Source organism: Planococcus citri, chromosome 5, assembly GCF_950023065.1.
Source record: "Planococcus citri chromosome 5, ihPlaCitr1.1, whole genome shotgun sequence".
Classification (NCBI taxonomy): Eukaryota; Metazoa; Arthropoda; class Insecta; order Hemiptera; family Pseudococcidae; genus Planococcus; species Planococcus citri.
In genome coordinates, this window is record NC_088681.1 from 44,869,300 (window position 1) to 44,941,388 (window position 72,089).

Genomic DNA, 72,089 nt, shown 5'->3' on the forward strand with positions numbered 1-72,089 from the left:
AAAATAATTTCAAGCAAAAATTTTGTAATTAAAAATTAAAATAAAATTAGGAAATCATAAAGAGGTTTAAAAGTTTAATTTTACAGGGAAAAATTGAGAAAAATTCGAAAACTTAGGCAAAAAACAAGTAGGGTTTTGAAGACCAAATTTAAAGAAATTGATCACTATTTCTTGAGGAGGAAAATAAAGGGGTAAGAAGTGAAAAAATTTTCAAGCCGAAAACTTTTTAATCAAAATGTTGTGCTTGTTTTTTTCTTTTTTTTTTTTTTTTAAATAAAAAAGACGAAAAAAATCATAATTCTGAAAAAAGTAGAGAATATTTGAATGGAGATTTTCTTTACATACCGTATGTTTACTTTTATTTTAACGTGATTTTTCATCGTACTTCAAGTATTTTTTAGGTATTTAAGTTTAACAAAGCATTCAATTTTTTTCACATCCGGAATTTTTATTACTTAGGTACCGTATTATTTTTTTGGAAACATTTTTCAAGTTTCGCCATTTTTCAATTCAGAATTTGATAAATTTTTTTTCATAAAGTCATAGGTAAATTTTTCAATTTTTTAAATGAAAAAAAAATTGTTTTTAATTTTGCTGCTATGTTTTTTTTTTTTTTTGATAAGTATGAATAAATTTCTTCAGTTTTTCGGGCATCAATTCAATACCTACATGATTCCAACACATTTTTTTTGTAAGAAACATGAAAGAGATGATCTTCTTTGGTAACTTCGATTATTCCATCTTCAATGCAATTTATTTTTAAAAGGATTTTTTTCACAGTAACGCAACACCCCACGTTTCTCCAACAAGAGAAAGGGTTGAAGTTGAAAAACATCTCAATGTAATCCAGTTTCGCTAGAATTTTCCCACAACTTTGAAGGTGATATTCAGATTTCGTAACGTCTCTTTTGAGCACAACTTACCAAAGACAACTTCTCACTATTCCCATCCTTATAACTACATTTTCATTAAAAACAGCAGAAGAGAAGAAAATTTCACCTCTAGCACACTTGTAATTCGATTCTTAATAATCGTAATTAATCATAAGATCAATTCTTCAAATTCTAATAAACTATCTACACAGTTTAGTTAAGTATATCTAGATGGACAAATACCATTTCTCAGCGCTTAATCATCTTGTAACGATGATGGTTCATTCGAAACGAAACAAACAAGACTTCTGATAACGAACGTATCCAATCGGAAATCACCTTATCATCTGATTCTTTTCCAATTAATTGATACAGGTTGCCATTCGATACCGTGTGTAACCCATTAAAATTGCAAATTTCATCTTATATATGTACTAATTTGCCTCATTTCCATACATTATAGTACTATTTTTCTTCGATCCAAATTCCAAAATCCTCAAAGGAGAAAAACATCTGACCCAATAAGTATCTACTTCGCATCACACATCTAATTTCTAGAAAACTCATATCTTTCTGTTTCCCTTCTGTTCTCCTTTTCTCTCTCTCTCTCTCACACACACACACACACATCGAATCGTGAAATCTGCACCACACCATACGACCTTTCAGTGTAAAAAAAAACAACTTCCGTACGACGATGCGATGATCACGTGAATGGCATGGCACATTCGCATTCGCGCACTACTATACTCATACTCAATGTACAAGCAATAAATAAAACACGATAAATTTTTCAACATATTATTTCTTTGACGCAAAAATAATAAAAACACATTGAAATGAAAGAGTTATATTCTATGTTATAATATAACACTACATAGCGTGTAAAAATTCTAAAAGAATAATTATAGGTACTCGTATATAAAGATGAAAAAAAAAAAAGAAAAGAGAAATGGTAGATAGACAAAAAAGCCTACATCGAAACTTAAAACCCAAAAGAGAAAAAAAAATTAAATACAAAAAAAATATACATAACAAAGCAATAACATACGAAAGGTATCGGGACTTATATAAAAATAACTCGTATTAAGACAGAATAAAAGAAAAAACAGAGAGAGAGACAGACAGAAAGATAAAGAGGAAAACACACATAATAAAAAAAAAATAAGAAGGGGGAGACAGAGAAGGGTAGAAAAAAAATCCAAGTCGAGGAAAGAAAAACTTTTACACATTCGTCGGATCGGGTTCGCGCTCGTCAAGCAGTTAATGGCACATTAAATCGATTCGCGAAAACAAAATACCACCGCAAACTGCCGCAGTTTTTCTTTCCTCGCATCAAGAAAAAAGGGACAAAAAAATCTACAATACTTTTCACACAACATCTATACAAGCATTTTTTTTTTTTTTTATACAAAACAAAAAGTAAAAGAAAAACTTTTCAATGCTGTACACATTAAAGTATAACGACTCGATGCCCTGATGATGGCGAATTCGGCTACGTCAAAGTAATACACACACTTAGTACATGTAGAATATAGTAATTTCACAGTACTAAACAATAAATTAGCGCGAGAGATCATTAAAATCGTTAAATAACACAGAAATGCTTAAATAAGTACATCCACTCTAGTAAATTACTCATTTAGATAAGTCAGAGAGACCCACAACAGTGAGAGAGACAGAGAGATACGCACATATAACAAAACACATGGCTCTCTGACTCTTTTAAGTGATACCTAAACTGTTCACTGGTAAAAGAAAACCAATCGAGCCGAATTCGCTCAACTTAACCAATTTTTTATTTTTTTTTTAGCTCTTTTTTCAATTTCAATTCCAAAAATAAAAAAAAAAAAAACGTTTTCGAAACGTATAAACCTAGAAACAGGACCATTAATAAAACTACACAATGAAAATTTTAACAACTAGATACACTAAGGGAGGGGGAGGGGAAGAAAAAAAACAGTAACGTGTGTATTTAACAGGTACATGTAATTTCATAGTGAAATTCATCTCTTAAAACATATAGTTAGGTAAATTAAATGCGACCTGGTACACTAATGTGAATTTAACTCCTAATTTTAATACAGGCCTGGTCGCTCGTACGATGCGTATTCGTCACATTATTTTAGCCTTGGCATAACGCCTAAAATTTTGCCCAACGACGTTTTCCTCCTTTCTCGTATACGCATCGTTCGAACGACAGGCCGAACTTACGATAAATTTTTTTTTTTTGCTTTTATGGTAAAATAAATACTATTCGAAGCGATTACTACCACGATCAAACTGAAATATAAAACTACTTTTTTTAAAACTATTGGTATAATGAAACAAAAAATAAAAAATAAATCCCATAAAATCAAATTTGATTTAAAAAATTTCGAACTTATATTTTGGAATGCTTGTAAAAAAAAAGAAAAAGTTAAAAGCGTCGTTTAAAGAGAAAAAAAATTCTGCGATGTAAAAATTATTATTAATACGATAAAAATAATGAAAAAAAAAAAAAAGGAAAATTAAATTAAAGTAAGAGAAAAAAAAAGTACACGAAAACAGGTAACAAAACACGTCTTCCTTCTCCTATATAAATATCTACACGAACGTATATTCGGCAATTTCGATAGAAAAAATATATACAATATAATAATTTCCATTCGTAATGCAACTAAATACATAATGATCTGACTAGCGTATAGCGTTCAGCTGGACGCGTTTTATATAAACCAGAATATTGTATAAGGTAAAGGTATCATTTTTTTCAAATTCTATTTTGATAATTTTCAAGTTTTTTATTGACCAATTTTTTTTTTTTACCTAAATGAAACCAACATCGTTGTCGTCGTATCGTCGAAGAAATTTATTTTCATATTGCGTCATATTGCCGCGATATTATTCGAATTAAGGTAGGTATTCAGGTAGATAGGTAGGTACCTATCGTATATAAACGAAGAGAACTCTAATTATATCGCAAGAACGCGCCACCGCAACCAGAGATATGTCGAGTTAGGCGAATATTCTCGACCGCGTGCCCATTAACAGCTCTGTTATCAATTTTTTTTTCTCTCTTTCGTACAATTACGATCAAGGTTCCCCACACACACACACGCATAACTCGACCAATAAATTAATTCGTCGTCGGTTTATCAAAACGTTGATTAAGTATTTCAGGAAATACGAATGTACGCCAATACGTACCTCTACCTACCTACGTGGGACGTGATTGCGTTAATTTAGACGAAAAGTATCGACCAATCCTCCCCCTCCCCCCCCTCCATCGACAATTTTTACCAGTGGAAAATTCCTCAAGATGCGTAGATTTTCTGCAGATTCAAAAAATTCCACTCACCCCCCCCCCCATACTCATTTTCTCGTGATCCTAATAATATGTAAAATCGAACTCTCCCGATTCAATCTTCAGAAGTAAGGAACAACGATCACAACCCCCCCCCCCTTCCACATCCCCTCCAAACAGAGACGTGTTTCAATTTCTCAACATTTGATCCCAAAATGACAGTTTTTTTATCCCTAAAAAAAAGTAAAAATACTCCTCGTAATAATGCATTTCACAAATACACATAAGACAGACCTATCTAAGACCACACCGCAATTATCTAATGCCTTGTACCAAAAAAAATAAAAAAATCCATACACATAAGTAAGTACATCTAGGTATGTAATGTACCTACTGTACGTATAAGTATGTACATAGAGATAATATAATCTGCTGGTCAAATCGAACACGGTCAATGCAGTCTTGGTCTTCACAGCCACCACCGCCGCATTGACCTACTTGCTTATGCAGCTATGCATCCTTATTGTTGTACTATAGTCGAAAACGAGTTATCTTTTTAGCTGACAAGACTGATTAATACAGACGACCGGTCGAGGTGAGCAGGTAAATTTTGATAAACGATCGAATCTCTCCCCTAAACCCCCTTCCCTGTGACTCTGAACCCAGAGAATATACTATGTTATGTATACTTTTACTATACGTCTTAGGTTAGGTATTAGGGACACAAAAGATCATATTATATACTGAGTTTTAGTGCTGTTGTTGTTGGATTGTGAGCTGCGGGATGGTCGAGATGATAGAAAACGCTCCCACTGAAGTAGTTCGTTTGAAAATACAAGGTATACGACAGTATGGTGCATACATGAGATGAACTCGCAGTCTCAGGTCGTTTGGTCAGCCAACATGACGAATATTTTGGATGACAAGACGACCCATGTCTTTTAAAACTTTAGATAAATAGGTAAAAATTCGCAAAAAATGGTGACATCAGACTTTTTTAAAAAGAATTTTATCGGTCGAAAGAGGCAATGGTGGAAGACAAAATCGATTTGAATGAATATTTTCAATGTTAAATTACAGCATTTCATAGTAATAGTTTCGAATTTTGACAAAATCATCCGAAATTTTGGGCTAAAATTGAAATTTACAGTGGGTAAGGGGGGAGGAGGTGAGTAAATTCGAAAATCTCGAAATTCTGGGGAAATTCTGTCGAATATTTTTTTTTTGTAAGGAAACTTTTCAAAAAAAATTTTACATTACAAATTTTTTGAGAGATATTGAAGGTAAGCGGAGGGGAGGGGAGAGGAATGGAGAGAGAAGAGTCGATAAAATTGCACATTTTCAAAATATCATAACAGAATGCCCAATGACGTCTCAAAACCAAGAAGCAGAATTTTTTCGAAATCAAAAAATTCAATGTCTCATTCCCCCTTCCCCTCCCACAACCTGTCCACAAACAATGAGAAAAAATTACTAAGAAAATGCCCAATATTTCACATTCTTACTCGTTTTTGATTTCAGAAAAGATATTCGAGAATTTGGCTTGAAATCGAAGTGGGGTGGGAAGGGGAGAAGAGGGAGGGGGGGGGGGGGTAAATAAATTCGAAATTTTGAAATTCGGATTCAAATTGTTGAGTGAAATTTGTACGAGATAATTATTTCGATGGTAAATAGGAGAGGAGGGGGAGGAGGAGAGGGTCGATAAATTGGGCATAAAAGTGAAATTTTTCGAAATCAAAAATTTTAATCTCTCATTCTCTCCCTTTCACAGACAAAGAACGAAAAATAACTCAAAAATTGTCCAATATTTCACAATACCTACTCGTTTTAGACTTTAAAAAAATGTATTCCAGAATTGAGAATTTTTGGCTTGAAATCGAAATCTTTGGAGGGGGAAGGAATAAAATAAGTTCAAAATCTTGAAATTTTGGGCGACTCGATAGATGAGCATTTTTTTTTTTTTTTTTTTTTTTGCAACTGACAACTGCCACAAATCATTTTGATGGATTTTTTTTTAGACTATGAAATCAATTCCGAATACTGGAGAGGAGGGGAAAGAGGGGGGTGGAAGCAGAAAAAGGCCAATAAAAATGACCATTTTCAAATTATTAGAACAAAAAGTTGAATAAAATTTTGAAATCAAAAAGCAAGATGTTTTCAACATCGAAAATTTAATCGACAAAGTCCTCTCTGAAAAAGAAGAGTAGGTGGAGATGGAGGTGGAGAAGGGGGTGAAAAAAACGTTGGAATTGACCATTTTTAAATTATTGTAACAGAGTGCTCTTGTCCAGAAAAATTTCAAACCGGAAACCCTGATTTTTTTCAAAATTGAAAACTCAATTTTCTCTCTTCCTCTTCCCAAGAATCTCAAATCGAAATTTTCTATAAAAAATACCAATGACACATATACGTATAAGTGATTTAAGAGAGTGAAATAACAAGTAAAAATTATGAAACAAAAACAAAGGTTCCAAAAAGAATTTTTTCAAAGACTGATAACTTTACGTAATTTTTTTTCATTATTCCATTCTGATTTGAAATCCAATTTTTTTAATTTTTAGAACAACATAAAACGTTTAGTGTGAATTTTACCCAAAAATACAATACCTATTTCAAGAGGCAACGAAAGTAAGCAGCCATCTTTTATCATTGCACTTGGGTAAAATTCACACAGAACCTTTTTTACCGAACGCGACTCGAATTATAAAATTGATTGTATCATCTGTGGATTGGAAATGGAGGGGGGAGGGACGAAAGGGGACAAAACTAACCGATATTTTTGTCTGAGATTAGAAAGGAAGTTCAAAAAATCTTCCAATAATAATCTCAGACGATTTTTTCCGTTCGATGATTTTTTTAGGTTGGAATTTTTGTGAGGGGGGATGAGAGGAGAGAAAATGTTTAAAATCGACCTATCCTCAACGTACTAAAATATTACATTTTATGATCTATTTTTTTCTGCTCAGTACATGAAAATTTAATTTACGATGCATTGTTGCCAAAAAACCAAAACTAAGAGGCCAGAGAGGGGGCGAGGGGAAAAATTCAAAATTTCGTAAGATTTTCCATACTAAATAATTACAAAATGTAAATTGTACCTTTTTTCTTTACAGAATTTTGAAAATTAATATTTCAAGATGCAATTGATAGTCGATTTTCAATTTACATATTTGTAATAAAAAATTTCGAATACTTGGAGTACAAATTTAAATTCTTCCACATCATAAACCCTCCCTTCGCTCCCCTTCCCGATGTTACCAAATCTAAACGTTCGAGTACAATTGTAATTACCTAGCACATCGCTCCTTACAGTCCTTCAAAATACACGATATTTCTATTTTCGACCCACTTCGACATCTACACACAGTACACACGTTGACATTTGAAACAAAACTCAAGATCACGGTCATCGCGTAACGAACACTGACCAGGCAAACGTCCTCACTTCACCTCTTAAAAGAAGAAAAAAAAACGCAATTTTACGCGCAATTACCGAAAAAAAATACGCGTATTGAGACCGTACCCATCCCCTAACCCTCCCCCGTTCACTAAACAAACATAATTTTAATGATTCATAAACGTAAACGGACGTGGACGTCGCATCGCCGACTACTTTTTTTTTTCATTTTCCAAGAAATTTTTTTCTTTAATTTTTTTTCCTTCGTGCTTCTTCATTTTACATTAGTAGTCCCAGAATGAATTTTTAAAACAGTGTGTGGGGGACCGAGGCCGAGGAAAAACGCAGGGGTAACCTTCACCATTACTCAGACAGTGATATTGGCATGGCGGAGATGCGTATGCGTGTATAATTATACCCTTCTTCGTGAGATAGGAATTTTCAATTTGGCAACCGCGCATGCGCATTTGCTTCACACATGGTTGATGTACTATTTTTTTTTTTTTAAATTAACGATACGACGAGTTATTTTTTGTGTTTCGTTTTACCTTCCAAAAAAAATTAAAAAATCTGACAGAGAAAAATAACCAACGCGAAAGTTTAAGTCTTATACAGAAAAATAAAACTCGACTTAAAATGTTTAACAGAGAAAAAAAAATCGTAAGAAAATAATTTTAAAAAATTCTTATAACATACAGAATCCTGATTTTTTGACTAGAGCCCGCGTACACTGAACATATATTTGACTTAGCTCGTAACGCAACGTGGGAAAGGGTAGTAAAAATAATAAAAATAACATTAAAATATATAAAAACATGTTTCGGTATTAAAGGAGAAAGATAAGAGAGAGAGAGAAAAAAGGGGGGAATAAAAATATCGTAAACATATTGGTATTAAGAATATCGTACTAATAATAACTTAGAATTAAAAACGTAATTTTTTTTTTAAAGAGAAAAAAAAATATAGAAAGTGAAAAGGTGCAAAAATTAAAAAAAAAAAGAAGAAAATTTCACGAAAGAAATAGCAAATTATATATATACAAGCTTTCGTCCGCCCATCTTGCCAATCCTTGTTGAGGATTTCCAAAGTACGAGCGAACAAAATATTATATAAGAAATAAAAAAGAAAAACAGAATCTCGAAGAAGAAGAAGAAAAAGAAATAAAAACAGATATAAAAATAAAATCAAGACAAAAAAATAAAAATAAAAACGAGACAAACAAATGAAAAAAGAAAGAAAGAAAAACACATCAAATTATCGAAAAGCCACAGTATGCGATCGTATAAAACGATATTATAATAATTAGAAATTAAGAGAAAATTTTTTTTCCTTTTAAAAATACGAATTTTGCCGACGACCTGGGTTGATGGTTCGGCTTCGGCTTCATCGGGGTGCTCTGTGGCCGGGGGATAGGTAAATATACGAGTTATCGTACAAAATTAAGACGTGTTCATAAGATTTGCGAAGGTATAATCGACCCAGTCGTTGGTGACTCCGATATCAGAGAGCATCTCGGTCATCTCTTCGTTACAATTGAATTCGAGATGCGTGGCTCCGTTAGCATTGCCGCCCAGTCCGGCCGGCAGTTCGTCGACTACTTCTAGTTCCATTTTGAAATCGTTAGGAATTTGCAAGAGATCGGTAAGAGAGTCTAAATCGGCAAGACTAGGATTTTCGCCGACCGGTCCGATGGCCGCCGATTCGGATTCGCAATCGTCCGGTTCCGACTTGAAGGTACAGTCTCGTAAGAAAGTATCGTCGTCTTTCGACAAGCAGAGATCATCGTCCGGGTCCGATTTAATGGTCATCAACGGACTCAAGCATATGGTTTCCTTTTTGACTGGTATTATAATGGCGTTGGTTATATCGCAAACGTCGTCAGCCAGCAACGTGCCAGCGCCCAAGCCGCTGCTGCTGTTCGTGTCTTCGTAGAAAGTGGCGCTTTCCGGCGAATCGGGCGTTTCGCAAGATGGACTCGATGGCACTTTCGCCTGCACCGAAACCCTTCCGTCTAGCATAGGATCGCGATCTTTACGCGTTTGCGGGCCGATCGTAAACTTATATGGGAACTTTGCTACGTCTACAGAGGATGACAAAGTCCTCTTCTGTATGATACCGTTACTCCTGATCACCATCGTCGAATCGTTATTTTTACTCAAACACGCCGAAGACGACGATGAAACCGTCGACATCGACGACGATCCGCCCATGGTTTTCAATCCGCCTCCACCACCTCCGCTGCTGACCAATAATTCTGAACCAATTCCGGTGGTACTGCCGACCTCGTCGAGATCGATGGTAATACCATCGTGATGGATGATGCCACTGTTACGGTTATTATTCGTATCTTTTATCATTTTGACGGCGGCTACGACTGCGGATTTCTTCAAAGCGAGCTGTTTACGCGGTCTGCTGATCGTTGGTTTGGTCGCTTTCAGGCTTTTCTTTCGTGGCCGGTATTTGTAATCTGGGTACTCTTGCAGGTGCATCAAACGCAGACGTTCGGCTTCTTCGATAAATGGCTGACGTTCGTCTTCCGAAAGCAGCTTCCAACGACGTCCTAAACGTTTAGAGATCTCCGCGTTGTGCATGTCCGGCTGCATTTCGCAGATTTTACGACGTTCGATTTGCGACCATACCATGAACGCGTTCATCGGCCTTTTGATGTGGTTTGGATTGTTCTTTTTTGTCTGCAACAATAAGAAAAATGAAAAAAATTATTAGATTTATTTGGAAAAACTTCAGAATCTGAGTAAAATTATTTGTCATTAAAATAACATAACGTTTCAAAATATAAAAAATATTACTCAATTTCAGAAAAATCAGAAAGAGCAGGAGTGGAAGAATTCAGTAATATCCGACTCATTCACACTCAAAACTCAATAAAATGACGAAGTCCAGAAAATTTGAACTTCGGGAAACAAAAATGGCAAGTTTTTGAATTCGTGGTATGAGGTGGTGGGAGGAGGGTGGGAGTGACATTGATCAGTAAAACGAGAATGAAGAATTTTATGATCAGCAACGACTTCTATACTATAAAGCTTGAAAAAATTCCCAGCCCGATCTATGGCACCTAGAGATGCTATTTTTTTTTAAAAATTGACAGCTTAACTTCTCTAGAATATAGAAAAAATACGCAGGGGGCAAAAATTTTGGAATTAAAGAGCCCAACTTTTGAGTTTAAATGGACTGTTCTTGCCGTTTTTTTTTGATTATTCTCAAATATATCAAAAACGAAAAAAGCTAGAAAGGTGGTTAATATCTCATTTTAAAGAGCATTAAATTCTGAACATTTCCCTCGCTTACATTACCCCTCTAGGGTTTGCAGTATTTGAGCTATTTTGAATCCGAATTTGAATTAAATCATGTCGAAAACTAAAAATGCTAGATGGTTACTGTAAGCGAGGAAAATGTTCGAAATTTCATGCTCTTTAAAATGGTGAAAACAGATTAGCAAAAAGTTTATTACATCGTGCGATTTTGATAGTTTTTGAGGCATTTTAAAACAAAAATTTGTTGAACGAGCAGGCGGGAGCTGGGGGCTAATAGTTTCCTATACAAATGAAATTGAGATTTTTTCATCGTTTTCTTTCACAAAATCCATATTTTCATTCCTGAAGTGACACGATTCAATTTTAGTTTTTTTGCAATGGATGTTTTTCAAAAATTGTAAGTAACAATAATTCACAACTTTTTTTTGAAAAAAAATTGGGTACAGAATAAGTAACTTTTTCTAAAAAAAATTCAACGCAAAATTCGACGGTTTTTTGGTCATTTTCAAATAATTGTACATATAACAAATTTTTTCAAAGACTTTTTTTGAAACAATTTCTGCAAAATTCAACCCCAATATTTTCAATAATAACTTGCGACATTTGAAAGTCTATGGCAAGTTACATTTTCGTCAAATGACTTTTCATTTTTTTTTTCATTTTTTTCTCACACGCCAGCTAATGAGCAAATTTTGAAAAAAAAACGTTCAAAAGTGACCTTTAAATGATTTTTTACTTCATTTTATTATTATTATTTTTTTAAAATTAAGTAATGCAACTTTTTTTAGTTTCATTTTCTCACAGAAAAAAAATTGTCAAACGACCTTCACACAATGGACTTTTTTTCTAAAGGTGACCTTCAAACGATTTTTATATTTCATATTATTATTATTTTTTTCATTTACATACTTAATTTAACTTTTTTCATTTTTTTTCTCACAGAAAAAAATTGTCAAATGACCTTTACATAATGGACATTTTTCTAAAAGTGACCTCCAAATGATTTTGATTTCATTTTTTTTTTCTTTTCTTTACTAATCCAAGTTTTTTCATTTTCATTTTCTCACAGAAGAAAAAATTGTTAAATGACCTTTACATAATGGACTTTTTTCTAAAAGTGACCTTCAAATGATTTTTATTTCATTTTTTTAATTTATAAATCCAACTTTTTTCATTTTTTTTTTTTACAGAAAAAAAAAGTCAAATGACCATTACATAATGGATTTTTTTTTCTAAAAGTGACCTTCAAATGATTTCTATTTCATTACTTAATCCGATTTTTTTTCTTTTTTTCACAGAAGAAAAAGTCAATTTCGCAAAAAATATAACTTTTTTCACATTCTTGTGAAAAGTCAATATTTCAAAATGAAATTCTCATTGAAAAATAACACTCCAAAAAATCACAATTCCGATTCGGTGACCTTTTTTACAATTTTTGAGAAATTTGTGACTTCTTAAGAAAAATTGTGGCGAATGAATTTTTTTTTTAAAATTAAAAATGAAATTCAAATTTGCCAAAAAATGGTCACTTTTGCAGAATTTGTGAGAAAACTCTGGTCAAATGTCCTTTTTGTACGACAACTTTTACAATTTTCAATTTTCCAGTCTGATTAAGATTTTTTAAAAATTGTATTATAGTTTTTCCAAAATTCAAACTTGTGGTCGAAAATTTTCCGTTTTTCAAAATGTAAAAGGACTTTTCAAAAACAATTTTTCTTTTTTAAAATTGATGATCATTTCATCAGAAAACTTCAATTAATACTTTCGCTCCTTCATATAGCTATCTACGAGTATTTTCCTATTATTAATTCGATTTCATGATTTTTTTCGTACCCTGTGCAATTTTTCACATGAGAAGTGTCACTTTTGGCAAATTTCAAAATTTTTCAGTCAAAATTACCTATAGTTTTGGCCACATTTATTCAAATTTGAGATTTAAGATTTTCTGATCAATAATTATTTAATTAGGCACTTAAAAGTTTTATAGTGACAGCATTGAATGACTTTTCAATTTTTTTTCTTTTTTTTTTGAAGTTGCCATATTTTTTTTGTTTGAAAATCAAATTTTCAGTTTACAAAATTTGCAAAAAAAATTTGTTAGATCATTCTTTGGTCTTTATCTTCTCAATTTTCGGAGTTTGTAGACCCCCCTTGACCCCCCTCCCAAGGAAATCAATTTGTGAATCGGTGACGAAAAATATGGCTAAATCAGCTAAAGAAATATCGCTTTCATTTTATTCAATCAAATTTTGGAACAATTTCTCTAGCTTCTTGAAGTAAAATTTGATTTCTCAACATTTCCTCGATGTTCTCGACCATTGGCACCATTGTCAAGTAAAAACGTAATTTTTTCAAAAAAAAAATCACAATAAACGTGAACATGATGTCAAAGTACGTCTATCCTCTCCTCAGCGTTAATTTTTCTTGTAAAAATACTATACCTACTTATCATCGCGAAAAAAGCTTCAAAGATGAAAATTCACACAAGAGGGGAAAGGGTACAGCAGATGCAAAAAAATCGCTATCCCTGCGGCCTGCGCTCTAAAATAGCACCTATGTACAACTCGTCCAATCGAAAAATAAAAAAATCAGCGTCGTCAGTTCATTAGTTTTGCAAATTTGCCAACTCGAGCTTCCTTTTGCCAACTCATTCCTTCAACTCCCACCAGAGGTAATTTCAAGGGAGTCTTCCTCTGACACAAGAAATATTGAAAATCATGACGAAAATTGGTGATTTGTTTGCTCTCGCCTACTCTAAATCATAATACATACGTACAAAACCATCGTACATATTTCTCTATCAAATGTTCATTCATTATACTATACGAAGCTCTCTAGGTGTCCTGTGGGGAGGTGTACTTTCACTATTATATGTCGAAGGGTAACGTCACTCAACCCAACCCTCATGTGAGACGATTTTCACCGGAGCTCGAGGCACGCAGCACAATACGTAGAGTATAATAATCGTATTCAGAGAACGTGGTTATGTGGGTGTGACACGAAGAGAAACATCAAGCAGCCAGCACAAGCTCCAAGTTCTCGTACACACAGACACACGAAGAGGGATCGAGGAAAATTACACTAAAACGAGCAGAAGAAATACGTTAAGCAGCGAAAAAGACGATGAAACTGAAAATTAAGTCTCCTGTATTGTTTCATAGATGGTGGTATTCGTGTCTATGAGCATGAGCGAGATATACTTGGACGACTCCAAAGTACCCCGGGTAATTATGGGCTTTTTGTGCGTGCTTACTTTACGTATACACCGTAGAGAGAAATGCGGGAGACGAAGGCGAAGAGGAGGAGGTACTCAACGTAGTACACACTCAGACATACGTATACATAAATTGTATACACCGAGAGTATACGTAAACGGAGGGAAGGTCTGGAAACGTTACAATGTTTATGCACACATGGTTCGAATATAATCGGCAGCTGTTGCTGAGGCTCTTATCCTGGAAGCGTAATTACGTGGTCGTCCTACCAATCCAAGTACATACTAATTTACGTACAGGGCTCTCTCCTATACAGATCTGCGGTACCTCTATGTGTTATTTTTTTACTCATAGTCGAGTCGAACGTGTAAAAAAAAAAAAGTCAGCCAAGCTGAAGCAGACGGGCAAAATTATCGAGTAATTCTCGATGCTCGAAGTCGATGCCAGATGCAGTATGATTTTTACGATCGGTTTGTCGTCTTTGATGAACTGCAGCAGCTCGTCCAGAGTTGGTAATTACGCGACCTGGGGTGGTATTCGGTGAATGCAGAAGAGGGGAACTGGTATGTGTGGTTCTGGATCTTTCTCTCTCTCTCTCTCTCTGATACATACTTTTCAAAGTTAACACACATAGAAGTTTCCCTTCTTTTTTATTTGAACCTTTTTTGAAGGTGTGCAGCTGCCGCTTACACCGTATATTCATGTACCTTTTTAATAGGTACTCGTCGTTCAATTACGTAACATTAATGCCTGCGAATTGTTGTATAATTCTGTGTACTATAGTATGTCGTCGCTGCAAGGCGCACAGCCAAGCGACGCTTATAAGCTCTGCGCTATGCTGCTGATTTCAAAAAACTTTGTCGAGAGTACACCTCATCATCATACGAGTATAAAGAGCAAGACCAACCTTTTAAGTCTTTAGGGTAAGTTGTCGACTCTTCAATAAACAAATCTCCCTCTCTCAACAGTCAACGCATAAGTAAGTATACAAAACACTAATAATAAGTAAACGGTTTAAGCTTTTTGATGCCTGCCACATACAAGAAGGAGGTATGGTAAAGAGAAAAAAAAACGGTTAGAGGTACCTTTCTACTACGATCGAGTACATATACAAGAGTAATTTACGATTGTGTATCTTTTGCCTCGCATCTCTCTGCGGCTCTGGTATTCTTCTCGGGTATATAAATCTCGAACCAGAAACGAATTTAGCATTCGATAAGACCGGTTTTCATCGTATTATTTTTTTTCTTCCTTTCTTCGCCTTCTTTTTACTCGAAAGAGCTTCGAAGATGCCTGCGTTTTGTCACGACAACGATGCTTTCACGAAACCGATTCGTAAGGCCCTTTCAATGCTTGCATTATTCGACGATCTGATTTTACGATCTTACCTGCGGTTCGGTTCGGTTTCATTTTAAGAGTTTGAAGGTCTGACTGCCTTTTTCTTTTTTCTTTTTTTTTCTGAAATAACATTCTAGCTGTTTTATCCCTCCTCAACGTCGTCCCATCTAAGTCGATCCTATTATTCCAGATAGAGTGCCCAAGTAAATGATTGCGCTTTAGTGTACATTTATTTGACCATATAGAAAAGGATAAAGAGTAGTAAAATCGTACCATGCTTCACCATCATACCATCTTCTTCGTGGAAAGTAATAGAAATTCGATATTTTCAAGCAAACCGGGTCGTCTAAAATCTAATACACCGAGGAATTTTTAGCACGTTTTTATTCATCTTCGAATTGGGCTGAAAAATTGTGAATAGAATAGGTACCTACGTAAAAAGGAACCCGCTAGAAACTTGTAAAACGCATGGAACACGAACCTTTTGATTTTTGCAGAGTCATTCGATCTATTGTACTTAATTTTGAAATTTTGATTTGTCCGATTTTTCGTATTTTTATGGGCCTTTTTCATTTCCGGTCTTTTTTAATCAATTTTCTGAGAAAATCCGAAGAGGAAGAGGGTGAAGGGGAGAGCAAAATCTTCAAATGAAAAAAATACGACCTGGCTTGATTTTCATTTTACAATGATTGCGGATATTCTCATATGGCCAAGCGATTTTTTTTTTTTTACAAATAATAGAAAACGAAAAACCAGTTTTGAAAGTAGACGCTAACTTTTGGATATTTCGCAGATTTATCCTGAAGATGGCTCATGATTTTCAAAAAATACCTCGAGATGAAAAAATATTCATAAACATTTTTTAGATCATATGTAAAATCTGTTTTAAAAAATTCGTTCAAATCAATTTCAATTTTATTCAATTAAAAAAAAAAAAAAACTAAATTTCTGCACGATTTCAAGCCCAATTCTTCACTGAGTTTACTCCCCCCCCCTGGAATTGAACTGTTTAAAATTTCAGAGTATTTTTGTGATTTTAATTTTCTCTTCTCTCCTCTTCTTTCCCCTTCCCAAAAATGCAAAAAATTCTCATCGAGAAAACATTTTTGAAGGATCTCTTTTTCACAATTTTCACAGGATCTTGAAAATTTACCTTCCTTCCTACTTTAAAACTCAAAATCGTTTTATTCACTTTTGTCGATGAATTAGAAAAAAAAATATGTAAGGAATTTTTTAAGGCATTTTTCGAAATTTATGTAGGACTTCAAGCATAGTATTGTTTAGATTTTACCCCCTCTTTTCCATTTTTTTTTTTTTCAAAAACATATCGATCAAGATCATTTTAACAGATTTTACCACCCTCCCCCTCCCCCTCCTCAAAACTTTGAAATGTTTCTGCTACATTCGACAAATTGAAGAAAATATGATTTATCAACGAATTTTCATCGAAAAATTCGCCAATTCCCTCTTTTTCCTTTCTTCTCAAAAATGCACTCTTCACAAATTTGAGAGTATTTTTCAGATTTCATCTCCTGCTGCTAAAAAAATTTAAAATATTCCACTTGAATCTATGAATTGGAAAATAATAAATTTGAAACAAATTTTCAAAAATGAAAAAATCACGACTTTTGAAGGCTCTCTTTTCAAAATTGCCACAAGATTTCGAGCACAGCTTCAAATTCTTATCTCCATCAGAGTATTTACTGAAACCAAAAAAGCAAATTTCTCGCTTTTTTCTTGTGTCTTGCCCACTTCGTGCTGTTTTCTTTCTTTCAAACATGAAGTTTTATACCCTCCCCCTCTCATATTTACCCATACGTAATCTTTGCTACCACCCCCTCCAGATTTTCCTAAAAAATTTATTCGTTGAAGCAAGAAAATAAAAAATCTACATTTTAGGTAATTTTCCGAAAACTCTTCATAATGAACGAATATTTTATTTTTAAAAAAGGGTAAAATTACTGCGAGAGCGAAAATTTGTCGAAAAAATTGGTTCAGAGAACGAAAAAACTTTACATTTTCATTGGAGCAAAATGATATGAAAATTTGTTGAAAATTTAGTGGTTTTGTTCAGAAAAAAATTTAAAAATTCGCACTTTTCAAATGGTTTGGGTATTACGAGTATTTCTGGAACTTTTCTATACCTATTTAATTTTTTAATTTTTAAAAGTTTTATAAACAGCATCTCAAATAGCCCGAGCAAAGGGAGGGCAAAGCTTTGGAAAACTTGTACATTTGAAAAGTAGAATAACATTAATTTTAATGAATGAATTCGACTTTTCTGATCTTTACATTTTTCAAAATTGGTGGGATAACTTCAATGTTTTAGAAATTTTTGATGTGAATTTTTTGGAAATTTTCTTGCTTTTTTCGAAAGAATTTCTGTACTATTTTTTTGCTTTCTTGCCAGCCATGTCAATTTCTCGCCTCTTTCTTGCTATTTTCTTGCCAGTAGACACTCTGGCCGGATCGTAATCTACCCAATCGAAAAGGAAGTCAAATTTCGGAGAAATGAAACTTGTTAATCCAAGTGCCACATTTTACAAAATTTATTTCCAAACAGAATTTATGACTTTTGTGACTTTGAACTTGATTTCGCAAATTACTAATAATCAATTTTCGACTCGATGATGACTGAAATTCAGAAAGATTCTAAATGCAGAACTTCGAGACAGCCCATATTCTCAAAATTATCGTAATTCATATCAAAATAGAGTCATTTCGATTTTCAAAATCAAACTAAATGATCTTACACCTTGTATTTTGTATTTTCCACACATGCTCGCCTCTGTCACACTTCTACATCACTTCTCCGACCATAGACCTGTTTCCACACCACAAACACGTGGAAAATTCATCCAAAATATGTTAAATTTGCATAACCCAGTTGACACGACACGAAGACATCCACATCAGCAATCGGCAGCAGTACCTACTTGAAAAACGCGCCAAAAAAACCACGCACACGCCGAATCCAGTACCAGGTTCGAATATAAAACGCCTAATTACACACGTAGGTGCTTTTAAAACCGTAGTGTATGCTTATGGTATGTATAAAAGTAAAGTACTCGTACGTATAATCTACGCTGTTTTATACAGGCTACATACGATACCATAAGAAGTTAAGTATATGTACGTAGACGGTACGGACGAGTTTAAACAAAACATGAAAATTTACTTTTGACCCGCTGATAAGGAAAGGTTGCGAGGCCTCGGTCCGGTCGCGACGATGATGCAATTCCACTCTCGATACGTGAAACATTCATTACTTTATTGGCGAAAAATTACATTTCGCCTCAATAATTGATCTCTCTATAATACACTAATACAGCATATTATAAATAAACATAATATACGTGAATAATTTAAACCTCCATATGTCGGAGTCGGAGGCGGCGCCTATGTTTCTCTTTCATACTCGCGAGTCTCTCTGGCTTTGCCGCTTGCTGATGCAGGTTCACTCGAGCGTGGTATTTTTCCCAGTCGGCTATATGGCGCTCGTATATTCACAAACAAACCTCGTATTTATAGCCGGCGCACCTTTTCTCGATTCTCATTTCTCGCTGACTAGTGACTCGTCCCTCGCACGTCGTCCTCTGTGACGAGTTAATTAACGCCATCGCCCGAGTGAACTGAAAAATCATCTTTTTTTCCGCTTTTAACGTCCACATCTCGAGTTTTTGTTCTCGTAATATTAGTACATACTATACACATTTACACGACGATGAGTATATGCTTTGCTCTGTAAAGTAATCGAAACCGAAGCTTAAATTAATGGAACGAACAACTGTTATCAATTTATTAGTAACCTAACACCTTTACAGCAGCTACCGTTTCACAGACACGTCTCGTGCATGTCTTCCCCTATCAGGTCGAAACCAACGACGATGTTGGTGAAATGCTGCGAAGAGCAAGCAGACGTGTGAGTTTGTTTTATCGTATCGTTAAAGCTTTTCCCTCTCGACTACTCGTCCTTTCAGTCTGATTTTCTTTCATTTTTCAACGTGCTATGGACAATTTTTCATTTTCGATCTCGGATTTTCGTGCTTCAAGTGGCATACACGTGAACTACATAGATTGACTGAACGATTATTTATAACGAAAAATTATAAAATATCTCGAAGAATCTGTTCGTGAATGACGTAAGAATTCGAAATCTGTGTTTTCAATTTTCAATAATCCGATTTCGCTGAAGAAAAAAAATACCCAAATTAAACTACGTTGAGAAAACCCAAACTTTTCAAAATCGTATGCACTTAAATTGATGAAAAATCGTCAGATTTAAAAATACGGGGAAAGGGGGAGGAGGAAATTATAATCCTAATTTTTCATTTCAATAAATTTCACTATTTTAATGGCTGATTTTGGCGTGATCAAAAAGTCTTTACTCATTTTTCCAATCCAATAGATTAAGAAGACATCAATTTTTTTCGATTAGAAAATGAGAGAACATAAGCATTTTGATGTTCGAGTAGAAAGAGGAAAAATTCAGCTGATTAGGGGATGAAAAGAAGCGAGCATTGAAGAAAAACTCGACCAAAAATTCCAATTTTTCCCAAGGACATGAACTAGTAGAATTTTCAGAAACCGAAGAGGAGAGAGAAGAGGAAGGGGTACCAAACAGGACAGAAAACTTGATTCTTTATGACTTGCTGCAGTGTTGGGAAAAATCAAATTTTTGTCAAAAATCAAAAAATCGATCAATTTTTTCAAAAAAATCAATAGTTGATTTTACTAAAAAAAATCGACGAAAAATTGATCAATCGATTAATCTATCAACACTTTCTTAAATTTTTTGCATGATTTTTTTTTTGCAATCAGCAAAAATGACTTTTCAAAATTTTTTCAGGTTGAATATGTAAATAGAGAGAAACACGCAAAAATCCAAATTCAAACACAATATTTCCCTGCAAGTTGGGAAAACTCAAACAAATTTTAATTTCTTACCTATTACCAATTTTCACTATTTTCCCTCCATTTCAAGGTATTTTTGAAAAAATAAAGATAAATTGATTGTTTTGTAAAATACTTGATTATTTGACCAATTTTTTAAAAAATCGAAATTTAAAAAAAATATATTTTAACCAAATTGATTCAAAAATTATTAATTGATTCGTTTTCCATCAAAAATTACGTTTTTATGAATATGGTTCATTTTTTAAAATGAAAATTTATCGGAGAATTGGGGATGGAAAAAATTGGGAGGGGGGCAAATTTCCGACAGCCTAAGGACGCGACAATTTTTAAATTCACAAATTGATGATGGAATATCGTAACATTTTTCCTACACTGAGAAAAAATTTCTTCTTACAGAGAGAACTTCTTTCAAATTTTTCAGATGAAAAATCAAAATTTTTTCTCAGAGATGAAACTGGAATCAAAGGAGGGTAAGAAGGAAAATGAGATGTACAGAGGAAAGGAGCGGAAGTGGGGAAAGGAGAGATCTATTGAAAATTCAAATAATCATCAAATATGATACAAATTTTTGGAACATTTCATTTTGGTCGAATTTGAACAGAATTTCTTTCGAATTCATCAGATGGAAAATTGAATTTTTTTTCAGGGGAAAAACTGAAAGCAGAAAAGGACGAGAAGGAGATGGGCAGAGGGAGGGAGCGAGGAAAAGAGAGATTGGCTGAAAATTGAAATAAAGTTATCTTTCAGTTCTGTCGCAAATCGATCATTGATGGAATGAGACAGGATTTTATCCACAACGAAAAAAAAGAAAAAAAAATTCCATTTTTCATAAAAATAAAATCAATACTATCCCATACCTAATTTCCCATCATTCGTCGAATCATTCATTTCCATCAATTTTCAAACTTCATTCGAAATAAGAAACGCAATAATATAGTCGAAGAAAAATGTCAAAATGCAACAAAACGAAAAAAAAACTCATTCGAAACGATCGTAGTATAATCGAGAAAATAGAAAATATCGAAAATGAACCTCACACCCTCCATTCCTGCAGCTTCCCCTGACATTCTGTAACAATCGGTGTAGTTGACTGGAAAACTAAACGAATCCGAGTTGCCATTAGAGAAGTCGCTCGTGCGATAATTACTCTTTCGTTTCGTTTAGCTTTTTTTTTTCTTTCGAGATAATAAAGCATTAACAAGACTCTAGGGGGAAAACTCTCGCTATCCTGTCCCAAAGGTTACAACAATTTCATCAACTCGAACACGATATTTCATCGACTGTTCTCATTTCATCAACGAGAATAAGTTCAGAAAAAAAAAAAAAAAAATCAGTGAAACATCGGTCTTTGGTTCTTTTGAAAGATGTCCAACACAGTAGGAGGGGGGGGGGGGCGAGGGAGTGTACAAATGGAAAAATGGTTCGGTTACAAAAACCCCTCCTCTCTATCAACACTTGTATTTTTTTACGGTCGAAAAAATTTAATCCTATCGTATTCAACCGAAAATACCTTTAGAAATCTTTGAAACCGAACAATCATCCGTCGTAAATAACAAACAAAAAAAATAAATATACTCGAGACACTGACAAAAAAAAAAAAAAAAAGGACTCGCGAAGGTTACCACTCTTTTAATATGTACAAACGGAACAATGGTATTATTGGTTCGTAATCATGTGATCATCGTACATGAACACTTTCTAATCACAGGCTCAGGTTCAGATGAGGCACAGGTAAAGGTAGGAGGAGTACGTAAGCACAAGCACGACGACTACACAACATTCCACCCTTTATGCAGATCCATCCGCGATACATACCGGTCAGATACAAAAGGGTACAACAGGTTTCGCTATATAAATCTCTGTATTTTTACCTCTGTCTTGCTGATTCGACGTATAGTAGTATAGTCGTACTTATAGTAAGTATAAGGTATTGCGAAATGCATTGATAATTCGTTCAGACGATGCGAAAGGAAAAAAAATTCCATCTCGTGAATTCTTCCGCCGTCGTTTTTATATGATCTGAATTTGAAAAACCCCGCGAGAGAAATACCTCGTTGGTAAATTATCGCCACGCCGCCTCGAATACACAACTATGCAGTTCATCGACGGGCTATGAGATATAGATGGAGCGAGAGAGCGTGTAGGGGAAGTAAAAAAAAATTGAAAGGAAAAAAAACGAACTAAATGACCACCGAGGAGAGGTAGATGGCCGGCTGAAGGTTATACGAAATAACATCGGCCTTGTTTTGCACACAAATAGACACCGCATTATTGGCCTTTAGCCAATTTTAGACTCACTGGTCGCCAAAATCCTGCTAATATTCTACGTTCAAATGTACTATACTACGATACCCTCCCTCCTCTGTACAGCTTACGCTATAAGCTTCAAAAAAAACGAAAAAAATACGCATAAACACGTACACGAATGTGGTATTACATCAAATTTATCCAACCTCCTGTCTCTTCCTTCTTTCGCTCGTACCTATTCGCGTACTCGTTTTCGTATACTTACTTGGCAGGGGGGAAAAAATGAAAAAAACATCCAGTACGTCTACATTTACGTATACAGAAACCAGTCACTGGCTATCTTAAGTACCAACATAGGCGATTTAATTAACCTGAACAATGAACTAAAATTGACCTCCCCTGCAGCTCGTACTCCTATATAGTCGCAATTCAGAGGATAGTGAAGCAACGTACCTACAATATCAGACCGTATCGAGTCATCTAAAAATATCCGCTTGTTTCTCGAGAGCTCGAGCAACGTGCTTTACCACGACATACACACGCATTCGGAGAGAATATCCCAACACGAGACGACGACGAGGTAAGTAGTATTATGCTACAATTCAGACACCACCACCATCACCGCGATGATGATGACGAAGACGACGACGAGGACATAACAACACAACGTACAGCAGATTAAATTGCGTGCACAACTTATCATACGCAGCCATCGCTCACACACCACAAGAGCTCTGAACTGCGAACTGCGAGACCTCTGGTGAAACCACCGGCACCGCACCGCCCCACGTCGTCGCGTCGACCCCACGAATTTGTTGATGATACACGAATATGCGTGCGAGAGCGAGAGGTCTTCCCTTCCTCAATCATCGCGCCCAATTCGTCGATTATTTTAACAACTCGCCAATTCATCTTCATCTCTTGAGCCACTTGTTACACATACTCGTACACAGACGATGAGGAAGTCTTTCCTCTACGCTACAAACATTTTGTCAGACATGTTCAACATAGATACACACACGCGCCCAGGTTCATCCATCTCGTCGACGACACAACCCACGATGATGGTTTTACGTACTCGTACTCTGCTTTGCCAATCTCGAGTTCATTTTTTTTTCCTCAATTAGCGCCAATTTATCGACGCGGCCGAACGCCTTTGGGCTTTTTATTTGATCGATGCGTACGTCTCTGCGTAGCGTTGTTGTTGTTGTCGACATCATCATCATCATCATCATTATCATCAACATTTTGTCCAACTTGCTTCGTACAGTACTGGAAACATCGTCGAACTTCGAATTTACTCGTACCACGACGACCGTAGAGTTTGGCTTGTTTTTCTATCCCCGCGACGTGTTTCTTTTCCTAAATACAATACGGTCGTTTACCATCTTCTCTCTCAGTTAACGATTCTTTTCATTATTTTCGTTTCCAATTTCACGATTAACGAGTATATTTGTGATGGTAATTTTCAGTTCTGGCAGAGTTGGTTTAGTGGTGCTTTGCTCAATACGAGTGTATTGCAGGTATTTTTTTCCCTTCTCGCCGAAAAAAAATTACGTTCGCGTTTCCGTTATATTTTCTATACACTACGTATTACACGGAGCGAGCGAGCGCCGCGATACTCGACGTACAGTACCTACGTGAAAATAAACAACCGTGCGTCGTGCGATAGTCGACCAGCCGAAGGGCTTTGACCCTATCGCTTCATTAACCGATATCGTGTGCTCGTGCTGTACCGTGTACGTCTCTCTCGAACTATCCTCGTAAACAATATCGACCATATTACAGTCGTATACACCAGGCTGCGAGATGTAGATACCATGATTTATCGTTTCAGGTAGTAATTACCCGGGAAATTACCGCCCGTTACGTAATTACTCTAATTTACCGAGAATTACCTCGATTTAGGCGGTAATTAGCAGAATTACCGAAATTTACCGTAATTACCGAACGAGTGATGAGAGTTTCGATGAGCTACATATTCCGTATAGTCGACTAAGACGTTGAGAAATTAATTCAATTTGGGTAATACGAAAAATTACAGCTGGTAAATAATAATTACCGCGTAATTACCGAAACTTTCCGCAAAAATACCGGTAATTACGATCAATTACGGAAATTTTTTGGTAATAAAGGGTATTAAGGATGGGCTATACTGAATTTAAGGGGATACTTATTCCCTTAATTTATACTTTAGCTTGGTTTATACTGAATTTAACGTCCGTTAACCTAAAATTTGCCTTTGTTTAACTTCTAGGGTTAAGTTTAAGTTTACGGTTAAATTCAGTATAGCCCCTCCTTTATACGAATAATTACTTGCAGGCCTTTTTTTGTATTTCTTTTCTGAGGGGGACGCTAAATTGAAGTTGCAAGCCCCTAATTCTCATACCACCTCCCCTTGGCCACTGTACATAATTTTTGAATTTTTGAGAGAAAAAAAACCAAAGTTTCAAACTTTAAATTTTTACAAAATTTCATCAAATGGAGATGGAAAGCTGGTTAACACTTTCTGAAGACGACTTCAGGTGGGTTCAAGTCATTTTGGAGCCTCCAGCGACTTTTTGAAAATTACTGGAGCCTCCGGTAGATTTTTGAAACTTAAAATTTCCCAAAATTTCATCGAATGGAGATGGAAAGTCGAAATTTATTCTGCAAACTAATTTCAATACGCTACTAAGTCGACTGCTGGTGGATTTTAAGTCGTTTTGGAGCCCCCAGCGACTTTTTGAAAGGTCGTACGTCGTTTTTTGGAAAATTTAAATTTCCAAAAAGTAGCTGGAAGCTTCAAAACCATTTGAAACCACCATGTAGTCGACTTCATATCGCATTGAAATTAGTCTACAAAATAAATTTCAGCTTTCCATCTCCATTTGATGAAATTTTGTAAAAATTTAAAGTTTAAAAAATCTGCTGGAGCCTGCAGTAATTTTCAAAAAGTCGCTGGAGGCTCCACAATGACTTGAACCCACCTGAAGTTATCTTCAGAGAGTGTTAAAATTGGAGTGTAGAGTAAATTTCAGCTTTCCATCTCCATTTGATGAAATTTTGTAAAAATTCAAAGTTTGAAAAATCTGCTGGAGGCTCAAGAATTTTCAAAAAATCGCTGGAGGCTCCAAAACGACTTAAAATTTACCTGTAATACTTCGTAGCGCAATGAAATTAGTTTGCAGAATAAATTTCAGCTTTTCAACTCCATTTTGATGAAATTTTGTGGAAATTTCGAGTTTCAAAAATTTTCTGGAGGCTCCAAAACTGCTCAAAACGGTTTGAAACAGTTTCCAATTGATTTGACATGTCGAAAATAGGGTATATCCCAAATTTCTGCTTTCTTGGTTGCTTTGGTAAAATTTTGACTTTTCCCCTCATTTTTGGCCTGAATTTGATTTTAAAAAATTCACCAAAAATCGAAAAATGCATTTTAGCACTTGAAATTTTGACAGGTGAAAAATTTTTGCCTGATCTTTCGATCTACCTTTGTAAGGGTGAAAAAAGTTTTGATAGGTGAAGATGACCCATTTGACCCCTATTTTCACGTATCTGTTGAAAAAGTTGACAAACCCCTTTCAGTCGATGAAATAAATTCATCACAAAAAAATCAAAATTCGAAAAAATTCAATTTTTAATTCTAAACATCAAAAAAAGTTTTAATTCATTCAGCTGTTGTCTTATTTTGACCTCTTTCTGACGTATTTCATGAAAAAGTTGATAAAAATTACACTCATAGCAAAAAATTAAATGTTGTTTATTTTTTCAATTCACTCAGAATTTTGATTTTTTTGTGATGTGTCGAATGCTATAGCATTCGAATTTTTTTCGAAAATTTCAGGCCAATTCTTCAGTTAACAGGAAATCCATCCAGCGAGTTGAATTTTTTCTTAATTCAGAGAAACCTCTCTACTACTCCACCTCATCTTTTATTGATATTTCAGAACTCAAATTTGACCCACCCCATTGACCATGGGTTTTCTGGGATGGTCTATGAGCTCTGTATCTGTGAAATGACTACTCATTACCTGTATATGAAATTACCAGATAACCTCGACCATCGCCAACCCACACGTACGACGTGTACGTCTAGTCTGATTTTGTTTCACTTCCATTCTGGCCACAGCCTAATGGTAATTATATTGGTAATCTCGCGCCTGTGTGAAGAGATGTGTGTGAGATGTAACATTACAGACAGACTTTTTCGTAACCATTAAATTGCAGGGTATCGGAAGCCTGCGCCTTGTTATTATGACAGATACGTATGTATTCGTATATAAGACGTATGCTAATGTAGGCATATTTCTTCATCTTTTCAACTGTTGTGAACGATCTCCCACAGCCATAATCGTATTTCATCGAGGCGATCTGACATTTTCACTGTGTAAATGAACTTGCAACGTCTGTACCATCATAATGCATAAATATATCAGCAAACAATTCGCGTTGAAACTATTGTTGTATCCTTTCGCCAAGTCGCTCTTTTGGTTAAGTTATAACGCAAAAAATACGACTACTAGTACAAAAAAAAAGGTCTGCTGGTTATTTTAGAAGCCCATCCGATTCCGAGCTCTTTTTATTTCGCCGATGTACCGTTAATCGCATCGATCAAAGCGTCCGTTCTAAAAGCCGAGCTCTCCAAATACATTATAAGCTGCAGCTGGTCTACGAATAGAAGGCGATATTGTTGTGGACGTAGTACGAGGCGTTGTTGTAATATTTTCACGAAGAATAAACGCATTTCCTTCTTGGTCGTTATGTACGTATTTGAACAGGTGTTGTACGTCGTCGTATGTGTATATTGTGTTTAAATATTTTTTCATTTTCTGCTTTCCTTGCCCGCGTTCACGTTCAGCCTCCCTTTAGCCAGGTTTACTTTGCTATAACCTGGATGTATTAATACATCCGCGCGGATCGAGGGCGAGCAGAATGAGTTGTCGGAAATATAGACGCATAAATTTCAACTCGTATACGTCGAGTTCGAAATGCCCAAACCCCCAGTCTGTGTGTGTACTGTGTACCTTAGTGAGCTTGGGTATTTGATAAGGAAACTCGGTCGAGCTCGAGAGTTTGTGTGTGTACAAGAGGGTCCGGTGTTGAAGTGTGAGATACCCAGATGCGTTGGATTGAGGTTTTTTTCAAACTTATGGCGATGAACTTTTTAGTCCAGTCATTAAAGACCAATTATGTCCCATCTACGGGAAAAATTATTATCAAACAGATCTTTCGCAAATATTGTTCACAGAGGTCCCCTCAACAACATACTAAAAGTCCTGGCCCGTACGGGGTCCGGAACCCCCTCAAAGGGGGGTGGAACCTCCCCCAAAATCAGTTTTTCGCCATTTTCTCCCCCGCATTGTATTTTAGCGAAAAATATGTAATAAATAAAAGAATCTACGTCAAATTTCCGATCTAATGATGTATCAACTTTCCTTGTATGTTCAAGGGGGGCGGAACTGCAACCATTTAAATGAGGGGGGTTTTCTGAAAAATAGATAAAGGCTATAGGCGCCTAAGAGGGGTGAAATGGTCCCCGAAAACGTTCGAGTTGATATTAGTATGGAAGATAGGTACCATTGAGAAACTTCCGCGTAGAAAGTTTCAGATCCACACCCCCTCCTCTTTTTGGGGAACCCCCCTTTTCTGAAACTTCAATAATATTTTTCTCAGCCCCATTTCAACCGATTTTGAAAATTTTTCAGTATGTTGTGTATATCCTTAGTAGGTATTCCCACAAAAATTTTCAACCCCCTCCCCTCATATTTACCCCTCAAAATAGCGTTTCTCAACTTATTTTATGCTTTTTAACAATAAAAAAAATTGAGGGGGCCAAGTGCTCTGGAGAGGGCTAGATGAGTCTAGCAAAAAATCTGACGTCATATTCGTGCTCAGCGGTATCGAATCATAAGAAAACGACACCCTATTCATTAATTATTAGTTATTTTCCCCAAAATTCCCATTTCACCCCCAACCCTCTCTAAGACTCATTTTTACATCATTTTGAGGGGTAAATGTGAGGGGAGGGGGTTGAAAATTTTTGTGGGAATACCTACTAAGGATATACACAACATACTGAAAAATTTTCAAAATCGGTTGAAATGGGGCTGAGAAAAATGTTATTGAAGTTTCAGAAAAGGGGGGTTCCCCAAAAAGAGGAGGGGGTGTGGATCTGAAACTTTCTACGCGGAAGTTTCTCAATGGTACCTATCTTCCATACTAATATCAACTCGAACGTTTTCGGGGACCATTTCACCCCTCTTAGGCGCCTATAGCCTTTATCTATTTTTCAGAAAACCCCCCTCATTTAAATGGTTGCAGTTCCGCCCCCCTTGAACATACAAGGAAAGTTGATACATCATTAGATCGGAAATTTGACGTAGATTCTTTTATTTATTACATGTTTTTCGCTAAAATGCAATGCGGGGGAGAAAATGGCGAAAAACTGATTTTGGGGGAGGTTCCACCCCCCTTTGAGGGGGTTCCGGACCCCGTACGGGCCAGGACTTTTAGTATGTTGTTGAGGGGACATCTGTGAACAATATTTGCGAAAGATCTGTTTGATAATAATTTTTCCTGTAAAAATGTCTTTAATGACTGGACTATTTATTGTATTTGGGTATTTTTTGCACGATGAATGATTGTTGAGGATTTGTAGTGCAAGTTGATAATGACATGGTAGCTTGAAAAACGAATTTTAATTTTTTTGCTATGAGTGTGCTTTTTATCAACTTTTTCATGAAAACGTCAGAAAGAGGTCAAGATGTTTAGAATTGAAAATTGAATTTTTTCGAATTTTGATTTTTTTGTGATGAGTTCATTTCATTGAGTGAAAGTTTTTTTTTCAACTTTTTCAACGAATACGTAAAAATAGGGGTCAAATGGGTCAACTTCACCAATCAAAACTTTTTTTCATGTTTTAAATCAAAAAATCGTATTTTTTCGCCAACTTTCAATTTTTTCAAATCGACTTTACGAAATAATGACATCTCAATTTTTTTAATATGTTGTTCAGCATGAAAAGTTGTCCATAATATATTTTTTTCAGAATTTTTGAGAGTCGCAACGATACGAAAACTACGTTTTAAAACTTTTCGAGCTAATTTTTCGTACGAAAAAAAGTGGCAACACTGATTTTTATGATACCACCAAAAAGCCTTTCAAACTCCGCTAACTATTGGAAAAAGTTCCATTTTGGTAGGTATCGCGGTTATCGAGAAATCCATTGCTGAAATAGATAATATTTCAAGTTTTCTGAAAACTTTGACACCCCCTAGCAGCCTTCAAAAAAGGGCTACAGGGCTGCGATTTGCGCCGTTGGTCATTCCTTCAAAAGGTTTTTCCACAAGAAAAAATTCAAAAAACCACCGGCCCCTCCCCTGCCTCCCCTCCAGCCTCCCTAACCATCTCATGATCGAATTGACGTAAAATGACCCAAATTCATTAGAAATACGAAATTTTCGAAATCTCAATACCTTCTCTTCTCCCCCCCCCCCCGGTAATAAGGATTTAATTTTTAAAAAACACGTTACACGAAATTCGAACCCACGACTGCATTTTTGGAACCCCTGAAAGAAAGGTAAAATATGAAAATTTTACGTCGAATGATCCACCACACAGTAAAATCATGAATACTGAACCCGTCCAACTTGAAATTTTCGCCAAATTAATTACCATGTTCAAGAATTCATCGAACAAGTATATACCGAGTCAACTATGCAGAATATTATATTTTTAAAATTCCAATACCACACAGGGGTAAATACATATTACCACCGCAAATAAGCTAAATTATTTACCAAGTTACTCCGCAATCAAAACCCACCACTTTCCAACAATCGTACGAACCAAACTTTCGGGTAAACTTTCAAAGAAACCGAACATTTAACCCTTTCCATAATCGCAAAATGTACCCGATGGTTCGTCGATTATGCTAAAATCGAGCTGCGAAACAGACGCGACGATTCGAAAAATCTCGTAGGACGATTTCAATAAACATCGGAGTCGCCTCGTTCGCCCCTTCAAAAAACGTCACACAGATCGTTTTTTAATCGACATTCCGCATAGTATAGTACGAAACGACATCTCTGTGCCTTGCTGAGTTTCTCGTTCTATGGTTAAATGTGGCGAACGTTCTCGTTTGAATTTCCTGTATGTGTACGCAGACTTGGCACAGCGTTCGCCCTTAATTACAAAGATAAAACGATTCCGTTTTGAAAAACTCACCCGAGCTGGGTTTCTTTTTGCCGGCCCCCCATGTAGAGGGTTGGAAAATACGTACGTAGCGCTGCTAAGAGGGTAGTTTGTATCGAATGGTTGGTAACACGACGTCCCTCCTAGCTCGAACACAATGCTTTAGTAAAACCCGATGATTAATTAACCGAAAGAGCGAAATGCTGCTGCTGTGAGACTCAAAGAGCATTACGTGTACGAGTACGAGTACGTCTCGGACGACATTTCCTCGGCTTGTCTCATCGTACGAGTATATCGAATATGTATGTAAATACGTGCCATTGTCGGTACCAACCATTAGGTATGGTCATAGCAAGTTTCATTTCACTTTGGCGAGAATTCATTGCCACCAGGCCACCACCCTCGCAAACATCCTGCTCTGCGTTATCAATTTGCCGTGCAACCATCTCAAAACCTCGCTCAGATTATAATTTTTTCTCATACATATTACATATAGTAATGGTAATGACGGCTTCGATAATTCTAGTTCTTTATTCTGCAGCCCTTCCAGCCTCTCTACGTCCGCATCGCACGATTTTTGGCACTGGTCGGTCGTCGATCGAATCGATACTCTCATCATCAAACTCATAACGTAGTAATGACTCCGGCTTGCGCGGAAATCATCGTATAATCGTCGTCGAATTCTGCGAATTTTGCACTAGCCAGCAGTGTGGATATTATACATAAAATGGCACAGCAGACGTAGTATAGGTACGAGTATTACGAGAAACAACTTTGAAATATACGTTATAATATACGACGAACTTGAAATTTATTACCGATCAAGGTCCGTCTATCTTTCACATATACGAGCTGCTCTTGTCGCTGCGTCTCCTTCGCCCCTTCCCCCTCCCTCTCCGCGCCATCATCTCGTCTATACGAGATCGCGTCGTCGGTAATTAGCGTTCAACGTGCAATGTTTTCCAGCACAAACGTATAATATTCGTACACGTCGCGAATTACAATCAACTATCGAGTAAGTATTTATAAAAATGATTTAATTCGATCACTCCCCTTCCCCTTCGCAGATCACCTCACCTCGCGTGCTGATTCTCTAATACGATTACAGAAAAATTATAACAAAAAGCCTCCAAACCGAAACCGGTTCTCCTATTGCTAACTCGTCTGGTTTGAAACAAATCATCGTCGAGAACAGCTTCCTATTTATACTCGATTGTTCCACTCGTACGGAAATTTTTTACGACTCGACCATTTTTTTCCTCTTCATTTTTGAATTAATGAATTAATGATTCGCGAAATTTACTCAACTTGTAGTCAACACGCGCATGTTTTTCTGAAAATTACAAAATTCGCGAGCTTATGTAACATCGTCGTGCATATTTTGACCATATCGAACGCTAGCCAAAATGCCCTCTGTTTCGGCGAAAAAAAAAATTCTAACTTGGTTTTTACCTGGCGGTCTTCGTTTGGTCGTAAAAAATTTCAAATATGTCGAAAACGAAGAATTTTCTCAAGTTTTATGGTCATTTTAACGTTCGAATGTTATTTATTGGTTCTTTTTACGAACAAATTTTTGGCAATTAATTACCACCTACGAGTTTTTCGATTCATTGATCGTTGCCGTTTACCGAGAAACGTGCGGTGAAGTAGAAATTAGAATTTTTAGAATTCTTCATTTTGCTGATTTCAGTCGAGTTGGAATAAAATCATCTGACGTAGAATCTGGCACTTCGTTAGTCCATTTGATGGGGTGAATAAGAATGAGTGGAGGGGGAAGAGGGATAGATCATCGAGCACGTGAGCCACGTGAATGTTCGAGTCAAAAAATTTACCTCCATATTTCTCCAGCCGAAATTTTGACGAATTTTGAATTTCTCCATTCTTCATCTGGTTCAAAAATAGCCCCCAGTTAATACTGAACATGCTCGAGTTCACTTCAAGCCATTACAGTACAAAAATAAAATGACTAGAGAAAATACATTTTTTCTGGAGACTCCAGAACGGCTCAAAACGCTCAAATATCTCTCCAGAAAACTGAGATAAGCCTTTTGCTTAAACTTCAGCTAAACGTTTTCAAAATTTTGGTTGAATTTTCAAAAAAAAATCGAATCAATTTAGGCACATGAAAATTTGATTTATTGGACAATTCATCATCCACTTTCCCCAAAAATCCTCATAGACCAAATTTGTTTCCTCTCGTAATTTACATCGAATTTATCGAATCTATAATCCTTCAATTGGCCTACATCCCACTCGTCCAACTTCTAGTGTCACCATTGAACACCTATTACGAGTATGATAATTGCCTTCCCTATCAAAAAAAAATTTTCCTCGAGACAAAACTTACGAGTTTTTTTTTCAAGTCCTGGCAACAGTTACACTTCTCTCTTCACACCTCTGCAATCCCACGTCATTAAAATCCCCTCTCGCAGCTTAATTGCTTCCCATATAAAACATCAAATGACCCTGACCATCGCAAAAAAAAAATCGCCATCAATCGCATTTTCACGTCGGTCGTCGGATTCAACATCAGCAAATCAGAGTGCTCTGCTATGAACAAACCATGGGATAGAGGGGCAAGAGGGGAAATCATGACATCGTAAAAAAAACCACGCGTTAATCTCAAGGCATGCTACACACGTTCGGTTCGCGTATATTACGTCAACTTCTCGACGGCGGCGTCGATTTCGATGGCAAATCGTCCGTCGTCTCGAACATAAAAAAATAAAAAAAAAACACGGCGAATTATTAAATTCTGTTGCAGCTGCTGCCGCGACATGCGCCATTTAATGCAAATATTTCAATGTCAAAAATAAGGACATTCGTTTCATTGGATGAGGAGGATGGTGGATCGAGTCGTCGTCGTAGGCCTACTTACGTAACCAGTAACGATTACGTTCTTGGAGGTCGGAGGTTGCAAGAGTGCACAGTCAGCGTAACGAGAGGAGGGCTGCGGTGAAGGGAGACGAGGCAGACGAACTAAATACCTTCCATGTATTCGAAGATTATTTACTTACGTTATTGTCGTTTAAATACCAACTATACGGCGTTTTAATTTCGCACATCTCGAGTCTCAAGAGCGAGAAACGACGCCGATTCACACATACGTAGGTATTGCACCGCAAAACCAGCAAAATGAAGAACACCACACGACTCACACAAGACGCTGCATAGGTCACAAGGTCGACGAAAATATCGATATTTTTGTTTTGATATTTAAAAACGTGGGCCAGAGACGTCATTAGCTGGGCTGCAAATTAATTATTACGTCAAAGTTCACGTACCCTTGGAAAAAAAATCGTCGTCGTCGTCGCGACGCGGCTGCGTATTTGCTCTTAAACGAATAATTTTCCAAGCACGTTATCGTACGCTAAGCAAATACTATTCCACCCTGCTTAGATCGTTTTTACGTCATTTGATTTTTAAAACTATGAAATAACAGCACGTTTAAATTTTATGGTGTTTTGGGTATCTGGCTCAGGGCAGCAGGGGATAAGAGCAGTGATATCCAAAATCTGTGGGAAAGCTGCCACGAGGATACATTTAAAAATTAGAAAATTGGAAAAAAAATTATGATTGGTTCGAGTTTTTCAATTTTTTTTTTTTCAATCATTCATAAAGAGTCCATTCCTTATTTGTACAAAATGAGAGAAAAAATTTTCAACATTTCACGAACCAAAAAAAATCCGAAATTCTTACTCTTTCTCAATCCGCTTTCATTCCTTTCATTGCCTCAAAACATCGTAAAAAATACACTCCCGATATCATTAAAAATACATAATTTAAACCCCATTTGAAATTTCACGTAAAATTCCGTACTTCTTTTCACTCCCTTCTTCGAATCTTTCCATGCAGAGGTACTATACAAGTGATGAAAAAAGAAAACCATTTCATCCAGCTCGCATTTCATCATCTATATGGAATTTAACTGCCACCACCGAGCACTGACTAAAATAAAACTCAATTTGGCTTTCTCGACGAACGAAGTAACGTTTTTAAACGCAATCTACGCGTACACTAAATTCAAGCTGGAAAATTAAACGCGTTTTTGGCTTTTTACGCGTCCTCATTTAGAAAATGAGAAGCAATAAGCTAGAGGCGGCGTCGTCATCCTTCGTGAACAAGAAGAGAGTACGAGTATTATACAACGTAATACACAGAAAATGACGATCATTTCTTTAACCTTGAAATAAGATACGCCAGTCGACGTTCAGCTTGGTTGAAATTTTAAATGATTTTTCTGGTTAAAAAAAATACCGCGAGTATTAAGACTAAAATCTTTCTCCGCAACATCAGAATGTCTCTAAAATTGTATTTTGATCTAAATTGGGTAAAGAAGTCAAATTCTGAATGTGAGACCACCTGGAAAAATTTTGAACTTACAAGGGAACCTCTTGAGGTGTCACACTCCGATTTGAACGGGACCGCGATTTTTGGGAAGAGCATAGTCTAAAACCCCCAAAACCAAATTTTCAGCTGGCCAAATTCATTTTTCGATTTTTGACGAATTTTTGAAACTTCAAAATTGACTGCTTTTGGCGATTTATGCTTTTTTTTAAAAAAATACGCACTTGATCAATAAAAATGGTCAAAATAAGTCCCAAAACTAATATTAATTACCCAAATCCAAATTTCAACATTTCCAGCCATTCTGGAGCCTCCAGCGCGAGTTTTCAATTTCTCCAGTATTTTGAATTTGCTCCAGAAGGCGTGAATATGAATTTGGGCAGCTAAAAATCGAGTTGTATATTACACTCGACCTGTTTAACGAGTTTATCCACATTTGAGCCGATTTTGAGAGTGACACCTCAAGAGTGGTTTTTTGACCAGCTTTTTTCAAAATTAAAAAATCCAAAAAATCAAAAGTTTCCCGTTTGTGTTGAAATTTTTGAAATTCACGCGAATCACTGTATTTTGTCCAAAACTAACCCCCCAAATCAAAATTTCACAATTTCCAGCCATTCTGGAGCATCCAGCGCGATTTTCAATTTCTCCAGAATTTTGAATTCGCTCCAGAAGGCGTGAATATGAAGTTAGGCAGCTAAAAATCGAGTTGTATATTACACTCGACCTGTTTAACGAGTTTATCCGCATTTGAGCCGATTTTGAGAGTGACACCTCAAGAGTGGTTTTTTGAGGTGTCACTCTCGCTCCAAAACGGCTGAAAATGGTAGAATTTGCGCTCCGGGGGTTAGTTCTTGAAGAAATACAGCGATTCACGCAAATTTCAAAAATTTACTCACAAAAGGTTATCTTTTGATTTTTTGGATTTTTTAATTTTGAAAAAGGCTGATCAAAAAACAACTCTTGAGGTGTCACTCCCAAAATCCGCTCAAATGTAGATAAACTCGTTAAACAGGTCGAGTATAATACACAACTCGATTTTTAGCTGCTCAACTGCATATTCACGCCTTCTGAAACAAATTCAAAATTCTGGAGAAATTGAAAAATCGCGCTGGAGGCTACAGAATGGCTGGAAATGGTAAATCTGGATTTGGATAATTAATAGGTATTAGTTTTGGGACTTATTTTGACCATTTTTACTGATCAAGTTCGTACTTTTTAAAAAAAGCATAAATCGCCAAAAGCAGTCTTTTGAATTTTCAAAAATTCGCCAAAAATCGAAAAATGAACTAGCCAGCTGAAAATTTGGTTTTGGGGGTTTTAGACTATGCTCTTTCCAAAAATCGCGGTCTCGTCCAAATCGGAGTGTGACACCTCAAGAAATTCCCTTGATAGTACCTGAAAAGAAAGTCAAGCCAGGGGTTCTCAAACTAGGGAATTTTTGAAAAAATGAGTGGTTTTTTCCACTTTTGGTATTGAGGACCCTTGGTCCGACCTTTTATACAGCTAGTGAGCTCAAAATTATTCTAGATGGTCTTTCACTCACAGTAGACTTTTTCGTCAATTTTTTCCAATTTTTCCTTAAAATTGAAATGAAACGAGTCATACATAAAAAAATTCCGATGGGGAGAGGGAGGTTGAATTTAATTCCTGTAGGAGGAAAGACGATATTGGGGCATTTTTCGACAGAATGTAGTACGAAATTTGGACATTGAGAGCAAATTCTCGGAAATAATCTCAGCAATAAATTATTAAAATTCTTCAGTATTTCTGAACTTCAAAATCGATTTTTGAGCTCAGAAAATAACCAATCACACTGCTGGTTATAAACTGGCCAAAAATTCAACCTACTGCGTGATCTTTGTGTCAATTTTCAGTACATTTTCCTCTTTGAGAGATAAAAATTTTCTCACTTATAACAGCTGATCTTATCAAGACTCGAATGAATCAGTCAAGGTGCTTTTCACCTTTATCCTTTCAATTATCGAGATTCCCTGCAGAGTGCCGAATGAGAAGCTTTCATATTGCAGATTGCTATAAAAATCATCCGCAGAAGGAAGGGTTCTCAAGTCTTAGCACACATATCTTCAATCTGAGATCATTTTGTTGATCTACAATTAACAAAACAGGAAAGAAAATCACCGTCGATCGGTTGGTCGGTGGTCGGTTGCTGGCTACCAAGCTGAATGTGATGAGTAACCGCAGAATTTGCTCGATGAAGAAACAGATGAGAAGACCTGAATAGTTCCCATGGGTCTGAGAGGTACATAGACATGATAAATAAGTTTGATTCGAGCCCGAGTATGAGTCACCGCAGCTGTCGTGTAAAAAAATTTCGTACATAGGATGAGGTAGAGGAAACTTGGTCCTATGTTTTGCGGTTTGACATCTCTATACATACGTGTACGCATTCTGGTCAAATCTACATTAGCGGTTAACGCGATGCTTTTCGAGCGTAAATTCATTTTTTTTTCTTCTTCTTCTTGTGTCTTTTTGAAAACTTCATTTTATTTCTAAATGCACGACGACGACAAAGACGTAATTAATGCAAATAACGTTGTGAATACGAGTATGTGTTGTTTAAACGGTCGGCAGTTAGCGAGGTCAACGACTATATACAATCGCGATAAACTCGCGTTAACTCGTCGTTTGTTGCCCCTCTGCCTTGCCTGGGCCTGGTGTCAGTATGTCTGTGTTTGTAGTGTGTGTAAATAGAGGTTGGCGGATGGGTACACAGGCACGAGCACGCTTCTCGAGATGTAATTTACTTTTGCTTAGGGATAAGATGAAACCTGTGCACCATCTTGAGCTGCCAACACGCTGATGTGGTTGAATTTACGTACACGGGCGCGAATTTGGGCAAATTCTAGGGCTCGTCGAGTACGTGGAGTGCGAATCCCCGGGCTGAGTGCAAAAAACCACCTCTTAGTGCTGTTGAGACATCTTAATAAAACTCTCTCGACGACGTTTTCAGTTTTATGCAGCGAAAGTGAAAGGGTTAAAAGCAACCAGCGTCGAGCCTTTTGCACGATGAAATTCGGCGACGGCGACGGCGACGACGACGACGTCGACGGCGCTATAGAAGAAGAGTCAATGTTATGACGCGATAGTTTGAAAGCCGCGACGAGGAGCGCGGATATGGCGGCGGCGCCTCTTTCAGTCTTCGCCCTCCGGCCACCACCACACCTTGGTCGGCCTATCGATGACATGTATTGCGCTCTATCGTGTGTACACTGTACACTGTTGTATATACCGGTACACGCGCTTAAAGGTTAACGTACTGTACTCTACCGCCGCTCTTGAGCTGCCTCCTTCACCGCTGTCATCTTCACCAAATTGCGCATTAGCGAAAAAATTTTTCACCCTGAATGCGAGAGAGAGCAAGAGTTCGTCGGGTATTTTTCGCTGTAATTAAGCTGAAAATACTACCGTTTTGGTCCCTCATCGTCGTCGCTTACTCTGTAAACGAAATCTTCGTCCTTCTCTCCATCAACCATTAACCACCACCTCCTGCTGCTGTAAACATCGCAGCACGTTTTTCAAGAGGACCACACGTCTGTGTGCTGTGTGGTATTTCCCTAACATACGTACGTGTTGTGTACGATGATCTTTTTTTTTTTTTTTTGGTTTCGTTTTTTTTTTGGCAAGGTTAACGAGATTCGAGAGCAGCACGTGTAGTGTAATGTGTGCTGTCCTCGTGATCTTTCGTTTTAATTTCTGTTGTGGGCATTAGTTTGGATATTTACCGAGAAATGAGAGTGAAATTTGGGTTTAATCCTCGGTGCGAGAGAAAAATGCATTTTTTTCGTTGTTAGTTGTATATTTACGTAAGATTCCTCGAATTGCTCGCAGCGAACAATCATCTATTTCAACAAAGTACTGACTTTCGAGTTGTGAAATCGTCTCCTTAACTCGCATTTCCTCATTTTTCACCCAATGGGTTTCCCATCTGAGAATTTAATTTCCTCTCCCACTCAAAAAAGAGGCTGCAGAAGGGTTTAAAGAACGAATCAACCCAAATCAGAGCCCATCATCACAATCCTATCTATCCTCGAGAATGTGTGATCTCAACATTTAGGATCATCGCATTTTTAGCTCATCATGGGCGTTTTCTGTTCGAATGTGATATGAAATGGAGCATGTAAGAGAGAGAAATTCGCCACTGGATTTCAGGGCAATTCAGCTCACTGAAAAACTCATAAGTTGATTTCTGAGGGGGGGGGGTGGGATTCAGCGTCTCATTTTCAACAACTACACATATTAAAAAATTGAGAAACTCATTTTTCCTAAGGAAAAATTGACTAATGGATTTCAGATTCGTATTCACCGCGTTGAAAGCATACCTAGGAGTAATTTGAATCGTTGAATTCAAATGTGATAATGAAGAATAATTTTTACCAAAAAAAGGTGGTGAACTCATATGAATAAAAATATGAAATAATAATAAATCAACTCACTAATTTCATCTTCCTATAATTTTATGAAATGAAATTGGTACCAACCTGAAACACAGAAACAAAAACAATATCGATAAGTCAAATGCTGACAACAAATAAATCAATTCAATCATAATTTAAAATATCTATTTATGCTATAATTTCTCATCCACTTTTGAACATTATTTACGTTTTTCCAGCAAGAGGTCATAAAAGCAGAAATTATTGAGTGAAGAGGCTCAAAATAGGCACTTCCAACAAACGGTAAGTTTTTCACCCTTGGAATACACTTTGTCCTCTTCCTCGCCACTCAAACCAGATCAAGCAGAAAGTCCCAAGAATTAATTTCAAAAAATTCAAAGGGGATTCCCGGATAAGGAAAGTACAGGGTGTCTAACAAAATTTCAAAATTGGACTTAAAAAGGACTTTTAGTAGGACTTTCAGCAGATCATTTTTCGAGCACTTATGGGATTTTTTGAGATGGGGGGGGGGGTGGTCAAAAATGTTTTCAAGGTGGAAGGTTCAAAATTTTCATTTAAGTTTTTAGCCAAAGGAATTTTAGCAGGACTTTCAACAGGACAGTTTTTGAACACTTGGGAATTTTTAAGAGGGGGAGGGAGTAGGCGAGATTTCTCCTCAAGTTCGGAATTTATTATTAATTAAGGAAAAGAGAAACAAACTGGCCCTGGCGAAGCGAGGGCGAAAGCTCTCAAATTTTGGAAGGTATTTTGGGAGGTATAAAAAATTATGTTATCTTGTGTGATGTCGAGTTACTAAGTACATATATTATTTTGCTTCAAAATTTTGAAATTCGAATAATTATTTTTTTTGAAAATTTAAAATCCTTAAAAGAAAAGCTAACGGACCCGAGCAAAGCGAGGGCAAAAGCCCTCTAAAATCATCATTTCGAGTTCGAGAGGTACAAAAACGATGTTTGTATGTGTGACGAATTATTCGTGTTTTGCTTCAAAATTTTAAAATTTGAATTATGTTTTTTTTTTGAAAATTTAAAACTGGAAAAAGAAAAGCTAACTAGCCCGGGCGAAGCGAGGGCAAAAGCTTTAGAAATTCAGTATTTTGAGAGGTATGAAAACGATGTTTTTTTGTGTAATAAGCTACCTATATTTTGCTACAAAATCCTAAAATTTAAATGATGATTCAACACCCCAATTCAAAAAAAAAAAAAAAGAAAAGAAAAAATTCAAACTTGAAAAAGAAAAGCAAACAAACCCCAGTAAAGCAAAGCTAATAGTTTTGATTTCAAAATTTCATGTTTTGCTGAGAAGTAAAAAAAATCTGCAAGGAAGGAGTTCATTTTTCTGATTCAAACTTTGAACATTTCTTGAATTTGAACAATAAGTTACTTACTTGGAAAAAGAAGAGCAAATAGCCCGAGCGAAGCGAGGGCAGAAGCTCACAAAAATGTGTGATTCAAGTTCTAAAAAAGTCGACGAATGAGCCCTTTTCTACAAGTTCAAAATTCCGGAAAAAAGGGGAATAATTGAAAATTTGAAAAAGTCATTTTGAAAAAAAAAAAGGACTTTTGGATAAAATTGTTGAAAAAAAGGGCACTAAAAGGACAAAAAGGTGTCATAGGCAAAAAAAATGACTTTTGTAGGATAAATAGGAGTGTTAGACACCCTGAAGTAAAATGCCACTGTTTCTGGCTTTTGGAAATTATGATGGATTATTATTGTCGGGTACCTCTAAAAAAAATTAAGGTAAAAAACATGTTTTTTGATAGAAAAAAAAACTATATCCATGAGCATTAGAGGTAAAATTTTGGTATCAATCAGAATGTGTGGAGGAAGGGTGGTCCTTTCGACACAATTTTTTCCATAATTTTTTACCGCAGTGAAGGGGGTTAAATTGACACAAAAACACTTTAAACTGCCATTGCTCCGGACTAAAAAGGGCTACACACAAAAAATGTCTGACAAAATGTGTATTTTGATGAGAACTTTCTCCCAACATAGGAATGGAATATTAAAAAAATTGTCTGCAACGTGCTCATTTTTTTCAAAAAAAAAGTTCAAGTACTCATTTTTTGCGTATTTTTTTTTGGCTGAAATATGCGAAATACGTAAAAATGTAAGTCTGAAAATTACAAGTTTTTTTTCTCTGCTTCAAAAATTGCAATCGGATTGTAATTTGAATTTTCGAATTCCCCAAAATCCCTTTTTTGACAATTTTCAGGTAGAATCACCTACTTATTGAAAGAAGATTTCGATCCTCAAGTTCACATTCTCCAATATATCCAAATTCGATCAAAACGTTTCTGCAAACAGCTATTTTTCCACATCTATCACCCTCTTCTCATCTGCATGTCCTCAGTAGTTTTGAATTTCAAACTCGTACAAATAAGCCCAACGTGCTCCTATGCCCTCCCCACCTTCAAAATTACAAAAACTGCCTCTTCACTTGTATAATCTCTGTTAAAAATCTTGGCTTACTCGTCGTACACGCTACATACACATAAACCCCTACCTTCATTCATCGAATTCGACCTTTTAAAAAAAATTATCCAACATCCGGACTCGAGGAACGCAGCCGAGCCGTTGTTACCCTAATTACATCGCGTTAACCAGGCTCATTACGTCGAAGGTATTTTGTCCTGCGGATTCGAAGGAGCCAAAGACGGTTCTACGAGTAAATCTACTGACTATATACGAGTACTAGGTAATCGAACACGCGAGCGTAACATTAAAATTACAATTAAACTTAATACTTGACGAAATTTACGAGCTGGAAAATAAACGACTTCTCAGTACACGCAGAGAGCCTGCTAACATCTCACACAACAAGCATCATGGGCATTAGGAAATCGGTCGCGATAGTCGCCAACAACAATTCGCGTATACAAAGTAAGCAAAAAAAAAAAAAAAAACTGAAAAAATTAGCGCCATATTTAAACGCGTACATAACACATTACACATTCGTTGGTAAAAAAACATTCATCGTCGTTACACATGTAATTAAATTCTCGTACCCTCTATTCCCCTCTCGCTCTAACGCTTTGAAATCTTCTGGGCCAGTGAACTAGATGCCTCGTGTGCGCATCTACGACGCAATATTTCGATAAAACTTGATCGTTTTGCGCCAAAAACCCATCTACGAGTACCAACATTGGCGAAAAACTTCAGCTACATACCTATAAGGATAGATTTATCGTAAATGAACGCGTATGGTAAGTTCAACGTGTTTTGACACGAGTTCCCTGCCCTTTACCTTGCTCCTATCGTTGCACATCTTCCTAATACGTATAACAATCAATTCGAAATACTGCGACGCGTTTTCGAGTCATAGATATATTATGTATTTATGTACCTAATACTACAACTACGTTTGTAAAATATACTACACAAACATCACGCGCTAAAAAATCAACGCCTCTATATGCCCTTCTGCCCGGCGCCTCCATTACAATTCCATCAAGTCCACGTGGACTTTCTCGTATAAATGGCGCGCAAAAATTTCGCTTAAACGAATTACGCGTAGTGCGCATGCGCATACAGCGTTTTGAGTACCTTGCCCTGCACATCATTTAGTAAATACGTAGTAAAAACGGTAACGTGATAAGAAGTCGCGTTATCAACGATGGTGCATTGGGTGTGGGTTGTATGTGGTCATTATAACGATGCCTGGTTATCTTTAGCAAAATTGTTGAAAAAAGACAGAAAGATGAGGGGCAGTACGAGGGAGTATTCGATTTGAAAAAAATTACGAATACCATACGTTTTACAACCAGAACGTAGTATATGTTGTGTTGTGACGGGATCGAGAGGTCGTTGAACCTTCAACGACGACACTATACACAACATACAGTAACTTTTTTTCACACATCGAATAAGCTATGGTTCAATTTTCGACAGAGAATGAGATACTTAAGTACAAGAGTTGAAACTGTTGGTACTTTTTTTCATTTTATTTCGGCGCGAAAAAAAAATTCCTTACACGAGGCACGAGGTAAGAACGCGACGAATACGAACGATTTCGTAACCGGAGCGATATTTCTCATTAAAACTGATATTTATAAACATGTTTTGAAATTCTTTTACTAATAACTCGTTAAAAAATCATTTCAATCGACATTAACGTGATACTGTATCGCGCCAGCAGAACAGCTGGCTCACTTACGGATGTCTCTATGACTTATACGTTGGAAAAAAAAATACGAGATAATCAGAGCTGAAGCTACTATGTACAACATATACGTATGTACTTGTATCACGAGAACTGCAAGATAGAAAAATCATCCCACAGACGCACGATCGAATCGCGTGCTTCTTCAAGGGCCCTCTGGGAGGCCCCCACAGTCCAAAGTACACACACGACGTGATCTCATATATAAGCTGGATAGGATACTCGTGTTATCTCCATATATCACGACCCATTCAGGCGTGACTTGGGCTACAAGCGTAACATATCCTATAGTCGTAATCGTATTCGCAAATAAAATACGTAAGTACGAATATCGTGAAAAATAGCGACCTTGACACTGGGCCTGGAAGTTTTGGCGACACAACCCCTTTCATGGTCTACCGGTTGGTCTTCGTACCTCGTTTAACCATATCTCGATGTGTAATTATTAATGGAGACGCTCCTCGGCATCGCATACAGTCGTCGCCGAAGCAGCGTCGTCATCGTTATCGGTAATAGTCATTTTCAAACAGTGTGCGAGTGTGACCTCAATACCGTACGTTACATGCATAATGTTAATGTGCAGATGTTTGTATTCGGGCGAATTTTCCTCGTGCAAGTAAATAACTATTGCAGGGTATCAACGTTCGACTCTAGAGTAAACAGAGAAAATGAAGGGGGGAGTCGAATTACAATCTCACAAATTCTTGAAAATTATTCATCATAGGTTTCGTTCCTCTTCCAAAATCATTTTCCTGTACTTGATTCGGTTCACTACAGACGATAAAAGCTCGAATAAATTCCATGCTCGAATCCAACTCGTATCAACTGAGAAGGATGTTTTCAGTGCAGAATTACAACACGTGCCAAATTCGCGAGAAAAAAAAACTTCTAGACTGAAACTGATCAATAAATAATCGAAGGTCGAACGACATATCCTTATTTTATCGGACTGAAGCAAGGAAATGAATTTTTTCACCTTTTACGACATTGAAAATTATCATGTCACGTTCGAATCTTCTCCAATCAACCTACGAGATTGAAATATGGCTGGCAGTTATAGAATATAGTATATTACTATACAAGAGTCGAACTGGAATCATTACGTATTGAGTGCATCTGATTGCTGAACGAGCGAAGCGAGTGAAGCAAATGCACGAGATACGTAAAATTCCAGTTCGATTCTTGCATTGTAAGATATTTTTCATAATTAATGCAATGAAACAAACCGATTTACGTAAATAATTAACAAAATACTTGATTGCTTTTCTCCTTACCTAGGGAAGGAGAAAAGCAACCAGGGAAGAAAAAAGTACGGTTGCTTTTTTCCTTCCCTTGGGTGTTTTTTTTTCACCAATCGTTGCGCGTTAAAACGTAAACAAGTTGGGAAAAACTACGTTCAACCATATTGGTATGTTTCTTTCAATGCTGGTTTGAACTCGTTCGTAATTCTAGCGTTTCTCAACATTTATCGAGTGTGTTATACCGACGTTTCATTGCATGTATTATGAAAAATGAGTTTTCAAGATGTAGTCTGCGGAGGGAAAGTGCGAAAAGCAACTTCTTATTTTACTTTTTACCTCTGGTGTCAAATTTCGACATTTTTAAGCACATTTGGAATTACTCTGCAGAGGGAGTGCGAAAAGCAACTTTTTATTTAATTTTTCATTTCTTTGGTGCCAAATTTTGACATTTTTAGGCACCTTTAGAATAGCATTTTAAACTCATCTTTCAGTGTTGGCTGTTGGGCCACCTTGTCATTTCATTGGGACCTTATTCAGATCCAGGTTCACTGTAGTTCTAATGACCATCCCCCCCAAAAAAAATCAATTTTCTCAGAATTTATCGACTTACATTTTTTTAATCGCTGAAAATTTCGACCAAAAAATTCAAGACCAAATGAATGATGTTGAGTGAGGGGAAATGATGAGGGGGATAGAAGGTAATAAATAGCCTTCTTTGGTGTTAAATTTTGACATTTTTAAGCACATTTGGAATTACTCTGCAGAGGGAGAGCGAAAAGCAACTTTTTATTTCATTTTTTATTTCTTTGGTGTCAAATTTTGACATTTTTAAGCACCTTTAGATTAGCATTTCAAACTCATCTTTCAGTGTTGGGTCACCTTGTCATTTCATTGGGACCTTATTCAGATGGTTCACTGTAGTTCTAATGACCATCTCTCCCCCAAAAAAATCAATTTTCTCAGAATTCGTCGACTTACATTTTTTTAATCGCTCAAAATTTGGACCAAAAAATTCAAGACCAAATGAATGATGTGGAGTGAGGGAACATGATGAGGGGGATAGAAGTAATAAATAGCCTTATTCTTTGGTGTCAAATTTTGACATTTTTAGGCACCTTTGGAATTGCATTTTAAACGCAGCTTTCAATGTTGAGCCACTTTATCATTTCATTGGGACCCTCAGATGGTTCACTGTAGTTCCAATGACACCCCCCTCCCACAAAAAACAAAAATCCAATGCCATCAGAATTCCTCGACTTACATTCTTTATAACCGCTCAAAATTTGGATCAAAAAATTCAAGACCACATGAAGGATGTGGCGAAGCGAGAGGGGAAATGGAGAAGAGGAAAAGTAATAAATAGGCTTTTACATGACATTTTTCCTCTTCCAGGATTGAATTTTGGCATTTTTGGGCACCACTTTTGGAGTTGTATTTTCAATTTTTAGACATTTAGTTATTCCTAAGAATTCAAAGACAGTCCACTGTAGTTCTAGTGATTTCCTCCTCTCTCCCCCCCGCACAAAAAAGAAGTCAAAATTCTCTCAGAATCAAAACTTTGGATCAGAGATTTTCGACAACGACGTTGACTTCCATTCTCACCACTCAGGATTTGGATTTAAAAATCCAACACCAAGGGAACGATATGGAGAGAGGGGGGGGGGGGAGGAGTAATAAATCAACTGTTACAAAAATTTCCACTTTTTCATTTAACTTAATTTTTTTTTTGCAATTTGTCCATTGTTGAACTTTGAGAACAATTTACTCGACTGTGAAAGAAAATTATAATTTCAGAATATTACACAACAATATCATGATTTTGACACCGTTGAGCTACTGTGCATTTGAGGATGTGGTATTGGAATGACTGAAGGAGGGAGGGGGAGGTCAGATTTGACAATTTTTTTTGAATGCGAGTACAATTTTGTAACTTTTGCGAAACCTGGCAATCAAAATGGACCTAGCTGGGTAAAAATTGAAAAATCAAACTTCTTCGATTCCTCGACTCATTTCGATCACATTCCATACCTTCTGAGGAACGATTTCCGTGAGGAGCAAATCGCAGAAACACAGCTATTGCCTCAAAATATCTCAAAATCTTTCCCTCATCGAGATCACAACCGCTTGTACACTTTGGTTGAAAAAAAAAACACCATAGCGAGGCACCGTGTTTCATTTCTGATGGATTGCTTGGTTGGTTGATGAAGAGAGACAAGCATCACGACTGACGACGACGATGATGATGTGTTAAATACACTACTCGTTTGTAATTTCGCGCTTATAAAACTACATAATTTTTCGCTTTACGCATAATACAGCTATTAACGCTAACGACAATGTATACAGCCATAATATACCTAACCTTAATCTTGTATCATTCTCGCGTCCACGTCTACCTACATGCGTATTTATCGACGCTTCGCTACTCATTAAACGTCATCTTGTTATACACTTGGACACTCGGCATGTAAAAAAATACCCGTCATTATCGCGCTTTGCTCTACGCACACTCACATCGTCGTCGTAAACTCACACACATGGAGTTGTTTCCATGTTTTCATAACACCGTGTGATAGCATATGCAGATATGATGTACGAACTCTCCGGCCACCGCGTCCTCGTCGTCGCGCTTATCATCACGTGAAATCGAACCGACCAACAAACCGTGTATAGAGAAAAGCCGCCCAATCGTATCGAAAATTAACGCATAATTACCAACGTTTAATGAGCGAATCGAAAAATCTCGCTAAATCATCGCCATCGTATCGCAATCTTGAGGTTTTTTTCCTCCTTGCACGATTCAATTACCGCGCGTATACCTCGAGTCGAATAAAAGTGTAATCTTTTCTCATTATACCAAATTCGATCCATTAGCCCTTGCTGGCATGAAAAAAAAACATACGTATTTTCCCCCTCTGACGTCTCGAAATCGGGGTTAAATACCTTTTCGAGTTCGACAACTCTTGGCGCGCACTAGTTCACGTGTTAGGTTCGAATTAAATTTACTAATCGATAAATACTATAAATTCTACGTGTACCTCTACCTATACATATAACGCTAAGTCGACTGAAAAAAAAAAAAAACTTTTTTAACCAACAGTAAGGACTCATATTTTCTCAGTGTACTGCAGTGCGATACTTAACGTGTTGGCACGAAACTTTCCTCTTTTCTAAACATATACCAAGTATGTGTTGTGTATACGACGACGACGACGTAATGTCTACGAGTACTTCACTTCCCCAAAATTTCACCTTCAATTCAACCGCAACCATGCCAACCTTTTCTACATATAATTCCCATGTCCTTTAGAAAGTTCACTTTAGTACGTGTACCCGGTACTATAGTGCTGTAGAAATAGAAATACTGAAGTAATAAGCAAACACATATACAACCTCGGACCAAAACTTCGTACCAACTTTTTTCCACGTTTAGGAAATTTATCTATCAAATTTATAAAGTTCAACGTGTTCTAGTCGAGTCGATAAATAATTCACCGACGTATTCGACGTATTTGCAACTCGAAATGATAGAAAATTTCTTCGAAAGTAACCATAAAACATAACTTGGATAACTTTCAAGGTTGAACGTTTCGTAGATTAGATAAAATTCAATTTGCACGCGATATAAGTCCGTTTTTTCCCGGAATACCGCTTCGAATGGAGACAAAATTCAATTCCGATGGAAGATTTCGAAATTGCGCGAAATTTTAAACTTTTTTGATATGTCACACTTGTATGATTGCGTGACTGAAAATTGCCTATTTTTACCTGATTTGATAAGTCAAAAATTCGATCAAATTGGAACGTAGGCGAGTAACGTATCGAAGTAGGTTAAAATTTCACGTCTGATTCCAAAATGCGGATGGAAATTGATTTTAAAGAGTTTCGACGAATTTTAATCCTATTTCATGTAACTTTTTTCAAAATTTCGCTTCGAATGACCTAAAAATTCAATTTTGATGAAATATTTTTAAATTACGCGAAATTTTAACCTAATTTGATATGTCACACAAGTATAGTCACGTGACTGAAAATTATGCCATTTTTATTGGACGTTTGGTCCTGACAAGTCAGAAATTTAATCAAATCAGAACATGGGCATGGGACATATCAAAATAAGTTAAAATTTCGTGATCGATTCGAATATGACGATGATAATTAATTTCAATAGTTTTCGATGAATTTTCGGCACAACTTCAAAAAAAATTTTTTCAAAATTTTGCTCCAGATGACGAAAATTCTATTTTGATGGAATATTTCAAAATTATGTGAAATTTTAACCTATTTTGATACGTCACACAAGTATAGTCACATGACTCAAAATTGCGACATTTTTACTGGACCTGAAAAGTCAACAAATTCAATAATTCCAAACATAGGCGTGTGACATATCAAAATGAGCTGAAATTTCGCGTTCAACTCAAATATCACGTTGAAAATTGATTTCAGTGATTTTAAACCAAGTTCCAAACTATTTCGGTGTAAAATCACTCACTTCATTCAAATTTGATCTCAAATTGAGCTGAAATGACATACACATATTATCGGGATATTCGTTATCTCACGTCAGCATGAAATTTCATCCGCATTCTACGGTCACATCGATAAGCAAAAAAAAAAAAAAAAAAAATGACGAAAAATTTTACTCATTTTCATTTACAATACATTTTGTACGAGTCCTGAAAACATTTCCAACGCAAATATCCTCGCTCTACGTATTAAAATTTATTAAAATTTCTCGCCGAACTTGGATATTGCGGCGAAAATGGCCATTTATCGAGATACCGCTCTGTAAAGCAAGCACAATCAATAATTAACTGTTAAAAGGAAACGGTAATCGATCATAAACGAGCAACATTTTTTACACTCTAACCCTAAACACGTCATTTTTACAACATTGAAATGGCAATTTCGCGTATAGCATTAAATCAACAACGCTGATTCTACAAATAACACTTTCAAGGTTTCTACGGCCAGGCCACCATTTACCGGGTTATATTTTAAAAAATTTTAACGCCTAACGTTTAACTTCTTTAATAAATAACTACCTCGTTTCTCGTCTGGTGAGTGCGACCCTCGTCTCGCCTCGTAAAACGCACGACCTACCCGATGTCGTACATATAATATGTACGTCATTTTATGAAAAATGAAAAAAAAATTCGCAATTATTATTTTTTCCGTGCATGCATAAATATACTTATACAATATATTAAGTAGGTATACGACAAAAATCATACTTCTGCGTACAATTTTTCGGATACTATATGTCTTAAAACCTCGCTTCCGTCGAATATTTCACTTGTTTTATTACGAGAATCGTGAATTTTACATATCCATTTATCGTGCATGAAGGAAAACGAGCGCTAAATATGGTAAACATTTATTCTGCTTTGGCAGCGATTTTATGTATAACACGTTTCTTATGTAATACATGTAACAAGAAAAAAACCCCTTGCTGCTCAGCTGCCGGCCATCATTACGATAATTTTTGTCCGAATGCGTGTAATTTTAAATTTTCGATAAAATATTACAGCCTTAGCTTGTCCAACACTTAAGTACCCTTTTCAAATTACAATATGTACGGCAATCCGACTGTGACACGAAAGCTGACGCGACGTTGAATAAAACCGCTCACATTAAAATACATTGTACTCTGTTTCGAAAAAACCGTAAACATTTCTCGAGTACAACATAGGTATTTTTTTGCTTCTCCTTTCTACTTTTTTTATTCATTCGAAAATGAGTGGAAAAGTACGACGACTACGCTATTACTAATTTTACATCGCTCGGTTACGTGACACGACATAAATGAAAGGTTTCATTTTATCAACGAATATAGCGAAACAGTACCCCTATCCAATCCACCTAGAGCCAGCCAGCAATTCAGATGCTGAGAGCTTGCAAATGACGACCATAACCGCACCAAGCATCGAGCTAAAAAGCTCCACCATTTTGAACCGTGTGACGTATCAATTAAAACGATACGATGGGAAATAACCCACACCTATATATATACGCGGATTATACTAAAATAAAGCAGTTCGTCGGTATTAAAATGGTTCCCAAAATAGGTCCGCGACTCGAAAACATACTTAATTAACTAAGCTCCCAAATTTGTTCGGCCAATATACGTATAGGGTAGCGCAAAAAGGCGAAAACATGATAAATCTTATTTAAATTAAGTTACCACGCTAGTGAGTCGGAGGAATGCCTTTAATCCGATGACTAATAAGGTGAATTCATCGCCACCCGAGATAAAAGCAATTAAAATTTAACCATCAGCATCGTATCGTTCGTATAAAGATGCAAAAGTTGAGCTTATAAAACAGGTCAATTCGTTTAAAACTAACTTGGCACAAGGGGTTTGGTAATTTTCCATGAATATAAATTCGTTATGTTCTTTGAACGCCTTCTTTCTGCTTTGAAATGTGAACCAAAGGCCTATAAATGTCTCAATAAGGTCGTTGAAATTAATTTTCGACGGTATATTCGTTTTTGGCGAGAAATTTCATTGTTTTTCGATAGGTCGCACGGATATGTTAAATGAACGACCGAAATCGCTATTTTCACAGCTGGCTTTGAAGTGAAAAATTATTATTTTCAGTTTCACCAAACATATACTGTGTGACGTGTCAGAATAACTTGAAATTTCGCGTAAAATGCGAATGTGACGATGAAAATCAATTTTAAACAGAATTCGAAGATGAAAAATGAACCGATACAACGATCGAACAATCGAAACAAATTTTCGAGTTCATAATCGAATTCAGCGTGAAATTTTAATCTAATTTGATAGGTCACTCGACTATATTTGAAGATTGGCGAAAATTTCCATTTGTCAGTCAATTTTTGGCAGAAAACCTCATTAATTTCAACGTTCCAAAAGTATATCGTGTGACATATCAAAATAAAGTAAAATTTTCTGCTGATTCAGAATCTGTCATTAAAAATGATTTTTAAAATGAAGTCACCAATTTACAAATTGACAATTGACTTGATTACAATAAGGCACACATGCAATAGATTGATATCGATTTCTGAATTGAAGTTATATTTCAGTGCGAGCTGAACTCTTTCTAGATGGATAGTACGTGTACGTTACACAATTGCCAAAAAAATGCATTGTGTTACCTTATTTCTTTCAATGAAAATTCGTAATTTTCAACTTTTTCAAAAATATGTCGAGTGACATATCAAAATGTATTAAAATTCCGCGCAGGATTAGAATATGTTGTTAAAAATTGATTTCAAGCACAAACCATTCGCTGATAGCCCAATTACCATCACAGATATGCAGTTAACATCAATTAAATCAAATTTCATGCTATTATTAGAATTCAGCGTGAAATTTTACCCTTATTTGATAGGTCGCACCTTTACATTATATGGGATACAAAAAAAGTTATACTACTAGCAATTTCTGCAGCATACAAGCATCATTTTCAGCCACCTCGAACATACAGCTTGTGACATATCAAAATGTAATAAAATTTCGCGCCGAATTCGAATATCTCGTTAAAAATTCCCTCAGAGCAAAAATGATCGACTTTTCTTATAAATTACATCATGAATTCGTTCAAAAACACTCTTATCCTGTCTTATCACGTTTCTCATCGTCTATCCGGTCATTTCTCGCCCAATAAACAGAAAAAAAACAACTCGGCGATAAATTTTCGTCAGCGACTGAAAAATCGCTGGCATTTCGTCCGATTAGAGTATACGATAGAGACGCGGAAACACGTATCAGATGGCGCTTCGACCCCGCGTCCATAAATTCACCATCATAACATACTCGAACACGAACACATCCCGCAATAAAAACCTCTCAACACGCAACATGTCACCGTTAAAAATAAATACACTCGGACCAACGAACGATATCTAATTAAGAAACGATAAACACATCGCTAATAGTTTTTCGCTCCACCTCGTACACCAGCATAAATACTATAAAAACCTCGCAACCGACGTAAAATCTAATTCCAATTCCAAGTTTATAATGCCACTTCGTTACACCACACACCACACCATACAATGGCCAAGAAAGCCAGCTAAATCACAATTAATCCTCCATATAAAATAAACATTTACATTCGTCGTAGTATAATAGTAATGTCGAACCTACTCTCAGGCCGCTGCTCCTGCAGCCGCCGAAGCTAAATTCAATTTCCCGATTACTTTCCTTATTTGTTTTCCACTCGTGGAAAACTGATAACGTGTGCACGTATCCGTTTCTATTTTTTTTCACCAATGTCACATATACGTATAAGCATATCCACGTATATAGGTAGGGGCTCTAGATCCCTCGAGGGACCATGTATGTGCGTATATAGGTAGGTATAGTAGGTCTAGGTACTTGCTTTACAATCCTATAATGTACATATACGTCTATTTTCTCAACATAGCCCGTTTCACTCTCTACGAGAACGCGATGGTAAATTTATTTATTAACGTCAATTTTTCGTCCACTTAGCGAATTTCTTCTCCCTAGACACTGACGTTCTCCTATTCCAAAATACCCAGTCCCAGGCAAATACTATAACAAGCTAGAATCGACCTTGACCGAGATTTATATACTATAAAAATTGCTATACTTATAGCATTTCCAACGAGCAACGATAAATCCGATACGACGATGATGATGGCAGTGGCAGTGGCGCGAACGCACCAGAGTGAAAAATAATTTAATTAAGACCAGCAAAACGAAACAGCAATTAAGCAAAAGGTCTTTCTCGCCTAGTGCCCAGTGCACTCTCCTATATACCATTCAGTAGACTCTCGTTAATTGTTAATTTTCAATTTCCGTTGCAAACTTTACTAACCATATTGTTCGTAATTATTTAACAATTTTTTCCTCTCGGGTTCGTATGCTATACGAGTATACAAACTCGAAGAATTTAAACATACAAATTATTACAAGTACATCGAATCAGATCGAACATCCGATAGCCTTGCGTCCAATACGTTACCAAGAGCTTGTAATTTACTCAGCATCCTCATCCATAACGACTCCAGACGCCCACAACTAGGCCAATAACATACGCTAAAAATTGGACACAATTTTTCGTTCGTATTCGTCGTTTCAACTCTCGAAAATTCGCGCTCGTTTCGCTCTTCAGCCTTCGTCAGGCTAAAAATAAATTACCCTAAAATCTAGTTCAAGTTCACGTTCAAGTTTGTTGAATTAGAATGCAGAAAATCCCCAAACGTAGCATTCGAAGTGCTGATGAAGTCACAAAAACTTAATCATTTCTCACTGCACTGATTATTTATTCGTGCATTTCCTTAATTCGTGGAAAACAACGATTGATGGGAATTTTCTTTCCCCTCTCGCCCTTCTGCTGAAAACCCGGACGAAAAAATTTCGAGTATTTGTTTCAACATCGTCGTCATATTTTACTCTATACCTCAGCACTTGGTATAAAATGAGTCATGATTTTTGTAGAATAAATTAAACATATTGCCAAACTTATCAACTCGTCATTTCATTTTTTGCGCCTCTGATACGAGAAATTTCCTACTCAACGACGGACAATTATATATTTAAAACCTTACGTCAGATAAGAATTTTTAATGGGCTATTTTTTTGCCATATTTTACGACTTTACCGACCAACAATCATTTTTCATTCGTTGTTACCTTCTTACTAGGGAAAAAATGTTTAAAAAATTCATTCAAGTTTTCCTTCCCTTCACTTTAAATTTTAGGCACTCGATTGAATTTTTTAAAAACAAATTGGTCAATTTATACGTCTAGTAATTTTATAACATATTTTTTACAATGTTTTTTTTTACTCCGAAGCTTTACTAACCTTGATTTTCGAACAGACTTCTTTTATTTCTGTTATTATCGTATCATTATCATTTTATCAGTGTAATTATCCCTTTTTTTTTAGGTTTTCGTGTTGTATGACTATCATTTTAACGTTTTTGTAGACTGAAAATAATGTTCACTCGAATATTTCACACATTTTATATTTCGTTTTGCAAAGATAACGTGTTGTAAATTTTTTTACGTTTTTTTTTTTCAAACTCACATGGTCGATATTTTCTTGATTTTCAACTTTGTAAGAATTTTTTTTCTACCCTTCGTGCTCTTCAGAATTGAAACTTTCAACCTTTTTACACCGCAGAGAGGAGAGGATAAAGAGGGGAATAAATTTTGAAAACTTTCCATAATTTCAAGGTTTTTCAAAATAACATTAAAAAATTACACCGGTTAGGTAAATTTTTTTCAATTTTCAAAATTAAATCATAGGTAGTTTGGTTTTTTGTAAGCAAAAGCATTCGAGCCAAGGATTTTTGAACACGTATATAAAGGGCACAAGTTTAATAATAATTTATCAAAACCACTTCAAACTGGTAAAATTTTTGAAATTGGATATGTTTAAACATGTTATTACCTTTTTTCAGCTCATCGTGAAAAAATGTAAATTTCATCATCATCAGTTTACAAAATATTTGTGAGGGCGCATACGGAAAGGGTCCTTATGACCAAAAAAAAAAAAAAAAAAAGTTCTCTGAAATTGTCGTAGGAACCCTTTACAGAGTTCCTACAGCAATTTCAGAGAACTTTTTTTTTTTTTTTTTTTTGGTCGAATGGACCCTTTCCGTATGCGTCCTCACATTTGTTCCCTCTCTTTCCACCTCCATCATGTCAGCTGCGAATGGATTCTATAAAAATGATCCCTGCTTCGATTTAATCTTACTTTATTCAAAGCTTCGCCCTCTTTTACCTTAGAAATTAATCACACAGATAACGTGGTTTTTCTCTCGTACCTATCAATATTTTTCATTAAAATTGCTAAAATGATTGAACTTTTCTTATCAATTCTGAGTAATTCGATGATTATTACGAACGATTATTTGCTCCCAATTTTTTTTCTTTTACCTTTCAATCAAACACGAATTTCCGGAAATTTTCAACATTAATACCTATTTAATGTAAATAAATAATGGTATTAAATCTTCAGAAATTTTTTCAAAAATTGTTAAATTTCCAACATAATTAGGTAAATAGGAAAAGGACAGGATGTTGTGGTTCTGTTTCTTCATTGGATATGTTTATCCTATTTTTTTATGAGTCATTTTTTCACAAATTTTTAAAAATTCAATTTTTTCCAGCTAACCAGTTTTTTTATATTTTTTTTATATGTACTGTTAAATGCTTCGATATCTTGTTGGGAGGGGGGGGGGGAGGAGGATCAATGAGTTCCAATTTTCATCAAATTCGCAATTTTTCTACATTTTTTTCTTCAATTTTTTATATCACACCAGAAAAAAACTTGAAATTTTGGAAATTTGATTTAAAAAATGAGAAAAACAAGAGTTTTAGCTGCGATTTTGTCAAAATAACAGGACGAAAACGAAATTTTGAGCAGAATATTTTCTCACGTGGAACTTTTTGGAAGGTAGGGGGGAGGGGGGAGGAAAAACATTAGTCAGTAGGTGTTTCTAATTTTTTCCCAGGTATACCTTTACACTACACGAGAAAAAAAACGATAATTCAAAATTCAAAATTCAAAAATGAAAAATGAACAGAAAATTTTACAAATTTTATTAGAAATTGAAGAAAACAGAAGTTTGAATTTTATGCCAGACGAGGAAAAAAAAATTTAAAAAAATACATAGAATTAATTATTTAAAATAATGTAAAAAAACGTCAAAGTTTGATAAAAAATGGAAAAAACTGAATTTTTTGAAAAAAAAGAAGAAAGAAACAGGCTAAAAAACAGGAATCCACATGAGGAAAAAGACGAAAAAAAAAATACATAATAATACAAAATAATGTAAAAAACGTCAAAGTTTGATAAAAAATGGAAAAAACTGAATTTATTGAAAAAAAAGAAGAAAAAATCAGGCTAAAAACAGGAATCCACACGAGGAACAAAAACGAAAAAAAAATACATAGGTAATAATTCAAAATAATGTAAAAAACGTCAAAGTTCGATAAAAAATGGAAAAAAATTGAATTTTTTGAAAAAAAAAAGAAGAAAACGGGCTAAAAACAGGAATTTACACGAGGAAAAAAAATGAAAAAAAAATAATTATACATAATAATTTAAAATAATGTATAAAAACGTCAAAGTTTGATAACAAATGAAAAAAAAAAACGAATTGTTTTGAAAAAAATAAGAAAAACAGGCTAAAAACAGGAATAGCAAGACACACAATTTCTTTTTCAACAAAAAATGAATATTTCATCTCAATTTATGCAGTTTTTTGCATTTTTTATTTCACCTCTCGTTGCATAATATCTCGACTGCCTACTGGACTGCTGAAGTAGGTACTTATGTACTTTATTTTTTCCTACTTTTATAATGACATTTTATAGTAGCCCATTTTCTAAAAAATTGTGACTAGGTACCTAATTGGCTAATCACTTACTAGGCATTAAAGCAATGTTTTTTTTTCAAATATTCCTTCAGATTACTGAAAATGTGTTCCCTGACTTCCATTAGCACTACTTTTCAATTGGAGAGGCCGGTTCAATTTATTTATTTTTTTACAAAAAATTGATTCCTGCCAATACGTACCTACATTTTCCTACTTTTTCAACGACATTCTAGAGTAATGTATTTTGTGAAACTTTTCAACTAGATAGGTAGGTACGTAATTGCTAATGCCCACACTTATTTGGAGCATTTTTTCAATATTTCGTCAAATTATTAGAAATGTGTTTTCTGACTCGAATAAACACTACCTTTCAATTGAGGGACTGGTTCGAATAAAAAGGAAAACAGAGCACGAGTGTCAAGCTGAACTTGATATTTGATGAAAATTGTTTAGCAGATCAGTGAAAGATCAGAACTATGTTTTGAAAACAATTTTAATACATATGTATAAGAACATAAGAACAATTGATTGTGCTTAAATATGACGAAAACAGATTTTTTTCTAACAATTTTTCCACAATTTTGCATTATTTTTTCAATTTTTAAATTTCCTAGAATTCATTACAAATAATAATACACTTGACTCATATTTCCAATTTCTTCAACTTTTCTCGAACACGAGCTCCAAATTTTTCATTTCCTCCAAAACTCAACCAATCTCTAAACGAATCAACCCCGTTAAAAATGTACTTACTTGGAATAATCAGAACATCGACACCAATCTCCTACTTGTAAAAAAAACCTTCGAAATTAATTTTCTGACTCGAATAAACACTACCTTTCAATATTGAGGGACTGGTTCGAATAAAAAGGAGCACGAGTGTCAAGCTGAACTTGATATTTGATGAAAATTTTTTAGCAGATCAGTGAAAGATCAGAACTATGTTTTGAAAACAATTTTAATATGTATAAGATCAATTGATTGTACATACTTAAAAATATGACGAAAACAGATTTTTTTCTCATAATTTTTCCGCAATTTTGCATTATTTTTTCAATTTTTAAATTTCCTAGAATTCATTACAAATAATAATACACTCGACTCATATTTCCAATTTCTTTAACTTTTCTCGAACACGAGCTCCAAATTTTTCATAAAATTTCCTCCAAAACTCAACAATCTCTAAACGAATCAACCCCATTAAAAATGTACTTGGAATAATCAGAACATCGACACCAATCTCGTATCTTGTAAAAAAAAACCTTCCAAATTAAAATTCAACTCTATCGATCAGTCGTATCGTATCGTAAATTGGCACGAGTTGGCATTCAAGAGAAAAAAAAATTGATACACAATTTTGAGAATTTTTTCCACACGATAACATGGTGAAAACGAACGCAGCAGATATCTTAAATACTTGGACTTTCCGACAAATAAACACATAAATCAAAATCTACGAAAAGGAAAAAAATAATCGACGATAAGCTCACAGAGGCGAAAATAAGTGTTATTTTTTAGAATGAATAATGAAAAAATACCTATCCTAAATTCGTCAACACTCTCGACTCATACAATGATGATGCATACTACGTACAAAATATCGTATAAGTACATATATAATACACATAGAAGTACTGGGAATTTTTTTTTTCAAATCGTAATTTACTCGAATGAGACACTGAGGCGACACATGGCATTAATTATTATCACACTTTCGTCGTTAGATTAAAAATACAACACTCTTGGAGATAAGAAGCAGAACGATGATTGTGGCGTTTTTTCGATATTATTCAATTTATATTGTAAACAAGTATAGACTAGAGAAGACAGTTGGACGACACAAACACTCAATCACGATCACGAGTACAGTACAGACGTAATTTAAATTTTTTTTGAAAAACATCACTTTTGATGGCTGAGAGAGAGGAGACAGTCTTATAATCGATCGAACGATAATTTCGATGTCAACGTGTAATAAATCATACGATTTAAGTGCAGAGAAAAACAAATACAAGCTCGTAAATGGCATATCGAGTTAATTTAGTACAGTATGAAGTTTACAGTATACTATCGTAATCGAACGAGGAACTGATAAGAGAGCGAGGTTTTTATCAAAAGCTCAATACACTTGAAACCGAACCGAACAGAAACGAAGCTTGCAGAGAATACGTACTTAGTTATCAATGTACGTAAGTTGCAAAATTTTACACACCTCGTGTGAATCGTCGATTTCTAAAATTGTTATAATTTTTCGATCGAAATATTTCATTTTCAATGTGTTTTGTTTTGGTATAAAGCACATGGCATTGTATAGACAAAAGAGAGTTCGATATAGAGAGCGAGAGGAACACGAAGTATTGCAAATACTTACACGACTACGACACACAGCGAACAGAAAAAATACATATTCAAAAATCGTAACCAGCTTATCAGAAAGGTATTACACACAGGGGAATAAATTTGAATACGAAAATTCTCGATGGTGAAAATTTCATCGATTTATGAATCGCAAATCTTACCACGGGACAGATTTAATTAGCCAATATAGGTTAAACGATTACAGGCCAAGAATAATGAAAAAATCATTTACTAACACGATGACGACGACGTTCGCTAAAATACAAAACAACGATCGTCGATCACGCCATAGCCGATTTCGATATCGACTCGTATATTAATTTTCATATACATCGCATCGTCGAATTCACACACCGAAATATTGAAGATAGAAAAAAAAAACACTACGAAATTAACACGTTATTTTTTTTCAAAAACACCAACCTGGGTAGCATCGGAATATGGCGTCGATGAATTTTTATCCACGAGTTGGCTTCCAAAAAGTGGTATTCCACTTGAAGTTGGACTCAGATCATTCCCTTGTTGGGGCACCATTTTCAAACTAGCAAATCGAACATAACACTCGAAAAAATTACGTTAAAAATCAACTTTGAAAAATTGGAAAAAAACAACTTTAACCAATTACGAAAAAAACATCGAATATATTAAACGGTGAAAAAAATAAATTCACGTAACGTTATTATGAAAAAAAAAATGTTGAAAAACGAATTATTATTTTCAACAACAAAAAAAAACAACTGAACAAGAGAACTTGAATTATTTTCGTAAATTTAAATTTAATATGAAAAATATTACAGAACTCTCGAAGAAGATAACGCAAACGAGCACGTTTACACCGTACAAACAGCTTAACACTACTAAACGCAGGTCATCTGTTCGAACGCAAACAGACTGGTGTAGCGTACAACTTGTTAAACTAAACAACACAGTACAGAAGCGATGACTGACGCACGAACACATGGCAGCCGCATGGTTATCCGGACGACCGTCAACCTCCCCCACCATCGTGCCGACCAATGAGGATGTCTCTGGCAGACTTCGTGCTTCGACTCGTTTTGCTGGTTCAAACTCGTCGTCGTCGGCGGTCGGCTACCAAGAGTCGTCACTCTTTGGCCCGGATGAAAGCTCGTGCTTTGGGCGAATTTTTTTTTTACAGCTGCGATTTCAGCAGCTTACGTAAGTTCACGAAGTACGATGACTTGTTGGCTTCACCTTCGAACATCTGCTCTAATCGACGTTATGGTGTAGATCATATGTACTACGTATAGTCCAGGAAAAATAGCATTCCATTGGGAAAAATGGGGGAGAAAGCTGAATTTTGGTATACTGGTCCATTTTTTTGTGCTGAACACGAATCCGATGAGTCCCCGGTCGTCCCTGGTGTGCGTTCTCCCCTATTGTGGATCTAAGCCCCCCAAAACCAGTTTTTTGCAATTTTCTCCCCCGCATTGCATTTTAGCGAGAAATAGGTGGTCGGATAAGAATCTACGTCAAATTTCCGATCTAGTGATATATCAACTTTCTTTCTACCCCCAAGGGGGGTGGAACCACAACCATTCAAAAAAGGGGGTTCCCCAAAAAATACATAAGGGCTGTAGGCGCCTAAGAGGGGTGAAATGGTCCCCAAAAGCGTTTAACATGAAAGGTGGGTACCATAGAGAAACCTCTGCGCAAAAAATTTCAGATCCACACCCCCTACCCTTTTTGCGGAGCCCCCCTTTTTGAAATTTCAGTAGCACTTTTCTCAGCCCCATTTCAACCGATTTTGAAAATTTTTCTGGAAGTTATGTATATCCTTGATAGGTATTCACACAAAAATTTTCAACCCCCTCCCCTCAAATTTACCCCTCAAAATTGCGTTTTTTTCATTTTTTTATGCCTATTAACAATCAAGATTGCGAGGTACAATTTTGTAAACACGTTTTTTGGATGTATTTTTGGCCCCCAAACATCATATACTATATTAGAAATTTTTGCTGTGGTGCGTCGTGGTGAAAACTTGGAATAATGTATCGTAGGGGGGTGGGGGGGGGGGTGAAATGGGAATTTTGAAAAAAATAACTATCAATGAGTAGGGTATCGTTTTCATATGATTCGATACCGCTGAGCACGAATATGACCTCAGATTTTCTGCTACACTCACCTACCCCTCTCCAGAGCCCCATAGCCCCCCTCAATTTTCACGATTTTCGAAATATAGTTATTTTGATGATGTTGGTGTCGTTTTCATATGATTCGATACCGCTGAGCACGAATATGACCTCAGATTTTCTGCTACACTCACCTACCCCTCTCCAGAGCCCCATAGCCCCCCTCAATTTTCACGATTTTCGAAATATAGTTATTTTGATGATGTTGGTGTCGTTTTCATATGATTCGATACCGCTGAGCACGAATATGACCTCAGATTTTCTGCTACAATCACTTACCCCTCTCCAGAGCCCCTCAGCCCCCTCATTTTTCACAATTTTCGAAATAAAGTTATTTTCGTGATGTTGGTTTCATTGCTATGGGAAAATTACATAAGTTCATTGTTATTGTACATAAAATTTCTCGTAGAATCAGCTACAGCACATGGTTCCCCCTCGAGGGGGGTGGATCCTTCAATTTTTTTCCACGCAGAAAACGCAACAAATCTGTATGTGTAATTGTGTACTGGACTGTATAGGTCTGCGGAGCATATGTGGCATAATAATTATTCATGATAACTGTAACATGAGTATGTATTTTATAATTCAACGACTACCTACATAAAAAATCACAAGAAAAAAATATGGTAACGAGACCTATACAGTGCAGTACACATACAGATTTGTTGCGTTTTCTGCGTGGAAAAAAATTGAAGGATCCACCCCCCTCGAGGGGGAGCCATGTGCTGTAGCTGATTCTACGAGAAATTTCATGTACAATAACAATGAACTTATGTAATTTTCCCATAGCAATGAAACCAACATCACGAAAATAACTTTATTTCGAAAATTGTGAAAATTGAGGGAGCTGAGGGGCTCTGGAGAGGGGTAAGTGATTGTAGCAGAAAATCAGAGGTCATATTCGTGCTCAGCGGTATCGAATCATATGAAAACGACACCAACATCACGAAAATAACTTTATTTCGAAAATCGTGAAAATTGAGGGGGCTGAGGGGCTCTGGAGAGAGGTAAGTGATTGTAGCAGAAATTCAGAGGTCATATTCGTGCTCAGCGGTATCGAATTATATGAAAACGACACCAACATCATCAAAATAACTATATTTCGAAAATCGTGAAAATTGAGGGGGGCTGAGGGGCTCTGGAGAGGGGTAAGTGATTGTAGCAGAAAATCTGAGGTCATATTCGTGCTCAGCGGTATCGAATCATATGAAAACGACACCAACATCATCAAAATAACTATATTTCGAAAATCGTGAAAATTGAGGGGGGCTAAGGGGCTCTAGAGAGGGGTAGGTGAGTGTAGCAGAAAATCTGAGGTCATATTCGTGCTCAGCGGTATCGAATCATATGAAAACGATACCCTACTCATTGATAGTTATTTTTTTCAAAATTCCCATTTCACCCCCCCCCCCACCCCCCTACGATACATTATTCCAAGTTTTCACCACGACGCACCACAGCAAAAATTTCTAATATAGTATATGATGTTTGGGGGCCAAAAATACATCCAAAAAACGTGTTTACAAAATTGTACCTCGCAATCTTGATTGTTAATAGGCATAAAAAAATGAAAAAAACGCAATTTTGAGGGGTAAATTTGAGGGGAGGGGGTTGAAAATTTTTGTGTGAATACCTATCAAGGATATACATAACTTCCAGAAAAATTTTCAAAATCGGTTGAAATGGGGCTGAGAAAAGTGCTACTGAAATTTCAAAAAGGGGGGCTCCGCAAAAAGGGTAGGGGGTGTGGATCTGAAATTTTTTGCGCAGAGGTTTCTCTATGGTACCCACCTTTCATGTTAAACGCTTTTGGGGACCATTTCACCCCTCTTAGGCGCCTACAGCCCTTATGTATTTTTTGGGGAACCCCCTTTTTTGAATGGTTGTGGTTCCACCCCCCTTGGGGGTAGAAAGAAAGTTGATATATCACTAGATCGGAAATTTGACGTAGATTCTTATCCGACCACCTATTTCTCGCTAAAATGCAATGCGGGGGAGAAAATTGCAAAAAACTGGTTTTGGGGGGCTTAGATCCACAATAGGGGAGAACGCACACCAGGGACGACCGGGGACTCATCGGATTCGTGTTCAGCACAAAAAAATGGACCAGTATACCAAAATTCAGCTTTCTCTCCCATTTTTCCCAATGACCCTTTTTTTTCATCTAATTTTCCTGGACTAGTAAGGTGTGTACCTATATGATGCAATTTTATTCTATGTTAAAATTTTTTTTCGAAGTAGTAGAGCCAGAGCTACGAGCGGATCGAGAGCACGTAAGATGCGTCTCCGTTTTACCACGATTATTAGGTTATTACGTCCATACTGGGGTTTTATTCGAACATCGGCGTTTTCCGCCGTCTCTGTCCAATTTCTCATGAATTTTGATTTTTTTTTCATCTTGAATTTCTATATCGAAATGATCACTTTTTTCCAATTTTAAGAGACTGAAGAAATTATTGGTTTCAGCCATAAAAAGCTAATCTTCATTTTTTATGATCATCAATTTCATGTGTGAAAAGTATTTTCAAGTTCTACTTACAATAATCACTTAGGTAAGTATGAATTAAATAACATACTTACACTAAAAAATTTTAATTATAAAAAAAATATTATGTAATTATATATTTTTTTAAAATTTTTATAGGTAAGTAAGTATTTCATATCAAGGTGCAATTTATCGTTACTCTGAATTTCGTCGTCGTCGTCGTGGTCGCACTCTTTTACAGGAGATAGCGTATACTTCCACCTACATAGTACATACTTACATATATTAGCCCGTTTCTAGCGTATCTGATAGTTTCTTTCAGGGTCTTACAGGGAGAGTTGGCCGGTGAGTTCGTTGTTAACATCTCCGATCGTTTCCTCTCTCTACATTTGAGCCGATTACGGGGGTGACACCTCAAGAGTGGTTTTTTTAACAGCTTTTTTCAAAATTAAAAAATTTAAAAAATCAAAAGATAACAGTTTGTGTGGAAATTTTTGAAATTCACGCGAATCGCTGTATTTTGTCCAAAGCTAACCACCCCAAATCCAAATTTCACAATTTCTCGCCATTCTGGAACCTTCAGCGCGATTTTTCAATTTCTCCAGAGTTTTGAAGTTGCTCCAGAAGGCGTGAATATGCGGTTGGGCAGCTAAAAATCGAGTTGTGTATTATACTCGACCTGTTTAACGAGTTTATCCAACTTTGAGCCGATTTTGAGAGTGACACCTCAAGAGTGATTTTTTGAGGTGTCACTCTCTCGCTCCAAAACGGCTGGAAATGGTATAGAATTTGCGCTCCGGGAGTTAGTCCTTGAAGAAATACAGCGATTCGCGTGAATTTCGAAAATTTCCTCACAAACTGTTATCTTTTGATTTTTTTGATTTTTTAATTTTGAAAAAAGCTGGTCAAAAAAACCACTCTTGAAGTGTCACTCCCGAAATCAGCTCAAATGTAGATAAACTCGTTAAACAGGTCGAGTATAATACACAACTCGATTTTTAGCTACCCAACTGCATATTCACGCCTTCTGGAGCAAATTCAAAATTCTGGAGAAATTGAAAAATCGCGCTGGAGGCGCCAGAATGGCGGGAAATTGTGAAATTTGGATTTGGGGGATTAGTTACGGACAAAATACAGCGATTCGCGTGAATTTCAAAAATTTCCTCACAAACGGTATCTTTTGATTGTTTTGATTTTTTAATTTTGAAAAAAGCTGGTCAAAAAGCCACTTTTGAGGCGTCACTCTCAAAATCGGCTCAAATGGGGATAAACTCGTTAAACAGGTTGAGTATAATACACAACTCGATTTTTACCTGCCCAACTTCATATTCACGCCTTCTGGAGCAAATTCAAAATTCTGTAGAAATTGAAAAATCGCGCTGGAGGCTCCAGAATGGCTGGAAATGGTAAAATTTGGATTTGGATAATTAATATTTGTTTTGGGACTTATTTTTACCATTTTTACTGATCAAGTTCGTACTTTAAAAAAAAACATAAATCGCCAAAAACAGTCAATTTTGAATTTTCAAAAATTCGCCAAAAATCGAAAAATGAACTTGGGCAGCTGAAAATTTGGTTTTGAGGGTTTTAGACTATGCTCTTTCCAAAAATCGCGGTCCCGTTCAAATCGGAGTGTGACACCTCGAGAGGTTTCCTTGTTAGTAACATTTAGGGTCTGGCTTCTTAAAAACCAGTCATATTCCACCTCAATTCGACCAACGTTTTCGAGTCATGTCTTTCAAGTTCGCTCAGATTTTTTTACAATGTCTACCCACCCAATAAGTAAGAAACCCGCAATCAGTTTGGTCCCAGCCCTCCCGGGGGGGGGGCGCTTCAATTATTTTCACATTGTCTCGAGGTACTCAACTTCATCAGCAGCTCATTACTCCAACGCTATGATACTTTGATCAAAACTGATTTCATGGTTCGAAAGGGCATTGTATTTTGAACTTCTTAGGTATTTTGAAATTTTCAAAAGTTGAAAGTTAAACTTTCAAATTGAAAGTTCCAATTCCAAAATGGTGCAGTAAATGGGAGCTGCCATTTAAAATTCTGAAAAAATGTCCACAGGTGTACTTTTTGATGCTTTTTCGAAATATTCAATTTTCGAGATGGGATATTTTGATTGAAGGGGAGCACCCCCTCCACCAAATTCGGGCAAAACTTTTTTTTAAAAATCTGGGGCATGTGGTATATCGAATTGTATGTTTTTGGTGACGCTAAACACAAATATGACATCAGATTTTTGATTGGATTCCATCCACGGCCCTCAGCACCTCCCCAAAGGGGGTACGAGATAAAAAAAATGGTTTTATTCGTGTGACACATGAAATAGCATGTTTTTGATGACGTTGAACACGAATATGACATCAGATTTTTGATCGTGCCCACCCACGACTCCAGCACCTCCCCAAGGGGGGGGTAAAAATAAAAAAAATGGTTTCATTCGTGTGATACATGAAATGATAGTATGTTTTCGATATCGCTAAACGCGAATATAGCCTTAGTTTTTCAAATTGACCTCACCCATGTGCCCCAGAACGTCTCCAAATAGGTAAAAGTCCGTAAATATAAAATAAAGTCATCTATTGTAATACTTGTCCACTTGGAAAATTCATCAAAAGTCTTACATTTCCCTTCCTTAGAATTAAAATGTTAGATAATTTTAAGATCGCTGCAATCGATGATTTGAAGTCACTGGAAGTAGGTACCAAACATACAATTCTGTTGTATGGATTTTTGATTTTGAATTACCCTGCACTGGTAAGCTGCAGAAGTCCATTCCTTTACCTAATGTTGGCGAATACGAATCAACAAACAGAGTGATCCTTTTGATAATTTTACTAGAAATGTACACTTTTTGACAATTTTGACTCAAGTAAATAGACCCTCTTTTTTAACCTCGACTACAATTTGGCAAAAAATAGGTGATATTTGATACTCCCCCCTCCCCCATTGACACTTTTTGAAAATTTGTCCAAAAATTACCTCTTTTCAACTTTGGCAAATTTGTAAAAAAAAAACATCCTTATCAGAAAATTTGGACAAAAGCAGGACTTTTGTTTGGCAATTTTGGAACAAAAAAAGGAATTTTTTAAACGCAAAAATCAATTTTTTCGATATTTGGGATAGGAAGGGGGTACAAAAAATTATATATTCCTCCTCCCTCTTCATTGACACCTTTTGAAAATTTTCCCAAAAATTTACGACTTTTCAACTTGAGCAAATTTGTAAAAAAAAACATCCTTATCAGCAAATTTGGCCAAAAACAGGACTTTTGTTTGGCAATTTTGGAACAAAAAAAAGGAATTTTTCAAACGCAAAAATCAATTTTTTTTGATATTTGGGATAGGGAGGGGGTACAAATAATTATATATTCCTCCTCCCCCCCCCCATCGACACTTTTTGGAAATTTTTCAAAAAATTACCACTTTTCAACTTGAGCAAATTTGTCACAAAAAAACACCCTATCAGCAAATTTGGCCAAAAACAGGGCTTTAGTTAGGCAATTTTGGAACAAAAAAATTTTTTAAACGCAAAAATCATTTTTTTTTACCTATATTTGGAGTGGGGAGGAGGTACAAAAAATTATGGACTTACATTTACAACTTTTGAGAATGGCTGCTTATCTCACACAGAAATTGTAGTGCCGACGCATTATCGTATTTTTTAATATTGAATAAGTTTTTAGGAAGGTACTGTTTTTATTGGGTGTGATTTAAATTCGTACCACGATCAACTCAAAGCTAAACTTCGCAAAAAAAAAAAGCAAATAGCAACGTCATAATCGTGTTAGTGCTCTCAATCCGCTCCTCCAAAGCCTGATAGTAAACGTCATTGACCAAACGAAGATGAACTCATGGTCCTTTTCCAGACGTAAGTTAATCGTCGTAACGAAGCGTAACGATTAACGACGACGATCGACGAGTTCATTATTAAGTTGCATCATTCGTAAAAAAATTTTCGAAGAATAATAAAATATATGGTTGAACGAAAATTAGTAACGAGGATGTTCAAGTACATCTCACACATATGCGTTATGTAAATTGAAATTTGCTCACGTATGTAGATGAATACTAATGATGATGGGATTGATGGGCATGGGCGTAATTTTGAAGTATTATTTGTAAGGTTAAAAATACAACATAATAGGTACCTCCACTTGGCAGTTCGTAGTTAGGTAGGTACTGAATTGGATGCAAAAAATATATGAAAAAATTTCACCTGCTGGCAATAAAATTTGTTTTACACATGTGAAAATTGTTCTTGAGCAGAGTTTGAAGTGGTGGAAAAAGTATAAATTTAAGTACCTAAAGAAGTCAAGACAACCTAATTGAAATCAACTTTTCAGCTATCTTGAAGGTTATTCTTCGCGGTTCTGACGTGAGTGGATGTACTTAAGACAGTGTTGGTTACCAATATGTTCAAAAAATTTTGAATTTTTATGATGAGATGTGAGATTGACTTGAGGCTAGTTGGAAATGAGCATTGCTTCGAATAAAATTTCCAACTTTTACAACACAGCTGAGGAGACAAAAAGTATATCTGAACTCTTGGAAAAATTATTCCAGAGCTCAAAATATGTTTATCGGATTTTGTGGAATTTTTCAACATCGAATTTCAACCACAGGCAAAAATTTTCGATAAGAATTTACAGGGTGTCTAACAAAAATTCTCCGAAGAAATGCAGTACTTTTACAGTACCTTTTGCAGTACCTTATATTTTTTTTAAATCCAGCTTACACCGACCCCCCCCCCCCCAAGAAAAAAAATTATATTTTTGAACCAGTGGGAATTTGTCGATAAAATTATAAGTATTTCAATCGAAACAAATTGAAATTACAGAAGAAAAAGTGTCACCACGCCTATAAAAAAAATACAAGTGTTGCCATCTTCAGGGTGTCCACGTGTCCACTCATTTCTGGAAATGATTTTCCCTGACTTTTCCCGGTTTTCCAGGTTTTCCAGGCCAATTTTTCCATTTTTCCAGACCATTTTTTTCAATTTTCTATGCTTACGCCATACTTTGGTTCAAGAAAAAAAATTTTTTGGGAGGGTGTATTTTTTTTTATAAGCTTCTCTTCGAACTGGATACTTCTTCGGATATAAAAAACAGCTCAACTTTAATTATCAACTTTTTAAATTAAAAATGAATAAATAAATGAATAAACGTGCATCAAGTTTGGCCAATTTATTACAATATTCATAATAACTTTTGAAAATGTTTCTTTTCTTTTATGGTTTTTTGGAGGCATCAAAATGTGAAATTTGTTCATCTTAAAATTGAGAAACAAATTGGCCCGAGCGAAGCGAGAACTTTTGAAAATGTTCATTTCTAGATGCCTAAAAACGAGTTTTTTTTTAAATGAGAAGAGTTTATTTTTTGATTTTTCAAATTTTAATATTGGAATGATGTTTTTTTGAAGGAAGTTAACTACTTCTTAAAAAAAAGTGAACAAGGTCGAGCAAAGCGAGGGCGAAAGCTTCTGAAAATTTGCATTTCGAAAGGCATAAAAACGAGGTTTTTTTAGTGAGAGCGAGTAGTTTTTTTGGCTTTTAAAATTTTAGAATTTGAATAATGCTTTTTTAAAGGAAGTTGATTTTGAAAAAGAAAACAGAACAGGCCCAAGTGAGGACGAAAGCTCTTGTAAATTTGTATTTCGAGATGCATAAAAACGATGTTTTTTTTCGTGAGTTCATTTTTTGGCTTTAAAACTTTGATTTTTATTATCTAGAAATGTTCATCTGGCTCTTTAAAAAGAAAATGAAACAAGCCCGAGCGAAGCGAGGGCAAAAGCTTTTGAAAATTTGTGGTTCGAGATGTAAAAAATAATGTTTTCCTTTCATAACAGGTCCTTATCTGAAATTTGCAATTGATTGTTTTTTCAAAATTCCAGGGATTTTGCGTGAAAATTACGAAATTCCCTGACTTTTCCAGGCCGACCAAATTCCCTGACTTTTCCAGGTTTTCCAGGCTTGTGGACACCCTGCATCTTTTGAGGTACAAAATGAACATTTTTTTTTTTAAATTTTCACCAATTAATTCATTTTGAGGTTTTTAAAAAAATTTTAAATCAATGATTTTGAGAAAAAATGCAGTACTTTTCAGGCAAAATGCAGTACTTTACAGTACTTGCAGTACCGAGGATTTCAATGCAGTACTTTTACAGTACTTGCAGTACCTGCAGTACCTGTTAGACACCCTGATTTAGAAATTTTGATGAGAAGTGAAAATTAATGATGTAATTGAGAACATTCGATAAAAATTCAGAATTTGTGATAAAATTGATATTTTTTAATGAAAGGTGAAGACTGTGTTTTTCATAAAAATTGGGTTGGATTCTTTGATATAGCAATTATTGAGAATTAGTGATGTAGGTAAGTTAAGAACATTTTTTAATGAAAGGTGAAGACTGTGTTTTTCATAAAAATTGGGTTGGATTCTTTGATATAGCAATTATTGAGAATTAGTGATGTAGGTAAGTTAAGAACATTTCATAGCGCAAAATTTTCAGAATTTTTGATGAAACTCGAGAATTTTGTAGCAAAATTCGATTGAAATCTTCAGATAAAAATTGGGTTTTTTGTAAAAATTTGAGAATTTTTGACGAAGAATTTGAAAATGCTTGATATAAATTAAGAATTTGTGATGCAAGACAAAAACATTTGCTAAAAATTTAGAATTTTTCGTAAGAGTTGCAAATTTTTGATGAAATTGCCAAGTTTTGATAAGGAGAAAAACTAAATTGAGGAATTTTGGCAAAAGTTGAAAATTTTCTTGATAATGTTGAGTTTTTGATGAAAATTGAGGAGTTTTGATCCAAGGAATTTTGAGAGAGAGTTCGAGAATTTTTAGTAAAAATTAATAGCATGTGTTGAGAATCTAAATGTCTATTATCATGATAGAAAATTTAGAATTTTTGGTAAAATTTGAAAATTTGTTGAAAGTTGTGGATTTTATCTAAAAGAGGGGAATTTCATGCTAAAAATGGGAAATATGCTAGAAATTGAGATATTTATACTGCCAAAAATAGGATTCCAACTTTTGCTAAAAATTGAGAATTTTTGATAAGAATAAATCACCGATTAAAATTATTACTTTTGCTAAAAAAAATGGGATGTAAGTATACAACATACCTATATCTATTGCAAAAAAAAAAAAAAAAAGGGAATTTATATGCTAAATATTGAGAAATTTTGCTAATAGTCGAGAATTTTGATGAACATTTTTTTATTAGAATAAAAAATTGATTAAAATTATTACTTCTGGTAAACGTTGCAAAGTTTTGATGAAAATTGATAATTTTCAGTAGAAAGACAAGCTTTTTGGTAAATGAGAATTTTTGCTTAAAATTGAGAATTTCTGATAAAAAAACAAAGTTTTCGATAAAATAAGGATTTTTTGATAAAATTTGGAAATTTTTGTATTTTTCATAAAACTTCGAAATTTTTTGATATCTAGTTCTAGCAGAAGTTGTGACTTTTTGGTCAAAACAGAGAATTTTCGAGAAGTTTGAGAACTTTCAATCTGTGAAATACTGATAAAAAGAGAATTTTTGATGCAAAAAAAAATCATTTTTCGCTCATTGATTTTCAAAAAAAATTTCAATTTTTAAAGGCTTATAATTTATTGTGACTTGAAAGAAAAATGATTATTTTTACGTAACCTACTTCAGGGAGGTAGTAGCATATAAAAAAAAATCACCTTAACTAAATGAAAAATCTAGAGCATTCATTTCAAAAATGAGGGTGTGGAAAATTTTATGATAAGAAAAATTGGCATCCTTTTTCAACACATCTTAACACACACGAACTTGAGCTGAATAAAATATTTCACTACAAAAACTGATCTCAACTTTTTGAGAACACAGCAAAAT

At 35.7% G+C, this 72,089-nt stretch overlaps 1 protein-coding gene across 2 annotated transcripts; it reads right to left on the bottom strand.

The window, feature by feature from the left end:
• Positions 1–1,659: 1,659 nt before the first annotated feature.
• LOC135848928 (transcription factor Sox-11-B-like) lies at positions 1,660–60,528 on the bottom strand. 2 transcript variants are annotated; one of them, XM_065369025.1, is made up of 3 exons: positions 60,001–60,528; positions 39,521–39,565; positions 1,660–10,245 (listed from the first exon to the last, which is right to left on the bottom strand). In XM_065369025.1, exons 2-3 carry the CDS (start codon positions 39,527–39,529, stop codon positions 8,995–8,997), a joined length of 1,260 nt encoding a protein of 419 aa, XP_065225097.1. In that variant the 5' UTR covers positions 39,530–39,565; positions 60,001–60,528; the 3' UTR covers positions 1,660–8,994. The 2 variants fall into 2 exon arrangements, with proteins under 2 accessions (XP_065225097.1, XP_065225096.1); XM_065369024.1 differs by lacking the exon at positions 39,521–39,565 and having other exon boundaries at positions 60,001–60,527.
• Between the last annotated feature and the right edge of the window lie 11,561 nt (positions 60,529–72,089).

Coding starts and splice junctions, on each gene's coding strand:
- LOC135848928 (XM_065369024.1), bottom strand. CDS start 60,111: ATGGTGCCCCAACAAGGGAATGATCTGAGTCCAACTTCAAGTGGAATA. Junction 10,246..60,000: donor CATATTCCGATGCTACCCAG/GTTGGTGTTTTT, acceptor TTATTGTTGCAG/ACAAAAAAGAACAATCCAAA.